Source organism: Ruditapes philippinarum, unplaced genomic scaffold (genome assembly GCF_026571515.1).
Source record: "Ruditapes philippinarum isolate M1 unplaced genomic scaffold, ASM2657151v2 ctg184_1_1_1_1, whole genome shotgun sequence".
Lineage (NCBI taxonomy): Eukaryota > Metazoa > Mollusca > Bivalvia > Venerida > Veneridae > Ruditapes > Ruditapes philippinarum.
Window position 1 is genome coordinate 1 of NW_026863779.1, and position 72,089 is coordinate 72,089.

The window sequence follows — 72,089 nt, forward strand, 5'->3', positions numbered from 1 at the left end:
CTATTCCCTTTTTTGTGTCACCTCTACAGAGTAGTGGGGACATACAGGGATCACTTTTCTATTGCCCGTCTGTCCCTCACAAAATTTGTCTGAACTACTAAAAAATTTTATCCAAACTTTACAGGAAGGATCAGTACCAAGTCTAGTTGGGTATAACATCGGCATTTTTCGGTTCGAAAAAAGCACTGAGTTCTCAGTCATTGATCAAACAAGCCCATTTGTCAATGAGGAACTGGTTAAAAACAATCCCTTAACCACTGGCTGACCACTCCCTTTGTAACAACAATTGAATGTTCTTATCTTTGACTGATGTAAACAGTTACTAAACCACATCTGCTAAATGTTTAAAACCTTCAATGATATACAAATGACAAATATTTCAAAATGGCATTTCTATTTGCATAAATTTTGGCTGATCTTTCCAATAAGTTATACTAAGTCTTCCAATTCTTACCAAAGTGTACTTTATTTTAACTTGTGTTTCATTACGTATTTTAGAATACATACATTTGAGGATGTGATCCATGTTTGATCGTAGGATTGAATACTTGCCTCTTACAGACTGAATCTTGTAAATGCTTATTATCCCTCATCTAGCTGCCTTTAATTTGTTGAATAAACTGGTCAGACTTGATTTGAAATTTAATCAATCAAAGGTAATGACTGGTCAGACTGACCATATGTGTGTGCAGATTGGTGGAATAAATAAGGCCTAAATAATTGTTGTCGCCTAAAACTCACCCCATTTTTAATGTTCCAGTCAAAGTTTTAATTAGAAAATAAAATAATTGACAATAATACAATCATCTGTACTGCAGAATTTGAAAAGAAAGCATAGCTTTCAAGAATACGTAAATTTCATATTAAAATAATTTTATTGAAATTACGATAATTTTAACAGGTGATCAGGTGAAGTTTTTCAGATACTTTTTTTGTTGGGAAAAGACAGAAACAAGAATATTTTCTACCTTCATTTTTTTTCTTTGTCATTTTAAGCAGAATCAAATTATTTCTTTTTGTTCGCTGTACTGCTAAATTTTCACTGTAACTGACTCAAATTTATTTGAACAGAAAAATCAATACATTGATTCGAGCAAGAGAATAGGATCAAAACTGGGTTCAAGTGCAAATTTCATGTGTACTTCTTTTGTACTTTATCATAATTAGATAAATTCTATTTATTTTAAACTTTGCAATAATGATAAATTCATGCTACTGACTGTAGTGTTACCTAGTAACAAATATTCTTTAGTACTTTGAAATTTTGGCAACTTTTCTTGATTCATCAAACCATATTTGACTTGTACAAACACAGCCTTAATAGGTCTCTTCACTACTTTATATTGATGGATGACTATGTATATGTTGGTGTTCATCCGTGCTGTTCTACAGAAATTAGAAACTTTGACAGGAGCGATAGCGACAGGAGAATGTTTCTAATTTCTGTAGAACAGCTACGGATGAAAACTAACATACTTAGTGGCCTCATTATCATTCACTTTATTATGTCACTATGCGGTTCTATGAAGTACTATGAAAAATAGAAGTCAACTATGAACGGAATTCGATATAGTATCGACTTTTCTTCTTCTATGAAAATTAACACACAGAAATACAGCGTTTTCATTGGATGACAAATAAAGTTGGACACTAAAGAATAAATTTGGTTGTTTTCACATCCTTCAAACATAAATTTATATCCAAAATTTAGTCCATATGAAGGAAATTCTATTTTTGCAATTATGTGCAAAACTGCTTCATTTATGTTTCAACAAAAATGGAGGGATTAACAGTAATGCCTAAAATTAAAATGCTTGAACACACCTGACTCCTGAATTATATTGCTATTGAACTGAAAATAAACTCAAATAATAATAAGCTTTTAAATTAAGATAATAGTAAACAACTGAAGGAAGAGATGTTTTTAAAAGAACTTTAAGTATGATCCTTGTTTTACAGCTTGTCAATCTTTGAGATGTTCAGCTTTTAAAGTTAATGTTCATGCTCTTTACTTATATAGTACTGGTACCTTGACAAAGATAAACATATCAGAGACAACCATATAGAGAACAGTGTTAACCCATAACCTGCTTATTATCTTTAAATGAATGCTACTGAAGTTCATAAGCCAAAAAACATAAAATTTTCAAATCTAACTGCACTTAAAACAAAAAGATATGCAAACAATAATTAATTAAGAAATAAACAAAGTCATATTTTTGCGCTATTCTTAACCCGATTTGCGTTGAATGAGATTTTTTTTTCAATTTTGGGTTATTTTTTATATTTAGAAAAATTATTCTGGATAAACAGAGTACATGTAAGTGAATGATCTGAAATTTTGCTATTTGTCTAGACCTACATCAAATGGAACATTATTGTCAAAAAAATATTTTCAGTCTGTCGTGATAAAAAAAACCTCAGTTGAGTCCCTGTAAGGCATTTGCTCGGACTATATCATATAATTCATTGAATCTTTGCATGATCTTTGATTATGCTAAATGAAAAAGTTAAAGGAATATAATGCAGTCACCAACATCACTTTCCAGTTATCTTCACTTGAATTAAAATTTTTTACTGATTTTAATTAAGGGCAGATAATTCATAGCCAAGGTAAGCAACTGCCTTATTTACTGACTTCAGTGATTGTGCAAAATTTCAAGAATTGGAAGATTAGTTCATGTTTCTTAAAGGCACTCAGCTGAGGTTTTTTGACTTAACGAATTGATAAAGATCTGGTCCAATAACTTAAGTGTGCAAATGTTCAGATAATTCCTTCATCCTATTTTTCCAAAATGGTCATTTTTTAGTGGACATAAACATCCTTTAGACAAGACCTTAAAGTAGACCAATATAACAATGACCTTAACGACCTTGAATTTGCTTGATTTTTGCTATAATTTGATATGACTTTGTAAGTAATGAATGAATTGCTTCATACCTGGGAACAACAATCCTTGGTAAATAACATTTAAGTAGATTTATTTGAACTTGACCTTTACTTGATCTTGAAATTAATGGTCAAATAAGTGAATTTGCTACAATTTGCCTTTAAGTTAACATTGTTATTTATTTATGTATTTGAATGATTCTTGGACAAAAGATGACAAAATTGATGTGATGAGTAATTCGAAATGTGACTGACCTTTGAATGACCTTGACCATCAGGGTCAAGTCATTGAATTAACCTTTTTATTTATCATTATTGATCATAATGGAGAGATTTGATTCATACTACTAGGATAAAACATTAACACTTAAATGACAACACCTTCATTTTGAATAATTTGAGTATGACCTTGATCTGTAAATGACCTGGACTGTTGTCAATGTCAAATAAGATATTTTGAACATAACAAGCCAGTTAAATTTTCTGGGAGCATTCTATACTACAATATTCTCCTTCCAATGTGTTTGACTTTAGAAATAAGAAAAAGCTAAGCATGACCCCTCAACTGATGGTGGCTTTTGTTTAGTCAGTGTTATCATAGCTTAAGAAAGGAAGACAATTCTCAAAAGTAACCAAGATATGAGCACTTTAATAGGCATGATCAAGATTTTCTCATACATGGGGTCATAAAATTTAGACAAAGGGTAATTGCGCATACTTAACTGGAGCTTTCAAGAAGGGGTCATGAGTAAAATCTATTATTATGTATGATTATTATTGCCTTTAAATACTTTTTAAGCGCACAATTTGCTTTCTGCAATTAAAAAAATAAATTTTTGACCTAATTACTTAAGTGAGCTCTTAATAAAATTGCATTTTAGAAAAACACGCTCTTAGCAGTATTCAAACTCAACTTTTCTGATGTGCAAACAAAATAAACCAAATGCTACAGACCATTAAATTTAGGGCTCCCACTAAATTAATGAAGTTATAAATTATATTTATCTAATTAGAATGTATACTCGGTTCCTATGATATCAAGGGTTCTATGATATCAAGGCATTTAAATTTTCTGTGACTGCTAGTAAAAGCAACACCTGATGATGCTAATATTTGTCAAACTTGCACACTAGATTCATTTTCACCTGCCGATGAATTTAATTTGGTGAATAATGAATGTATTTGTGGCAAGAAAACTATTTTATAAAACCTTCATATTTGACTACCATTTTCCTTAATGGTTTTTACACAGTCAATTAAAATATGTTATAAACACATATACTGACATATAGTCTGTTCATATAGTTTTAATTTTATAGCAAGTTAGCTGTTGGAAGTTTTTCACAACTTAACTTGAAAGTTTTGACCCATCTATCCTTCCATACTTGCTTTTTGGGGGATTACCTTGATACGGTAGTAACCTCCTCTGAAATTTCCCAAAATGGCAGACATTGAAAATATTCTGAAAAAAGTCATTTTTGTTGGTTCTTTTGAAATAATTTTTTGACAAACAGTTCTGGAAATTGTTCAATTATAAGATAGAAAAAAATCTCATTCATTTATGATATTTATATTTAAATATTTTCTGATAAACGTTAAGTACCGTGATATCATAGAACCCCGGGCTAATCTAATCTAATTATCCAAAATAAAATTAATCATTTGAAAATATTAAATATAGATAAATAATCAATGTAATAGAATAGTGAGCCCGTAATTAATGCATTGATGTATCAAATATAGGTGAGCGATTTCCGTCAAAATACAATCTCTTGTAAATACTCTTCAAAGGAGATAGAAAAGTTAGATTAAAGATGGCGGACGCGAGCAAATGGAAATTTCGGGGCGAAGGAAATGCATGTTTGGTGCTTGTAAATCTAGAGGTGAGCTGGTTGAATAGATAGAAACACTTAAATCTAAATGTTTACATTGTTAGAAAAGGTTGTCAGCAATATATGACTCTGTTGTTTGAGAGACTTTGATTTGCGATGTGCAATGTCAGCATCCGAAACATTTTCCCATAAAAATTATGTTGTTTAGGTTTGTTATTTTCGTTTGTTACAATCAATAAAGTAACAGCAATGAAAAATTATATTATTATTATGTATGTCAAATATATTTGTTAATTCAATATGTAATTAGCATGTTGGATAGACATATGATAAGCTGATATGGACTAGAGTCTCTAGTGTACAAAAGTCAACCTTGTCCTTGAGTCAAAACCACTTCAGTTAATGTCCAGAGTCTTGTGAGGTTTATGTGATGAAAAGAAACGATTATTTCACTTTTAATTTTCTGTTCTTGAAAGGCATTTTCATCTGTTCCCAGCATACCAGATGTATTGTCATGTTGCATTAAATTTTGTAACCTACATCATGCCTTTATGATTTCCGCTATTTTCCCATCACACTGTAATTTAAATGGCCAACTGTGGCAGGTTTGTAAACATTTTCATGGCATAAGGGAGGTCACCCAGCTGAATAAACGCATAACTTGGCGGTTTCCACTGACGGTGTTTAAGTGTGTCTCATGTAAATTAGGGTCAACATCATGTTTTGTTTCTACGCTGATGGTCACCCTACAAAAGAGGATCATTTATGATGATTTCTGACTGTAAACCATTTTGAGATTTTAAATAGTATTTAACGACAGAAAAAATTGATACCGGTACAATAAAATGATAAGATAATTTGATGTCAAGAACTCTTCCAAAATGTTGTCAGCATGCCCAGTAATGCACAAACATGCGTTTTTAACGCAGAAAATACAAATAGTACGCAAATTTTTCAAGGTCTTTAAATTTTTCATTTATTGCCGACCGGGAATGAACAAAATTTGCAATATATTGGTGGCCCACAACCTTTACTGTATGTAAATAATCAAAATATGGTGGCGGTTGACCTAAAACGCTTGACAAATTCGAGCACCTGCGTGTTACGTCATAATATCAGCATGCCCACTCAATTTCAAACGAAGGGGTACATGTACCCCCTGTTATTGAAAATTGGGGTTACATTTCAAAATCTGGGGGTACACATAGTCAAAAGTTTAAACATGTTTTTGTTTGTAAGAACATTTTAGTCAACATGATATTAATGAACAGCTGTTTCACTAAGTATTACTACCCACTAACACAGACACAAACTCATCACTTAAGGTAGCAATATAACAGCCATTACAATCACTGGTATTTTGTTAAGTCCATACGATTATTACCCATAACCAAAATTTTGTATATCCGAAATTATGTACATTTATTTCAAAATCTCAATATGTTTTTGCTGATCATTGGAGAACACAATATACTTTTTGGAAGTTGTAAATATCCAAAACTTTTTTTCTTAAGACAGTACATGTGATGTCAAAACATGACTAAAACATTTACGAATCAGACTGAGATGACTTTGAAAGCAGACAAGCAATTGTGACCGGATTTAGACTGTTCCTAACCATTGGTAGATGGCAACAACATTTAGTTGATATGCAAATTAGGCTATCCCAAACATTCATTCTGACGATTTTACTTTGTGTGCATGTACCCCCTACTTACAATTTTTATGCGTGCATCTAGAATTTTGTGCGTGAATTACGCACTGTAGTGCGTGAGTGGGTATGCTGAATATTGTAAATCATGATGGAGAAACAGTGAAGAAGCCTAACAGTAAGTTAATTATTTATGTTGCAGACGGGAATAACCTTTAATAATCTCAAATATATATAAATTATGCACGGATGAAAATGCAAACGAAAGTGTGGCTGATGTATTTACAAACAAAAATTTAGTCAGCCCTCATGGCCTAATGTTCTGCCGCGGTCAGGCGAAAATAATAACTGTCAGCTGACATGTCACATGACCAATGAATTTCGTATAAAATTAAATACTACATTGTTATTGTTTGATCCGATCATATTTTTTTGTCTTTTCAATTCACTTCAGATGTCGTGAATGATTTTATCACACGATATTTAATTAGTAACAAGGGCTGTTTTTTTTAGTGACAAATACTGTAATAAAATTAGAATCTAATTAGAACATACATTATAATGAGAAAAAAGAAAAAATACAAAAAAAATGGTAATTAGATAAAAAAAATTATAGGTGAAATTATCGATTCACTCCAAATAAAAAATAACTTTTGGTTACTTTTGGTAGAATTAGCAAATTTCTATTTTTCATTTTTATTTTATCTGATCTCGACAAAGTTCTGATTGAGTACTATTGTAAGAAAATGCCAAAAGAACAAAAATGTCAGACAGTCATATAAAAGGAAGCTAGTAGCATTGAAAGTATGATTGTTTGCATCAAAACATTTAAATTTATTGCATTGAAAGTATGATTGTTTGCATCAAAACATTTGAATTTATTAAAATCTTGATTTATTAAAATGTGCTTTTCTTGCGTTTTTTCATCACTTTATTTCTCTGGAAAAGTGATACCCACATTTTTTTTATACTGAACCCACTTTTTTCAAAACAGGTGGGTCTTGTACCCACTTTTAAAAAAATCAGTGGGCATGCTGATGTTGTGTCACATGTAGCTCTAAAAGTGCTTGAGCTAGAGTAGAAGCTAGAGTCAACAAACATTACACATGTGAAGTTGTGCACCTGGGTTTTTTTGTGTGTGGATTATTTTAGTTTATATAGCCCTCAGTAAAATTGACAATTTTCAACTTGCGTCGCATGAAGCTCAAAAAGTATTTGACCTGGAGTCATGAAACTTTACAGGAATGTTGATGCGCATGTGTAGTTGTGCACCTAAAGTTTGGCTTGTGGATTTATTCAGTATTTAAAGAGTTATTGCCCTTGACTTATTAAAATTTGCAATTTTTAGTAGCTTTACCTACAGCCACAAAACCTTAAAGGAATGTTGGTCAGCATTTTGACCAAGTGACCTTTTTATTTTGAGAACTACATCATTGAAAACTGCTGTCACAGATTCAGATTTTAACTTTGATATCAGTTGGCCTTGATTTCGACATAATGCCTGTCTTTCATTAGTAGTTATCAATATTATCAGTTCTCTGTTATTTTGAGCCTTTATACTTAGGTGTGCAATATAGAGTCATCATGATCCTTTTGTTTAACATTTAAGTTAATGTTTACAAAAGTTGTAACCATGGGTGCCTTAATAGATACTATATAGTATTTTACATGACAATGCATTAAGGCCCCCACGATTACACGTTTAAACGGATTCGTTTCGATTTTCATTCATAAACGTTTACGATATTGTTTACCGTTTAATCGAAATAACCATATTGTCTTACAAAATTTCTTAATCATTGCCTGTTAATTAATTAATTAATATTCATGGATTTTATCAATTATAGTGGTTTATTCCAAAGTAAAAGGAAAATAGGTATTTACAACCCTCCACACAGCACTACGGTGCAAAATTGCTCGTGACATAATACATTTTTGGTAAAAAATGGAGTTACAATGCAAAAAATGTGTGCTGACTCAATCGTGATGCGCATTTTTTATAAGAACATGTGTAAAAAATAGAAAGAAAGACATCATTTGGCGACTCAAATACATGTTGTGTATAGAACATAGAGGTACCACCGTTTAAACGTTATCGTTTCGGTTCTTAGCAATCGTGTAAACGTTTACAAAATATTGTAAACGTGGGAGCCTTACAATGCATACCGATATCACATATCACACAGCTAAATAATTTCACCTGGTAGATTTTTTTTGTGATTGAAAATGTTTGGATTTTGAAAGAAAAGTAGGTATATTTGAATGGGGAAGAAGCTTAGTTACAATGCTAAAAACGATGTATGCTATAAGACCAGAAAAAAATTTAAGTTTTCCTTTACTAAATGTGTAGTTTTCTAAATTGCATTTCAGGAAAAGATGGTGTACAGACTTGCCAAATCAAAATACTGGGGTAAAGGTCATTTGTTAACAAATGCAGAGGTAATCTATTTTTGTCTTTCTTTATGTTTGTTAGAAATAAGTATTTAATATTAAAGGAACCTCACTGATGTCTTAAAACATTTTTTTTCATTCATATTTAGATCTACTGGGACACTATAAATAGAAAAATAGGGAAAAGTTGATAAGGAAATAAACACAACATTAAATTTGATTTATTAGCCTGATTTAGTTGAAAAACTTAATAACACATTTTTGCTAAAATGATAATCCTGGAACAATTTATTATACTTTGGATGAATATATGTTTAAAACAGAATATAACTGCAAAGTTAATTTTATTTTCAGGATAAAATGGACAGGATACATGAAGAATTGCAATTAGTTGTTGATTATATGAAGAACGTCATGCAGCCATTGCTGTCACCATATTTTGTTATTCTCCCAGTAAGTTATAACTCCTAAGTTACAAAATAATTTTGTCATCTTTTTACAAGCAGTGATATGATTTTTCTATATCGCCTCCGTGGTCGAGGGGTTAGAGTCGATGACTTCTAATCCAGTTAACCCGGGAGATGCTTTGGTAGTTTAGCATGGAGGAAGGTAGTCTAGTACTGGTGTAACTCTCCAATAGGGTTGGACACCGGTTCCCGGTATCGGTCCTATACCGAATAGTAACTTCGTAAATTACCGGTATATACCGTTTCGTAAAATACCGGTACTGGATTTGATACTTTTGTAATTTTGTAAAAAAAAAAATTTAATAGTCAATATGTCAAAAAAATGAGAAGATTTTTAAATAAAAACAGCCTACAAACACGTAAAACAAACTATGAATTACTATTATCATGCGGCGAGTACGGCTTTCGTGGCAAACTTGAAGTTTGTGACGCGGCGATATTTTTGTAAAAGTATTGTGCCGCTTATTTTCAAGATAATAATATTTTTGTTCTCGGCAGGAAAATATAATTATTTGAACTGATTTTGCTAAAAGTTTGTAAGTTTTAAATGTCAAAGAAACAACGAGAAAACAAATCAAATACTCGAGTAATCATCGGCACATCGCACACAGTCCTTCCAAACACATCGCACACAGCTTTTGCCGTAATGACAATGTAAATCCAACATATGACAATTGTTTATTCAAACAATGCTTTTAAAAAATAATTAAATCCTTTTTTCAGTTTAAGTCTCTAAACACTCATAATGAATACATATTTAATGTTTCCAGGTTCTTTTCATCCATTACCACATGTACAAATCCACACGTGAATTACGATTTTAACATAAATGAGGCCGAAATATTCCAACAAAATATGCCTCCTTTTGTTTTTGGTGTAACACTGAACTATTATTAAACATGTATACATTTTCTTAACAAAAGAATGCTGACAGAACTTCAATCAAAAAGTGTGAATGTCGGCGGCTCTTTGATGGTGATAGAGTAAGAACATCAAAGGGAGGCATATTCTTTTGAATAGCCTATTATGCACCTGTCAAAGGTCAACTTGTGTGTATTACACATTTAGATCTGTGATACTTTAAACAACTGAAACATATTTCATATAGTGTTTTGTAGGATTTTTTGCAAATGTTGGCTAGTATTATTGCGTATTTGAGCAGTATGGAATTATGCAATTTGGTAAGGACAATACTTTTTTTCTGTAGCAAGATGTTAACGGTGCATGCTATTGAAAAATAAAAGATGTATAAAATTGAAGGGTAAATTCAATATTAATAAATACCAAATCCTTATTATTTGTAAAGCATAGGTATTTGCTTTATGACTTCTACAAGGACTAATATTAGGTTAACATGAAAATGTAAACAAGTCATTTTGGAAACAGTCTGTGCTGACTGTGCATATACATGTATTTCAAAATTTCTAAGTTAATTACTGGTGGAAAATATGTTTATGCTGTTGTAGTAGAACAGACTGGAAACATAAGTGACTTTGAAAAAAACATCTAATGAAATTTCTTACATGTAATTCCAAATTGCAAAGTAAGCCAACCAATCCAGTGATTTCATTTATTACAGTAAACAATAATGTGATTTAAAAAGAATATCAGCATCAGAATAAAATTTCTACACAGTAATAATAATAGCTGTAAGAAAATAATAGATAACCAACTGTCTTAAATTCTTTCAGATGTAGAGATATCAAGATTAAAACAATAATTTGTAGACTTCTCAGCTGCAGACCGCTGTCCTGCATAAGATATTTTTTTCTGTGTTTAAATTATGTCATGTTCTTTTGATGAAAAAGTAAAAGTATTTTACAATTAACATGTGTAAATGTTGTAAAAAAGAGTAAACACAAAACAACAAAAGAAAATTATACTTTACAGCATGAAATTTCAGAAAGACCAGTAATGTAACATATTTATTTTCTATTACTACATGTTATATCTCTTCAGTTCTTATACTTGCAGCAACGGGTTTGGTATTGTAAAAGTATCAGTATCAGTATCGATAAAATACCCGTATCGTTTCGTCAGTACCGGTATCGGTATCGGACCGTTTCGTGAAGAACGATATCCAACCCTACTCTCCAAGAACGATGATTAGGAAACTACCCGCCTATATGACTGAATTACTGTTGGGAAAAGGCGTAAAATGAAACAAACAAGTGATTTTTCTCTCTTTATTGGGAAGAGGCCTTAGCCACTTGATTTTGGGAAAAATTATTGTTAAAATTGCTTTTTGGGGAAGTAAAAAAGCAGGTTTAAGTTAACATTTTTGGGAAAACTGCATGATTTTAAAGAAAATTTCAATTGGAAAGAGGCCTTTTATCAAAGTCAGTTATATAAGCAAGAAAGTCACTGATAAGTGACTGTAATCTTTCATAAGTTTTGGTGATAATCATGTCAGATTGGAAGTCAATTCCAGCTTCACTTTTGTAAAAAAAAGAGTGATCAGAAGTTATTGTAATGACCATGTCTTCAGTGTTGGCATTCATTTAATTTTTGTAAATATGGAGATTGCTGTCTGTAGACAGGTATTACAGAGTCTTTTTAAGCTGTGCCTTATTTTTCTGCTGAATTTCATGTTACCATTTGATTTAATCAACCAATAGATAGATACCAACATTCATGTTTGACGGTCATCATCAAAGGGTTAATTTATTTCCTTGTTATATATTTTGATTGCCCAGAATTGATTTACTTACACAATTGTTCATCATTTGAACACTTTCACAGTGGTGTTGCATCATATTAGAAAAATTCACAATGTCACTCATGAAGGTCAAAGGTCAATAATTGACTAAATCAACCTTGATAATCTGTAGTGTGTATTTTTAAAGATTCAAGGTCAGGGACTGAACAATCAAGGTCAAATAACATAGTGATTATATAAAATACTGACATCATGGATATTTTTTTTCCAACAATGTCATTTTCAGACTAATAAGATATATTATATAGACTTTTAGTATCCACAAACAGGTAAACAGTCTTAAAGCATATGTTTGATTGTATTCAATTTTTTTTTAAATTGTATGATTTCATAGTTAAAACATCATAATAGGGGAAACAGTAATTCTGATGCATTGTCTGCCACATGTGTTATTATCTCTTCCATAAGAGAAAGGTTAAACCCATTAGAGAGAATTTATTTCAGAGCTTGAAGGATGTCTAGGTGCCACAACAAAATAATTATAATGTTCCACTCGCCTATTAGTTTGGAAAATAATTGTCTATTTGCGTAAATGTGATTGATTTTTTTCTCTCTCTTTTTTTTTCTCAAGGAACTTCGTTTGCTTGAAGGTCGACTGACACAAGAAGCTGAGTATCAAATAAAAACATCAAGACCAGGTAATGTGAAACAATGTGTTTATTCTTCTTACATGTCTGTACTGTTATATAAATGCATTGTTTTATAATGAAAATATTTGTTCGCACTTTGAATATTGTAAGTTCATAAAGTAGGCTTATTTAAACTAGAAACACTGGTGTATTATATAATATTAAAGAACGAAACTTATGGATAATGATTTGTTGATGCAATAATGACTTTCCTATTCTAGTAGGTCTAAGGTCAGTTCTTTAACTTTGTTACAGGATACATATACATGATTATTGTGCCTCTGTCAAATGTTGCACTAAATTTATAGATATAACAGTGCAGCATTGATTACTGTTAGAACATTGAGCTCATCATTATCAGAATACCCTGGACTGATAAAACAACAGAACTGGCATCTGATGGAATGATATATTCCAGACACATACTTTTAATTACAAAAACTTTGAAAACCCAGAAATGGTTGGGAAAGGGACTTAAATATTGTTTCAATGAATAAGAATATGGCAGCAATCTTCTGCAATGAATGATTACATCAGTAATATATATCCCTGAAGAAAATATGTTGAAACTTGTTACAAAAATGGCAACAAGTGTCCAAAGATTTCAGTTTTCATTAATTTATTTATGTAAATTTTATTTGACAGCTCAGAGGAAAGGAAAAGATGTTGAGCACAGTACACTTGACCCCACAACATTATCGGCTTTAGTGATGCCAGACTTGTGCTACATCAGAGATTCACACTTGTACCCAAAATGTTCATATCCCATACTAAGTGTAGAAATCAAGGTAAGATGGTAATGTTTTTATATGCATACATAAGCTTTAGTTGATGTAAACTTATGCTTCATGTACATGATGTTCCCAGTGACCACATTAATCATTGGATGAACATGACGCAATGGTAGGTGACAACAGAGGCAAACGGGTCAGACTGTATATACTGGGATGCCAGGTTATTGGGGCAGTGTACCTCAAAACTCCTATGTAAACATTTGATCCATTGAAAGCCTTTACAAAACATGAAAAATCCATGAAAAATGCATCAGACTTTTATTGAAAAAGGAATAGTTTGAGTGTTTTTTATGTGATGTATACATTGACCTAAATTGATCATATTTTCAGTTTAAAGCATACCAATTTTATTGTTCTGAGGTACAGTAGTATATTTAAAATTCATTTCCTTATTGATGATCATGATATAATTTCCATTAAGATATTATGGCTGTTATAATACAAGCTAGCATTTTCCTGTACACACTGCATTAAATATTAATAAAAGTTAACCTAGATCTGTCCATGCTAACAGATTGACAATCCTAGCTCGTATATGTATATATGACTGGAGGCTTTAAGATTGGTCTGTGTTTTTCGTCTCAATTTGTCAAGCAGACGTCAACTTTTCGTTCATAATTAAGTAGTTATCATAAGCACACTTAACCCCTGGTTATGAGTAAATATGACAGGCGACGCAAGGTTATTTTTGTTACCTCTAAGTTACATATGCTCAAGATTCGTTACAAATTATGTCTAAATTTCTATTTCCATCTAGATATGTCTTTGTCCTTAAATTTTAACATGTATTCGTGACTGAATTTTATGGTTCTGTCAGAATAAATCAAAGATATATGCATATTAAATTTATGACTCTGAAGAGACACAGTGATGCTTTATTGTAAACAACACACAAATTAGTGTCAATTTGTTGCATTATTGTAAGATGTTTATTCAAAATTAAATAATAAAGGAGTGAGAAAATCTAACCTGAACAGTTGATTATATACTTGCTTTCTCTACAGGTTTAAAAGATTCGAGTTTTGCATCTTGAATTTAATTAAATTCTTGTCAATAATAAAGACAGGTATTTGCCACAACCATACAGACTTTGTAATGTTTGCAGCTACTTGTTGATATTTCTGTTCTCAAATCCCTTTAAAGGGACTCCACAAAGGTTGTTTGACATGACTGGATTGTATTTGGTGAGGGACTTCCTGGCAAAATTGCAGATCAAACCAAATGATTTAAAATTTAGAATTTTCATCAACTCAAATCAAGCTAAGAATTGCACTCAACATTGATTTTCAAAATATATCTGTGTATATTTCTTTCTTTATTTTCCATCTTTTTCCTTTGAAGTTTCCCTGCTGATTTATATAAAAGTTTCAAATTTATATTTTTAAGCTTTGGACCTCAGTGGAGTGCCTTTAACTGTGGTCTGTCACATAATGTCAATAGGGTAAAAGTGCAGGACAAAAGTTAGACTTTTTTACTGTTTTGTTTTCATATGCAGCCAAAGAAAGCTTTTATGCATGTCCCGGACTCTTTGAGTGTAAAATCAGAAGAAAATAGTCAAGTGTGCAAATTTTGTATGCATCAAAGATTAAAGGTATGTATATTGTATTTCTTTGTTTTTTATCACCTCCCTTTTTGCCTTTTACTAGTCTTCATTCATATTATTCTCTCTTGTCATAACAGTACAGTGTGTGTTGTATTTCCGTAATACTGTCAACAATAACGATCATATTGTTATGTATTTATAGACTGGCTGGCTATTTGTTTTACATATTTTAATGGACCCAGGCCCATCTGTTTCTTCTGGGTTAAGTTCTGTTTTATGAATGATATCATGATCCTTAGTCCTAATGTATTTGAAATATTTATTTGCTTAGTGTAAGCACCAGACTGTGGCAGTTGTTTAGTCGATGCATAAGTGTACAATTACTTAGTGAATATTCCTGGATTCTTAACCAGTTGTCAACTTCTTAAAATGAACTACTGGGGGAGGGTGTTATATCGCTGGTCTATAACACAATATTTTGATAAAAAAATAAATTCCACATCATAGATTCAAACTAAAGAACTCACAGTCCATAGGCCTTATACACTACCTAGTTAACCAATATTGTAGGCTTGAAATAAGATCAAAATAATTCATTCGTATCACAACTTTCTATTTTCAGATATCCTTATTTTCAAACATTCTAACCTTGTTTTGTATTCAATTTGGTTTTCTTTCACCTTTTTGAGAACAAATCCACACAGTTGAGTAATAAGGTTTATTAAGAAAAAATATATGTCAACAAAAGCAAAGCTCGGGTCTTTTTTGGCAGCATTTTTAAGAGGTAGGGGTATCAATTTTTCAACCATTATGAATTGATACCATTATGAAAAGAAGGAAAAAATATCACCGATATAGAATATTTTTCACTGATAAATCAGTTACAGATATATATGGATGGTTAATATAGATTTATATTGTTACACACGTGAGCAGCCAATCACGCTCTCCTTACAGCTCTCCTATAAACATGTGCAAGCAGTTGTATAGAAAGTAAATTACTGGGAAATTACCTGTTTTATATAGATTGCTATTATCAAATCATTGAAATAAATGTCAACTAATCTTTCTTGTACTATAGCGTAGTTGATTGCTGTCTGTTTCATTTTTTTAACCATATTAGTTGAGTAACAAGATAGCATCAGACGTACTTCTGGGAAGGTCAAGGTCTCTTAAGCTGTTGATTATTAAGAAATATGTCTATTATATTTTATTGAGTAAACAGATTCCTATTATTACTTTTTATTGATTTAATTAAATATGAAAGAGTTCTGAGTGACAAAGCTGTATACTTGTTGAGTATTTTCAGTACCTCACTATGGACAATTTCAAATTTAAATCAGGAAAAAAATCCACATCTTTTATTAATTTAGTTTAAACATATTTACATTTTATGCCATGATGATCTACCAGTTTCATGATTGGAGGCTAACCAGTAGTCCGTATAAACAGTTCTTCATGGTCAAGAAGGCATCTTGGTATAACCGATAAACAGATAATTTTAAGGGCTTGGTACAAAAATTGTTAACAGTGTTGTACAAGGAGTAAATGTAAATGAAATGTCGAAACATTTTTATTAATTTATGAAATTCTTAGAAATTTAATTTTCCTTAAATATATTCTTGTAACATAATTATAACTATTACTTGAAATAGGAGGATAAGAATAACACTTTTGTTGTTTAGTTTCAGATTTTAAGTATTCAGGGAAAAAAGGATATAAATTGTTAATATTAATCATGGTCATATGATAATGTTATATCCCACTTGATATGGGTATTTATATCTCAATAGATTACTTTTGAATAGGAATATAGACAATATCCTGTAAGGATGTTGAAAGTGTTTTCTCAAGTATCTTATTTGTTTACAAATATCTGGTAAAACCCAGTAAAATTATCTTTGCCTCCTTCTTGTGTTTTATTAATCATACTCAATAATGACTGTTTGAACTTATCAAACAAATAGTGACAGTTTTAACTGTAGCCCTTGGGTGTAGAGTGATTAAACTAGACAGCTGTAGGAAAATATAAGAAAACAGCCCGAAAGCAGATGTTTTTGTTTTACAATAAATATGGTATCTTTATACTTTATTTTTTTATGATACATTTCAATACACACATCATGAAATTTTAGTCACCGCTATAAAGCGATTCAGTTGGATAGTATTTACTTTAAGCGCTGACGTAATGATACTTGGGCTGTTACAGTCAACATGTACGTGCCTGACCTACTTCACATACTGGTTTTATGATTTTAAAATGTTTTACACATCCACCCTCAGGCAATTTAGATGCATGTAGTAGTAAACAGATAAAATCGGATGTGGGGTTGACGTATTGCTAATTGCCATCCTTCTTTGTAGTTAAAATTTTATGTGATCGTTTCTCAGAATTCTGTGTGTGTCAAGCTAATTGTTGATGTTTTAGCTTTATTTTTGTTGCCTGATCTGGTAAACAATTTGAAAAATGGTTTTGATGTAAAACAGTGATGATAAAGTGAATGTTTCAATCTCTAATTGTTTGTCATGTCTGTTGAATTATCTCATTTTTCTCCTTAATGATGAGTTTACATCAAAGCAAACAAATCTTGGCATATTTTACAAACTTGACTTTCAGATTTTAAGGCATGTAGATTATATAGTTTGGATTTTACTGTCAGTTATAAGGTTGTTTCTAAATCATCAAGAGTTTGTAAAATTGTAAACCAACAAAAAAAAACCCAGAAAACTTTTGTATGTTACTGAAAGTTTAATACTACATACCATGTTTGGTTGAAACATTATAAATGATTATACTCATCAAAATGTTATAGTTTTTGTTTGTTATTTAAGGGGCAGGTCATTGACATAGATATTTATTAGAACATAATTATCCTCATAATTTTATTACTCATGAAAAGTAATCATAAAATGTTAAACAATATTAATTGATATATGTGTGTCCTGTTTGATGGGAAGTTGAACATCTGCCATATGACATATATAACATTTAGTGACTTGTTTTTGTGTGTTGTAGAACTTTGATCTACATTAATGATAGCTTTGTTTGCTAGATACAGTCTAGATACAATAACATTTGAACTGCCTACCAGTACATGCTCCATCATACATCATATAATAGTATTATTAATGTACTGTTTGTCCCTATCTTTGAGCTGATAAATTACATAGATAAATGTTATAGATATAAAGTACATCTTGGCCCCTGAGTGATAAAAATCATATTTACAATACTCATGTACTTCAATTGTTTGCTTTAAAATTTATGTTTACGCCAGCAGATTTTTAAGCTTAATTAAAAGTGTTATTTTCATTTTGTACATTTAACTTATGGGTAGAAAGTAGTGACTTCTAAAATGAGTACTTTGTCATATGCACAATTTAATTCATAAAGAAGAAGTGTTGTCTGTTATACTGACATCATCTTACATGTTGTCTTGGAATGTTTGTGATTGTGTTGTAAGCAGAATGTTGCCCAAAACAGACATGAAAATCTGTCACACAACAACTACAAGTACATGTATTTAAGTATTGAAATCTACACAGGACAGGAAATTATAGGGAAGGGAGTTGTCCTGTATGAAAAAAAAAAAAACAACGGAAGGAGAATTGTCTTCTTTGTAAAATATAATAGGAGGGGTATTGTCTGGGTTGTCAAATAATTATCACCCAAAATTATTAATTAAGTGGGAAATTGTAAGGCAGGTTCCTTTTATTATTAACATAATTTTATAATGAATTGATGGTCTCTGTAATAAGTTGGGCTCTATATTTGATGTTTTACAAATTGTAAACATGTTGTCTATACTATTGTGGTAGAAAAACAGATATGAGAGGTTGAAAGTTTGATTCTGTGATGTGCCATATAAATCTCACCGGCTTACTTTGCCTTTTTAATTAGGTAACAAGAATGATGATTAAAAAATATAAGACTTTATTTTTCATTATTTAGGGCTACAATTTTTTCATTGTATTCATCTAGGTTTTGAATTTGAGTTTGTTTGTGTTTAAAACTTTGAGTTGATTTAGACCATGCTCAAGTTTGTACCTTGACATCACTGTCAGCATTATAAATAAACAATGATTGTGTTATACTCCTGAACCAAGGGCGAGACACCTTGCTCATTATGTCATCACTTCCTTATCATGCAGCAACTTTGATGATCATTCTTGACAATAGTATGATTCTTCCAAACTTTGTGTACCGGTAATTATGTACATGCATTTAAACTGTAGTCATTTTAAGAATTTGTAATAAAATTTTGCTTCCTTAATTAACTGTATAGTAAAGATTGATTGGCATGCTAGCATGTACAGGAGATATAGTGAAGTCACGTATTGTAATTGGCGTCCGCGGCGCGGTGCCTATTGGAATGAAATGAGATTTTGTGAAAGGGCGACAGCAACTTCTCGAGCCTTTTATAGTTGCCAATAATAAAAGCCGATCATTCCGATCGGTATGAGGGTGCTTGATTGTTAATTAGTCGCGATATGTACAATGAATGGCAAACTGGAGAATTTCGCAATGCAAACATTTTCAAATGAAATAACCTTTTCCGTCAATAAATCGCGCTCTTCGGGGTATTTTTGCTTATCATTTTGTAGTACGCAGTGGGTTATTATGGTATGTTATTCCGAAAGCTGTTAATAGAATGATGAGTTGATGACCTTAATATTCCAAAAATCTATTTATAGAGGGATGTACTCCTAGGTAATTCCCGGTCTCTCCCGGGATTTACTAATGACCGGCGAATAGTACCACATGTTTATTGTCCGGCCTCTCCCGGTTTTGGAGTAGATATCGTTACAGAACAGAACAAATATTTTACAGATAAATAAGCTTTTTTTTCAAAATGAATGTTTGTCACTTAGTTTGGTTACAATAATTAATAAACACAGATCAACTCTCGAATTGATTGATTATTATTATACATAAACATACAATTCGAAAAAAAAAAAACAACAACACAAATCGCATGTTATATTTTATCTATATAAGATAAAAACAATAAATATGTACAATAATTGAGAAAAAATGTACATTTTTATGGCATTAATATGACACTATCAACTTTAAAACATTTTATATAATTTGTTATTCGTGTTTAGTAAAGATTCCGAGGAATTAATTATTATTCAAAGTTACAAATCAGATTTTATGAATTATTCAATTTAAAAAATGATAAAGAAAAATACAAATGTACATGTATATGGTTTAAGAATAAACAATATTATAAATTGAAAGATTAACCATGATTTACTAACTTTTTCCAGTTAAGTTTTGACTTATAATCGTCGATCATTATGACAATTGAATTCTTAAAATAGTAGTAAACGTAAAAATTCAGTATTTAAATAGCGCATAAAACACACACAAAAAAAGAAAAGAAAACAATATTCATAAAATCTGTATTTTTTTTTTATTAAAATAGAAATTACATTTATTGTATAATAAACAATTATGCTCAACATGATCAACATGGTAATATAACAAGTGTCATATTGTTACTTAGTGTGAACAGATACCGTAAGAGGGGGTCCTTGTTAATAGCAATAACATAATAAGGGACAATTACACAAGTATGGTGTTGATCATGCGTTACACATAATATTTATGGATTATAAATGATTGTATACATGTATATCCGTTGCTATTAATAACAACGATCATAAAGAAATAACAAGTAATATTCTAATTTCTAGCATGCCGATCAAAGTTATAAATAATGAACAATGTCTTTCGTCCGTTCATTCAAAAGTGATATACAATTCTGGTAAAACCCAATGAACCATTGAAAAGTTTATAAGAATATCTTGTCATCATATATCTACTAGTTCATCTGCACCTGCTATTTGGACGCCCTTTGATGCTTTGCATCAATGCTTTTCTTGTTATTGTTTGTCATAAAAGAGCAAGAAGCACATGATGTTAATGTGTACTCATGTCATGTTCTGCAAGTTTTTACTGGTCATTGTCCAATAAACTACTAACATGAATGCATGTGAATAAAGCTTACATTATATAAGTCTTACCATGCTAAATTTTGTAATGTCTGGCCATTTGTAGTACACATATTGTTTGAGTTTGTGTTTAAAACTTTGCATATAGTATAATAATTACATATAGTATAATATTGCCATTGTCCTTTATGTAGAACTTGATAAGTATTGTTTAGATAATAGCGATGATAATTAGGTTGCCAGAGATAATAGTGTAGATAATAAATGATAAAGATCAAGAGTGTTTTCCGTGTGAAATTTGGATGTGTGAAATTTGGACATTGATAAAAGGGCATTGTCTTCAGAATATTGACAAATTGAAATTTATGATTTGACATGATAGATATACTTGTGACGTATAGCTTCAGGATAAAGTATCATATCTTTCTCAACAAAATAAGAACAAAATGAAACAGTTTTAATGAAAAGGTTTGTCTTATTAAGTCAAAAAATATTTCATTATTTTACCCGAGTAGGTAAAAGTACTTTAACATGATAATCAAATTAGTTTCCCCAACATTTCAAAAGTTTAGATTTGATGGCTATAATTGCCTTTCAGAGACTGAGCCAATGTTACATTAAGAATTTATGTAATAGTGCATGAAACCACATATAGGTTTCCTGTAATGTCAAAACTACTTTTCATTGTTTATATGGAAACATTTATTATCAATACCTACATTTCAGTATGAAATTAAGATGATGCATAAATTATGTCAGTTAATCCTCTCACAGCCAGCACAAATTTGGTTTTATCTTAAACAGGAAGCAGACATTTTTTATTTTTTTCTTGGCCTGAACAATTGTGTGGTTAAGGAAGATATATTTTTTGTCATAAAAAGAGAAGGAAGATTTTACAATTCAAGTTGTACCATAGATTAGATAAAAGATTATTTTCCTTGTCAGAGAAGTATTGAAATCATTGTCAAGGTCAAACTAAGGATCATGTGATTGTTCCTAATACAGGATTTCATGTCATACTTTTATAGGTTACAAAATAACCAAGTTTCATGTCCTGAAATAATTTGGGAAACCAAATGATGTATGTCACTGATTTCATAGGATTTTTTTTTAATTGTGTAACTCTAAACAAGATAGTATCAATCTAGATAATAGTACATGTTTAAGAAAATTTGTTGTAATGACGCCTATAATTTGATATGATGAAATTTTCCATTTTTTAGGGTACTATGAACTGCTTATTTTATCTGCATTGTGCACTTAAGGAGGCTCCTTTTCACTTTGCCATTTTGTTTATCTGAGCTCACACTAGTAAATCTGGCAAGTATTATTACGAAAATGTTAGTATTATCTCATTAAAACACATGTTATGTTCAAGTTGTTAACATGATTAAAATGAAATACCACTCAAAACAGAAGTTTTATTGAACTAGTTACCATGGGGATAGAAAACTTGAATAGTCAAACTCTGTAATCCGTTTATTTAGCAGGTCTGTACTAGTCTGCATTTTAGAGACAAATAATGCAGTGAATATAAAAACTGTTTACAATATTGAGATAAAACTATGATAAAGATTTTAGTATAGGGAAATAAATTTTTTTTTTAAATTTGAATGAGAATTATCTGTTTGTTTTGCTGGAGTGAATTAACGTTGTAAATTTTGCAAGACCTTCATGTTGGCAAAGTACAATGTTTGTCTGTTTTTAAAGTTAAGTGTACTGAATTACTGATTACATTTTATTTCCTCCTGGATAATTCTAGATTGCTTTCATTGCAATTGCTGGTGTTTCCTTCCAGGCATTTGTACAAGGGTACATCTATGTTTTTACCTGATATCTTTCTACCGTTATTAATTTATAGGTAAATCTTAGTACATGTTTTAGTTTCAGTACAAATACAATGTTTGTGTGGTTTGTAGAAAGTTTATGTAAATAAACACTTGAAATGTATTATTTAAGATTAAGTTATAGACGGTAATGACCTTTGTGTTCATATCAACATAAATGTTTGGTACAATATCATAAAGAAGAGGACATAGGTTAAAAAGTTCAACCCCTCTGTTAAAACTAACGAAAACCAACAAAAAACAACATTAAACTGAGCAAGTTATTGTATTGTATTGTACCTAACCTGAATGTCACATTTAGTAAGGGTTATATAGGTCCCTTTTTGTAGATTTTAGCTTTTAAATATTGTATGAAAATTTACTGATATTATTTTCAAACTTAAGCTATTTCATATCTGAACAAATATAACATTCTGTTTAATAGTGTTAGAAAATTATGTTTGACCTTTAAAACAAGTGTAAAATTCAATACCTCAGGTAGGTCATTCGTTTAACGAAAGATTTCTTCTATTCTTTGACACATAAATTGTGATTTTGACAAAGAAAAAGAACAATCTAGATTCATATCTCTGAACAAAACGTTATTGAAAAGGATCAGATAAATTCATAAAGATCTCATTTTCTTTGCCTGACACTGTCTTTCAACAGAACAGCTATATATAGAGCTTTTTGTTTGTTTGACCGGATCTATAACTAAACTAATTACTTGTTTCCATGATTCAGTCTTGTGTATCAACTAAGCTATTTGTTTCCTCTTGCTATGCTAACATGATTATTTAGCTGTTAGTTTGCCATACACACATAAGTACAAGTCATGTTTGGCTGACACAGTCTTACAACTAAAGATAGTTTTCCTAACAGTCTAAAAATTGGTCATAGGAAAGTTTTACTTCTTTGCCATACATATTTCACATGTCTTACTGAAAAAGATACATGTTTGCAGCATGGAGTCTGCCTGACACAGTGTTAAATCCTTACATAGGTACATGGCAGTGCTGCCAAGTGGTCCACTTGTCAGACTAGTAATCTAAGAATTGTTGGCCGAGGGGTTCTAATCCTGCTGGGACAAGCCGTTGTTTCCTTGAGCAAGAAACTTCACACTAATTGCTTAGTACTATAGTTAGTTCTAGTAACAGATTCAAGAGGGTGTATTATAATCATAGACAATGGAACGAAAATAAATTCAGAATAAACTAACACAGTCCTACAAACTAACATAGCATTTTTTGCCTGACACAGACATATCTTAACAAACTTGTTTTTGTTATCTTAATAATACAGATTTTATGGTTTAAATAGAAAGTCTGCGAGCAAGCTTTCGAGTCAGATTTAGTCTTATTATTCTCTGCAATACGATGTACTTTAATTTTCAGACACTTTACTTCTTAAAGCTACAAGTACAACTATTCTAGATAAGCCAATTTACTCAGAGAAGAAAACAACAACAACTAATCAGTTCTCATTCAAAGGAACTTTTGATATATTAACAGTATGTGGGCTTATACACTCCTGAGAGAGAAAGTGATTTTATCTTTGTGCTCACTAATACCTGTAGAAATCTTTGATGGTTTTTACATGATCTAATTCAACATGATTTGAGCCAGAAAACGCGTTTTCTCATCAACTAAATCTTTATTTTCTTGTTTTGACTTATTTTGTGGTAGGAAATCAATCATAATGTTGGATAAAACATCAGTTTCCGTGTAAACACTTCTTAAAAAGCTGTATTTTTTGGCAGTGTACTGAAAACAAGGTGAAAATGTTCTATGGTATATTTCATTTTTTTTGTTGTTTCATTACCTTCACCCAGTTATAATTGATATTGTTGAATTTGCTGGTCTACTAGTCTAGCTAGTAGACCAGCAAGTTAGAGTACCTTGTTTATTTGTTAGGGACTCACAGATTTTCCAGATTTCTGCCAAATTTTCTTACATAGACATAATATTTGCTTCCTGATCTGAATCACCTTTTATGTTATAACTATGATTTCCTTGTAAAAAAGAAGAAGACCACATACTTTATTTCCTATGAATTGAACATATTTTATTAATCAAAGGCATTTTAATTTTTACATGTATTTTGTTCCTGTAACTAAAATTCAGAATACCATATCCTTCAATGTGCTGGGTTTCTATGTATAAGAAATCTTCAGTCTAATGTAGTATTAGTATGAACATGAAATGGTTAGAATTAGATATGATGTAAGACATATTATATGTATATAAAGACATGGAATTGTTTCTGACAAAATAGATAGAAAGTTAATAATTGCTCTAGATCAGGACAAACTATTGTTATTGTGTAATATAAAGAAAGCCTGTTTACCATCTTCAGCCTTGACACTATGATAGGTAAAGGTAGGTATTGTGACCAGCCACTTAGTACTGACACCAAATGGACTTTGATTTGAAGGAAAATAGGTAAACAAAAACAAAAAATACAAAAAAAACAACAAAAGTAACGCGAAAAAGGATAGAAATAAAAAAGATTGTACAGTGCACCTGTTAATTCAGTAATTGGTGTTAAATCAAACATGCAATGACAGGTTCATCATTACCTGGAGACATTGAGGGCTTACAATTGATGGGAAAGAGGACATTGTATACATATAAAGTGATGGTTTGTGGTCTGTATATAACCGCAGATATATCTTAAAGTCTACCTAAAGTCACGGAAAACCACTTGAGAAACTCTTGTTTACTGTTTGAACCTATCCATAAAACATCAATAATGGCTGTATTTATAAAGGTTGTGACTGAAATATAACATACAGTATCAAATGTGCATTGTGCAAGTGTAATAAAAACATGGTTCATCTGTCGGCTTTCATTGTCATGATTCTTAATAGACACAGTTTTTAAAGGACATTGTTTAAATCAAAGAATAGGGAGAGCTTCTGTTCTTTCCCAGATGTCAATGCTGGTGTCATATTTTGGTCAAGTTTTTGTGTGAAAGTTGGTATCTTCAAAACTAAGGGAATTGGTAGAAATTTCACACATTTATTTGAAACGATAATACAAGATCATCAGCCATAACTCTTACATGGAGTTTTACAGAATTATGGCCCTTTGTGAACATAGAAAATTCTACATTATTTGGGCTCTAGTTTATCTATCAATTACTGTGAGAGTATTTGAGCATGCTGTCCTACCGACAGCTCTTGTTTAAGTTCGCTGAGATATGATAATGTCCTTATTTACATTCAGCCTGTCATCTAGTGTTCCATACTTTATTTTAATCATTATTCTCATGATGTCATACAAGATTACATAATAGGAGACTGTGTGACTCATGCCAAGGAATCACATTACCAAAATGGAATGTCTTCGAGCTATCTGTGAATCACTGCTCTAGATTCTTCAGCTAAAAGACACAGCTTTATTCCCTGGACTTAAGAAGGGGCTTCCTATAGGTTGCAACCCATTTAAAGAAATCAATAACATCATGCAATTTACCCTAATATGGATGTCATATGATTATGTTTCCCAGTGCCTTACGATCTTGCACAATATTTTCAAAAAATTAAAACTTTGACCCACTTTCTCTGAAATTAAATTTGTTATGTTTCATTATTTTTATTTAATGGTAAATTAAAAGAAGGCAATTAAGAAAAGTGTCTTTGTGAGAAAAAAAAACAACAAAATATTTACAAAATTAGTTTGCTTTAATAATGTCTTACTTGAAATTTGAAACTGTCCATGATAGATTAACAATTTCAAGATCAATAAATTAAGAGAGTGTTTTGAGACTGCAAGGAGATGCTGACTAGTCTTGGGGCTCTATCCTTGTTGCATTGGTCTATAATTGTCTACACATAGTGAAAGGGTTATCACAATTACCGTCTCATTTCTTTGGTTACATGGATCTTCACAACATAGCTTTATGTCCCTAAATGTATTAGTTTTTTTTTTCTATGTCAAAAGTATATTGTCGCTGGACAACAAATGCAGAATTTTTAGTTCTTAGAAACATGTGCCCCTTCCATCGACTAGGTCTGCTTATGCTTGGCGTACTTTGATATGGAAATTTGGCCATGACCCCTGATGGTTATAAAGTAAGGTGACACGCTATACCAAATAAAGATAAAAACATATTGTTTTCCATTGGCTAGTCAGGTTCCCCAGTACAGATTTTATTAATGTTACGAGGCATGCAGGACGTCTTATTATTCTGCCTGCTAATTAAAACATAACGGCAAAGTGGCCGTTATAAGAATGCCAAGGTATTTTCTGATGATTTTGTAAATTTATAAGTGGATACAATCATTTTTTGAACATCTTTGGCTAACGTTTTTGGTATTTTATATACATGTAATTCACTAACCATAAATACATGTAGAGGCTTTAACCTGCTAAATTACTTAAACATAATGCTCTATACTAGTGGCACAGGCTAAATCACTTGGTTCTAGCAAAATAAGGGTTAAAAGTTCTTTTTTCAGTTTTTTTGTGCTTTCTTTGTTTGATTTTGTGTTTTTCTCGGAAGTATGATGTAAAGTTCATGTGGAAATACTTGTGTTTTGCTATACTTGACGTCATGTAATTGGCCATGTCTTCAAAGAGATAAATTGTTCACGTAGGAGAACATTTCCGCTTTTTTGAGTGTTATATTATATGTTAATGGCGACATTACACTGTGCAACGTGCATTTTACTGTACATGTTGTATGTCATAACAGTAATGCCATGTCACATTTCATCACATTACCACAATAAAAGACGGCACGCTATAGCTACTTACGTCAACACATATTACCTGAAATGTTCATCAACTAAAATTAACAAAGAGATGTTTTTATTTCTGTTTTACTACTTTATATTTTTATTTTTCTATTTTATTTACAGGCAAAAGAGGGTCAGTGGCCAGTCACTAGCAGATATTGCCCGTTAGATCTTTTCTCTGGGTGAGTCATACTATCTATCATGATTTGAAGTATTCAGTAAAAGTTTAGTGTAAAAGTGAGGTTAATGAACAGCCTTCTCTAGTGTAAACAATGATAAGGGAAAATGGGGAATTACAAAATATGATATGACGTAAAAATTAGACTTACTGAAAGTTCAAGGAGGCACTTTGGAGAGTGTGTCAAGCTTTACTAGTTTAATGGTAAGTTTAATGGTACATACTGGGAAAACTTTGGAAAATTTAATGCCCACATAGAAAATGTAAACTTTAGACAAGAAGATTGATATGGTCTGTGTAGGTTGATGATTTTAAGATAGAATCCTCTGACATATATGAACACTGGCTTAAGAAAACAACACTCAACATTATTTAACAAATGAGATCGAGAGAAGTTTGCGTTGTCTTTGACATTAAAAGTATAAAAAGTGATGAATAATTTGTAATGTTAAAGATAAATGTGTAACAATAAGTAAATTTCAGAAGATTTTATTTATTTCAAAAGCAATGGAAATGGATATTTTTAAGAATCAAATATGTCAAATTATGAAAATAGTTTATAATGATGTTATGGGTTTTTAGCTCACCTGTCACAAAGTGACAGGGTGAGCTTTTGTGATCGCTTTTCGTCCGGCGTCCGTCCGTCGTCCGTCCGTCCGTCCGTCGTCCGTCCGTAAACTTTTACTTTAAATGACATCTCCTCATAAACCACTAAGCCAATTTCATCCAAACTTCACAGGAATGTTCCTTTGGTGGTCACCTTTAAAAATTGTTCAAAGAATTTAATTCCATGCAGAACTCTGGTTGCCATGGCAACCAAAAGAAAAAACTTTAAATATCTTCTTTTAAAGAACCATAAGAGCTAGAGCTTAGATATTTGGCATGAAACATCTTCTAAGGAGTGTCTACCAAGTTTGTTCAAATAAAAGCCCTGGGGTCAAAATTGGCCCCGCCCCGGGGGGTCATTGATTTTCCCTATATGCATATAGTAAAAACTTAAAAAATCTTCTTTTAAAGAACCCAAAGAGCTAGAGCTAAGATATTTAGCATGAAACATGTTCTAATAGGTGTCTACCAAGTTTGTTCAAATAAAAGCCCTGGGGTCAAAATTGGCCCCGCCCCGGGGGGTCATTGATTTTCCCTATATGCATATAGTAAAAACTTAAAAATCTTCTTTTAAAGAACCCAAAGAGATTGAGCTAAGATATTTAGCATGAAACATGTTCTAATTGGTGTCTACCAAGTTTGTTCAAATAAAAGCCCTGGGGTCAAAATTGGCCCCGCCCCGGGGGGTCATTGATTTTCCCTATATGCATATAAAAAAACTTAAAAAATTCTCTTTTAAAGAACTCAAAGAGCTATGGCTAAGATATTGAGCATTAAACATGTTCTAATAGGTGTCTACCAAGTTTGTTCAAATAAAAGCCCTGGGGTCAAAATTGGCCCCGCCCCAGGGGGTCATTGAATTTCCCTATATGCATATAGTAAAAACTTAAAAAATCTTCTTTTAAAGAACCAAAAGAGTTAGAGCTAAGATATTTAGTATGAAACATGTTCTAATAAGTGTCTACCAAGTTTGTTCAAATAAAAGCCCTGGGGTCAAAATTGGCCCCGCCCCGGGGGTTCATTGATTTTCCCTATATGCATATATTAAAAACTTAAAAAATCTTCTTTTAAAGAACTCAAAGAGCTATGGCTAAGATATTTAGCATCAAACATGTTCTAATAGGTGTCTACCAAGTTTGTTCAAATAAAAGCCCTGGGGTCAAAATTGGCACCGCCCCGGGGGTCATTGATTTTCCTTATATGTGTATAGCAAAAACTTAAAATCTTCTTTGAAAAAACCCAAATAGCTAGAGTTTAGATATTAAGCATGAAACATCTTCTAGTAAGTGTCTACAAAGTTTGTTTAAATAAAAGCCCTGGGGTCAAAACTGGCCTGGCCCCAGGGGTGTCATTGTTTTTAACTATATGTGTATAGTAAAAACTTTAAAAAAATCTTCTTTTAAAAGCCCAATGAGCTAGAGCTTAGATGTTTAGCATGAAACATCTTCTTATGGGTGTCTACCAAGTTTGTGCAAATAAAAGCCCTTGGGTTAAATTGGCCCTGCAACGTTGGGGGGAGGGGGGTTGGGGGCCTATATACAGGTGAGCGACCTCAGGGCCATCATGGCCCTCTTGTTTTCTCATGCCGGCAGTCATATTGTTTTATTTTGACTGATGATAGGCAAGTGGACTTTTTGACCTTATTAAATATGGTCGTTGACTTCTAATCATTTACCTATCACAGCTGTAGGTTAAAGTCTCAGTATAGGGACATTGACATATTTCATGTGGAAGCAAGCTAGCTAAGCTTTACTGATAATAAATGGTTCTAATCTGGTGCCAATGTGTGCTGAGAGGGATGTCAATCATTGAAGCTAATAATAAAAAAAAGACCAACACCAAAAAAAGTATTTATCTAATTAGTTAGTTGCCTCTATGCAAGACTCTTTCACCACCTGTAAGTCAAGAGGCAAATACATAGTCCTGAACTTTGGTGCCAATCCATGTATTTTATTTGAGTCTTGTATCTCACTCATGTCAGTAACAGGGGTGTCAGTGGCTGAGTGATTAAGGCTGTTGACTACAAACCACTTGCCTCTCACTATTGTAGGTTTGAATCCCAGTGAATTTAATTCTTTATATGAGGACGTTATCCGGCTAGTCTGGAACGTCAATGGTTCTACTCAGGTGTCCTTTTGTGTCTAAAATAATGCACTGAGGGGCACAAAAGGTCATTGTCCACCAGAAAACTGGAAAGTCAACAAAATGATCGCTGTGAAAAGCCAAAGAAAAAACAAACAAGCAAAATGTCATTAACAAATTCTGTCATGTGAGGGAGCTATGCAACCTGTAATTGTCATAAAGTATCAGCTTTTGTAGGCATCATCAAAGCCTGGAACATCAGAAATCAGGAAAGAAGATGTTGTATTATCCATACAGTCATTCTTTATTCTGGACACTATTGGAGTTGTGTTGCATTGTATCACACTGGCATGTGCGGTCATCATTCTTTATTGTGTCGCCTGCCACAGACTGGTTTTTATCTTATACTTCTTATGCAATTTGAATCAAATTTTACATGATTGATTGGTACCTCAAGTTTATGTGCATATTTAAAGGGTTTTTCGGTTGAATGATGTTTGACTGAGTTATGGCCTTTGAATATAAAAATGCATTTTGGCCTGTTCATGTTTTTTGGGTGATCCATACAGTCAATATACACAAATGTACATTTCCAACAAACTGTCCAATCACCCCTTAATAATTCAATAGATATAAAAATAGTAGGTAGGTGTCTTGTTACACTTGGAGAAAAAATAAAATGGAAAAAAAAAATATGGCACCCATTCAAAAATTACTGGCCTTTTAATTTTATCTTTAATTTTTTGCCCTGATAGTAAAATTGCTGGTCAAGGTGTACCAAATTGTACAATATCCCTTTCTTTTTTGCATTTGATACACAAATGCAGTGGTATTTTGTTTTATGATGCACTTATACTTTGCATGCATTTAACTTTGAGGATGCAAAGCCTTTATTAAAGCATTTGCATTGTGAAACTTGAATAAAAAAAGCAAACTTTGCGGAAACAAAAATACCTGTTTACCTTGTCAGCTGATTTGACGGCTATAAATAGAAGTAGGTCAACATGTTGTTAGGTTTTCCCCCTTTGTACTGCGTTATCTGACAGCTGTAAAGAGGGGCGCTCCAAGGGGTGTGGGACTTTTCTTTGTGTATTGAAATGTAATAAGATACCTTGGTTGAAAGGCTACTGAACATGAAACATAATGACAGGTTACTAAGTTGGTTTTTTTGATGTTGTGAATATTAAATGAATTAAGCGGATTTTAGATATCATTTTACTGAATGCAAATTGGACACAAAACACATTAATAAAAAAAAAATAATCTCGCAAAACTGGGAAAATCGAAATGATATGGTAGAGCAGGAAAAAGTTAAAGTATTGATGGACAATTACATGGGTTAATCAGTTTCCTAACATATCCCATTTATAGACAGATAATTATTACCGATTTCATCAAGGTAGTGAATCAATTAATATAACGGGACACCTGTCCAGATGAATAGCCCAGAATGTAAATAGCATCTGTTCTTATTGTGGACACTTGACTGACTGTGACATCTTTAGTCCCTCGACTGGGTCCAGTCGTCTGTCCAGTTTTGGAGCCCTTTTGTCATAACTCTGATGGATTTATTTTTGTTTGGTCCAGGTAAAAACATCAAATTAACCTCGGTTGGTAGTCTTGTGACCAGTGCATTCCTAGATCAGCTAGCATATATTGCTCAATACTCATTGCTATTCATTTAGTACATGAATTGAAATTTTCCCTTAAAATGATAAAAGATGGACATTAGTCCATTTAAGATATTTAGCATGGTTAGAATTGTTATGATTTTGTGTTTCCCTTTCCCCACTCCAGTATAGTTGCAGTCTGGTCAGACCATATTGTTGAATAGTTTTGTATTAAAGCAGTGATTTTTCTCACTTAATTGGGAAAAAGGCCTTTAAGCCTCTAGATTTTGGGGGAAAATATCGCTAAAATTGCTAATTTGGGAAAAATAAAAGCAGGTTTAAGTTCAGATTTTTGGGAAAACTGCATGATTTCAAAGAAAATTTCAATTGGGAAGAGGCCTTTTATTATATTAAGCAGGAAAATCACTGTAAAGTTGTATGAATTAACCTAAAAACATAACATACTATTTTAAACATAACATATATTTTATTCAACATAAAATTGTATGCACACAATTTTTAGTCATACAATTCAATAATATATTTAACGTAAATTGTTTGATTTTCTTTGGGTATCGTGAAGGCGTGGACATTTTCATTTTGTATTTCATGCAAGCCAATGCATGAAATCATTTAGGACTTGAGAAGCCCATTGTTTATTTCCCCAATAAGGTGAAGGAGGGGTGCATATAAAGATTTGTCATTGTCTGTCTTAAGACTAACACAACATTGGAATATAGGGGAACCTGTGTGTCCTTTAGACACTTTCTAGTTTAGATTTTTTTAAAAAAAAAAACCTCCATCAATATTGGCATAAACCAGGGGAGTGTTTGAATGCAACAATTAACATAGAATTTGGCAGCACATTTTTGCAGCAGACCGCACACAGGAGGGCTGTATCTTTCTGGCAGTTGTCATTACCGTTATCTTCCGGATTTCTGGTTTCTTTTCCACTAAATAGATTTCCCTAAGCATTATCATTTACAAAACAGGCTACTCTTTTTCCATACATCATGATTTGGAATGAAGCAATACTTTTATTGAAAACAAGCCATCACAAGTTATAATGAATCTCTCGCTTTGATTATGATACATAAGTTATATCAGGTATATATATTAACATACATATGTACATGGTTATATTATGAATAATGACCAAGTTTTTCTCCCCAGTAATTATTTATTTTATATTGTAATATCATTTTGTAATTAACTATCTATATAATTGATGTCTGCTTGTAAGGATTTCAATATTTATCAAATATTTCATGTAATATTTTGCAATGATATTGATTTTGAAATATTTCAGACAATTACTGCAATAAATATTTCAAGCTGTTGTTATTCAAATATTGGTTTTAAGTCAGTCAGTGTCAATCAGGGTTAATAAAGTGCTTGGCAGATTTTTGCAAAATAAGCCTCTGGTCATGTTAAAACCATGATTTTATTATCATCTGAAATCAATATTAGTTGATGTAGTTTATCAACATATTTTATTTGACAAGGCTATTTCTGGTCAATACAGATAGATATACATCTGACTTGAAGGCTGTTTTTCACATAATTTGTGTTGGTACCTATGTGACAAAAGCCAGAAAGAATTTTGGCAGTAGGGATAAATTTGTCAATATTTCTTTTTGACGCTTTTTCACTCAATTGAAATGAAATTATAATAATTGCTGCAAATTGAACCTTATAAATAATTTGAAAGTTTTTCACACTTCTGTAGATTTCTATGGTTGACAATTTATGTTAAGTGGATGTCAGTTTTCCCATTTGTCACACCATTGATTGCCAAATATGGAAGATAATTACGACAATTATTCTATTTCTAGTGGCAAATGAATGGCTAAATTGTGTTGCTGATTACCCCCTTTTTCAGTCTGGATAATAACAACATGGGAATTTGGACCTTGTACAAGTCTGTTTACTTGACCTAATTGTAGTGACAAAGGGTTCCCCCCTGCTTCATCCAGTGTTTGAAGTATATGTAATCCAACCAGGCATGCCTAACCACAAAGTCCAATCTATTTTTTCCAAACAATCCCGGATTTAATTTGACCGAAAAAGATAAGGACATACAATACTTGAAAAATATCATTATTTTCCTGTGTAAGATTATGACAAAACCCTTAAATACCACCTCCTAAGGTACATTTGACAAGACCCTCATTGTATTTGCAAAAGATTTGCAAAGCAAACGATCCTATCTGAACAGGAGATAAGTAACTAAATGTTAAATTATATTAAACCTAATACCTCTGTAGGCCATACAGTACAGTCTGAACAAAGAGCTGTGTCAGGTTGGAGAACATGAGATTCAAGGGTGAGATGGTGAGATCACAGGGAAACAAAACACAACATCTAATACCATAGTTATACCACTGAATGAGATATGGGGGAGGGGGAGGGGAATTACCCTAGAATCATAGTTAAAGAGAAGCTTGCAACCCAATCATACTGCACTGACATATGAGCAGGAATTGTGCTTTCCAATTACCGTAATTTACCTTAAATTTTAAGTAAGTCAGTGCCCTAGCTGTATGATATTTTGAATGTTTAACAGAAAAACAAAATTTAATGCCCTGTTAAGACATGACAGTCAAACTTACTATCCACTAAAACTTTTCTGCAAGGTTTTTGCATTTGTTTTTTTCTGATAACATCTGCAAATTTTCACAGAGCAGAAGTTTGTATTGCTCTCATTCACTCTGGAGAACTTTACATGTCCAAAATTTAAATATTTACAGAATAAAATGCGATTTCTATTGTACTTGTGGGAAAGCTCTCACTTCATGTTGTAGAATTTCTTTTATTAGATGCAAAGCTGTGCAACTTTACAGCTGTAATTTATGTAAGAGTGTGGATCTTTTCATTTCGGGTTCCAGATATTGTAACATTAAATTTGATCAACACTAAGTGGGGTTATTTTATTTTCTTAACATAAAATATATTTCAGCACACAGGAAAATTTATTAAAGAAAAGAACAAATACTAAGAAGTGTACATGAATGAAATCAGAGTGATCAAATATTGCAATAAAACTAAATATATCTTATTGTGTAAATATTTAAATTTTGGACATGTAATAACAAAAATTGCTGCCCACATGCGTTCAAACGCAGTGACAGGCAAGCCGTCGTTTCTGTGAGCAATAAAATTTAAACTTACTGTTTAATACTGGTTGGTTCTAGGAACGGATTCGAGTGTTTCAATCCAACACAATCAAACTAAAAGTAAAATCATATAAACTAAAACAAAATAAGTAAATAGAAAAAACAGCTTCACATCATGAAATATCTGCAAATAAAAGGTGTTTCCTTTGGTTTAAGTATGGTAGTTTCTTTGTTTAGTACTAACTGGTAAATTATCAATAGCTAATTGACCCTTCTACAAAGTAATTGAATTACCATAATAAATAGGGGAACCATTTTCAAGAATAAAGTACTCTAGAGTTAAATTGCTCAATTTCCTTTGTTTCTTGAATTTAAAGATAACAATTTTATGTTGGTAGTTTGCAGAGGGATATTTTATACACTATGCATGTTCAATTTATCATATGACATTATCATATGAAGTGATCAGTTACAGATAAAATCAATCTATACCCTTCAATAAATAAAGAGAAAATCTAGCCACCAATATATGACTAGGTCTGCCAATATTGTAAGGTCATGTTTAAGTAAAAATGCTGAGTTCAAAAGAGCATTTAATGTAATCAGTCAAGAGAAGAAGAAAAAAAATCATAAAAAATGCTGTTTCACTTTCAGCATATTTCCCCCAAAAGTTCCCCTTTTCAATACACAAAGGTGAAATAGAAGAGCTGGTAGTAAAGGAATTTTAAGTACCTTTTAATCATGGGCATGCATGGCTTGCCAGTCTTAATAATAACTGTTCTTTCTTCTCTAGGTGGGAGTCACACAGGTTGTCACGCACAGGGGTTACATTATTAGAAACAGGGAAAACAAACAAATTTAGTGTAACAGAAGCATTTGTGAATTCTGTTTTACATGAAATCAGGTTAAGAGTCATGTTGCTTCTGAGGACCATTGGGCCAAGTGTTGTGTGCAAACCAAGAAGTATGTCCATAGAACACCAATGCCCCACATTCTTCGGTTTTGTCAGTCTATGTAAGGGGCCAGAGGATAGAAGTGATTGATTGATTCTTTTATTTCCATTATATTCTGTACTAGTAGCCTGGGTAGAATCAGTTGTCACCTGAGAAGGCTAAGGGTTAAGGGATCATTATGCAATAATGTTAAGACTGGAACGATTTGCTTTCAATGTCTAACTTTATTATCTCTATACAGTTTATACAAAATTTGCATGGCTGTCTTGGCTAGCATGGAATGTTTTACACCAAAAACATTGCAAGTTATCCATTTTGAATGTAAAGAAAAACAAAAATTTAATAACAAGAAATGTTGAGAAATCATTTGGGAGATGTTTAAACCCCTGTTATACCCTTGCTATATCATGTTTACAGTTATCGGCAGCTGTATGTAAATTAGATGGTAACAGATGGGTGTAACAGGTCAGCCGAAGAAAAACAAGTTGTCTGCCTCTACACTCGTTGTAACTTAGGAGCTTTTATTGAAACAGGAGAGGGGGTCTACAGACCGGTTTAAGAGATTGCCTTTGAAAGCTCTGTCCAATAAATGATTTTGCAGTTCTTTGTGTGTAAATGACCCATGCTAATGTTTGAGGCAGGCTTTTGGAAGTTGCTTGATGAATTTAAAAGCCGTATATGAAACATGACTCCAGTCCCCCGTTACTTTTCTTTGTTATTAGATTGAAAGGTTTGACCTTTACTATATGGACAGGTTTGAGCAAGTTCTTCTTCCCTGTGTATTGGTTTTATAGAAAATGCTAATAATCAATAATTTTACAGATTCAACATGGCATTGTAACATTAAATGGGAAAGAAGTTTAAGTCTTTTAAGTTGGGAGCTCTAATGTCTGTCATAAAAATTGATTTGATCTCATGTTTCAGAAAAAGGCACCTTATTAAAATCACAGATTTCTTGAACTTACTGAGTCTCTTCATGAAAATAAAAATATCTGGCAGCATCCACTGGGTTTACATTTTTATGTGAGGCAAAAGATATGCCACACAAAAACAACTGATTTGTCCAAGGGTCAAGGGGGATATTTTAATCTACAGGCTGAAAATACAACCGATTTTAAAAGCATTTCAACAAATATATCCACACTGAGATGAAGTACAGAGTAACTTATGAGTTTCCATGGAACCCCTTGCCAACAATATGGTAAAATTGTTAACATATTCATAAAGACTTACTGAAATAGGTTTTTACATGTGACTTTGATTTCAAGGTGCTTTGGTGTCACATTAACTGCCATGTGCGTCACATCTAATTACCGATATCATCCATCCCTAATTCTCTTATATTAATGTTATTTCTAGGAGATTTATTAGCACATTTTATACAGCATGACAGTAAGAAAATAACATCAAAATCCCAGGGGCCGTCAGCTAACAGAATGTGCCTTTTATTATTGCTGTTTTAAGAAACACTTTACTTAATAGATTTTGAATTATTATATTTAAGTGGGAAATGCAAGCTGAAACCAGCTGCGGTTTTATAGTGCTAGATTTAAAAGGACACTGATTGATATAGTAGTTTTGTGCTACAGTCCTACGCATTTACCCCGGAGACTTGCTGAATTTTAGAAACTTAATGTAAAGAAAGAAGTTTTGCCAAATGTATTGATAATGCATTGAACAAATAGAAAAGGATTAGCCTTGGCCACATGTAAAAAAAACACAAAAAAAAACAGTCCAGCCTGCACAACTGTGATTTCTGCATATACTGTGGGCCAAATAATTTTCAATTTTCTTCTTGATATCCGATAATCCCCAAAATTGATCATTTTTATCCCAAAAATGGATGCTGAGAAAGTCAGGAGGTTAAGAGAAACTTTTACATATTACAAAAAACTTTGAAGTAGCTCTGGTAAATAATTGTTCAAACTTTCTTTGTAGTTTGAAAATATTTATAACACTAGACTATTCGCCAACAATGTTTTCTTTCTTAAAAAGTGCAATGAATATGCAATTCAAGTAAGGACTACTTTTTATGCATTTTTTTTTCTCTCATTTGTTAACAAGTGTATTCATACATAGCTTAAAGCTGAATCCACTCATATGAAATTTTCAGGTAATGTTTTTTACAATTAAAACTTGGGTAACAGCTGTAGATTATGATCTCATTTATTATTATTATACTTGTTATTGTAGAAATGTTATTGTTGAGCAAGATGTTACCATTTTGCTGGGAAAACATCATAAGAAACTGTTGCTTGCATCAGAAAATAGATAAATCGGTCAATTTCCTGTATTATGTGCAGCACTTTTAACAAAATTTCCCTCAAATGCATAAGAAAATAGGTTAGTAGGTCAAGTTCATTTGTTATGTTGTGCAAAAAAAAACATTTTGAAGGTCATGTTATTTTATTGTGATGCATTTACAAACTTCCCAGAGATACAATTGAAAGTCTATTAATTATGTTGTGCTTTTCAAATGCATCAGAAAATAGGTCAGTAGGTCAAGATTATTTATTCTACTTGAATTTTACAAATTTCCCTCAAGGGTATATTAAGAAAGTAGGTCGAAAGGCAAATTCGGTTCATTCAGATATTAGAAAAACATTAAAAATCCTCAACAAAGTCATTTTACTATTAAAAAAATAAGTTAGTAGGCTGAAGTTATCACTTCTTATGGAAGGTTGCATGTAAAATATAAATAATAATTTGATATAACTTCTTGATTAAGTCAAAGCTTATTGGTGGTGACTGAATATACCCATATGGCTAGTGCAGACCAAGATCAATCTACACAGAATTGTGCCATGATGACATTTGATCATGGTCTGCACTGTTCACTATTCAATCAATATATGAGCTGCGTCACAACAAAACCAACATAGTGCATTTGCGACCAGCATGGATCCAGACCAGCCTGCGCATCCGCGCAGTTTGATCAGGATCCATGCTGTTCACTTACCAACCCGCTTACCATCCCGATTACAAGTAGAGAAACTGATAACAAACAGCATGAATCCTGATCAGACTGCGCGGATGCGCAGGCTGGTCTTGATTCATGGTGGTCACAAACGCACTATGTTGGTTTTGTCAGGACGCGGCTCATATTTGGATCAGGCTATCTCACAAAGTTACATTTATAGTTTATAAATGTATGTGATGATTTTTTATCAAAATTATTAGGCATCCATATCAATAAGTGATTATATGCCTATAAAGGCCCATAATTGGAAATAAAATTTATTCAATACAGTTTTCAATAATGAAAAACAATAATCAATGCGTTCAGTTGTTTTATTTGGACAGTTCACAAAACTTGTTGACCAGCTCAGATAGTAAAGATATTGAGTGGTCACTGACCAATATTTCATATTGAAATATTGATAGGGTATTTCATGTTGAAATATTGATAGGGTATCGTTTGAATGGTCAATATTTGAAAAGGTGAAACTTAGTTTAATTTAGTTTATCTTTAAACAATGTTAAATAGGTCTCTTATGAATACATCATCGTGTAGTTTAATTTGTTTTTATGTATACCACGTCCGGTGTAGGGGGGAAAGCGGACAAAATTATTTTATGATTTACTGGTACATTTTAAGTGTAGTACATAATAAAACCCTTTAGGCTGAAATATTTAATTTGCACAGTGAAATTTATAGCATGTAATAGGAAATTCACTGATTTTATGGTAAAGAGATACTTTTAATTGTTAAAATGTAAAGAAGTTCTGTTTTAATAGGTTTTGAAAGGTGATTGAACCTACCTTATAATATAAAATGTACTGTGTATAAATTACTTTATGGTAAAATGATGCTCTTTTTTACACAATGTTAGATTGTATCCATGGTTAGCTTACTTGTGTTAATTCTTTTTATTCTTCCACCCTGTAATATAACAATTTGCTATGTTAAGAAAAATAAATAAAAAAATGTCCATATACTTTCAGATTTATACAATCATATATATTTGATATTGAAAGTGACCAAGTTTGCCAGTAAAAAGTAATGTTGGTGGATAGAATATTTCATGTTTCAATGTACATTGACTTAAAAATGAATTGATACTTCCTTATCTAAGCAGGGCCAGCTTGCACGACCAGACTATTAGCTACTTTATTTTACTATTTTGTTATCAAAATATCCCTGAAATTACTAATTTCAAAAGCAGAGCAACTCCTATAATGTGAGGATAAGAGTAAATTAAATATTATTATCTTGATGCCAGCTTATTGTAAAAACATATCATTATATAAACAATAGCTAAATACTGAAGAAACATTAATTGAGAAAAGAAAATATAGTCAAAAACATTTATCAACAGACATAATTCTGAAGTTACATGTAAACATATTGGCAAAATATTCAAAATCAATGGCTTGGAAATGAGCTCACCCCTGCGAGAATTCCATGAATAATTCATGAACTGTTCATGAACATATTCATGGACAAGTTCATGAATGTGCATGAACAACAAATGAGAAAATTCATGAATTGATGAATATGCTTTCGCAGGGGCAATGACACCCATTTTTTTTTCGATTAAAATCTTTATGTTATCTATTCTAAGATCAAACAAAGATTATCATATTAATTCTGCCTATTTTTCTATAGATAACTATAGCATATGCATTTATTTAAGTGATTAAAAAAGAGATTATTATGTCATATAAGTCAGTAGTTTGAAGTTAAGATTATTTTATAATAAATCATTATAATATAATCATTAGGTGCTGTACTATTGTAATATTCTGACTACCTGATTAATCTCAGATTAGACAGGTACCAGTATTATCTGGTACTAAATCATACCATAATATGTCTTAATTATAATCTGTTGTGTTTGTTTATCTGCTTGTATCTTAAATAAGTTTATAAATCTGTATTGATGTAAAGTCATTGATTTCTATTGTTATTTGCGTGCTGCTGTTTTTTCTTTCCCAGAAATCCCCTTTGAAAAAAAATGAGAGAAATAAAATGGGAGAAAAGTGTCATTAATCAATGCTGAGAATAGAAAGATTTCAGTGGGAGAGAGTTCAAGGATGATACAAAGTTGAGATGTTGACATGATACATATATATAAAGTATTAGAGCAATCACATATACGATAGGGATAAGTATAATCAATAGGGCCTAGGGAATCAGATATTTCTGCCAGTCTTATTTTTTTCAGACAGTATTTTATCTCAGCTTAACTACATGTTTATCATCAGCATTTATATAGATATACAAGAGCAGCTATAAGAGGCACATTAAAACTCAGAAATTATTAAAGTTTTCATTCTTTAGAAAAGGCAAACAATGATGCTTTATAAGATTTAGAACCTGTGAGACCGGAAGATATATAAGTGAAAATGCATACCAACACAATTTAGGTCATATGGCGCTGAAAAAGGAAAGATGGTTTTGGCTAACCTAGGGTGTTACAAACTTAAAGCAACACCAGGGATCAAAATCACCTCACCTGCTGGAGCTAAGAGATGCATAGACTCCAGTAATTTGAACTCATTAAATCGCCTCTTACAATAATGCAAGGTTAAACAGTGGCTGCAATTCTAATGCCGTAACCCATAAAAGCAACCCCTCCTACACAAGGGGCATATCATTTATTTGATATATCTGTTGGTTTATAGATCAGTAATTCCAATCTCTTATAGACCTATGTGTATTTTAATAACACAGCTTGTAATTTCTAGTTTAACAGAAATTATATGACTTCACAGCTATATAGAATATAGTGTTGATATAATGTTTTGCTTGTGACTGGATGTGAGATTTTTCCCAGGATTCTTTCAGGATGATATTTCTGATTTTAGCAGTCAATAAGTATCTTGTGTAATATAAAGTTCTGCAAAATAGCTTGTTATTGTATGAGAGCAGCTGTTTTATTTGTTGTTGTTATTGCCAATCTTGTATCCCTCTATAGCAGGCAATCAATAAAACTGTTCTGATGAGGATAAGATCCCAGTTCTATGAATCATGATTATTTTATTACATTGACTGTGCCAGTTTATTTCTTCCCCCATTGATTATCATTGAAATTTGGCAGCAAGTCATAATCTGTGGTAAAATTTGTGGTTTTGCTAGTGTTTTTTTTCTCTCTCTCTTTAATTCTTCTCAAGTCATATGTGACTAAATTGTTGAAGAAATCATATTATCATTAATATGATAGTAGTCAGAATGATTATGTAGGCTCTTCCATTTGTGCTGTTCCATAGACGTAGGCACATATTTTTGGATAGTCATGAACGCACAAAAACAATATTTCAGATTGTTATCTATTAGTGGTATGAACTCGACTTACTATTTTGTTTAGAGAACAAAGTTCCGCCTACTTACCAATACCTACTTGAATGACTTTTTGTGTAAATATTTTGGGCAGAAGTTCAAACTTCTTAAAATAACTAGACAAGACGGCAACTAAAGTACATGGAAAATATCCAAATATGGTTTAATCAGCTAATGTCAAATTTAACGTGCAGAAGACTTCTGTAATGGACTTGCCCTCCTTTGAAGTTAGAACCAAAAATATTTTAGAGATCCAAACAGCGAACGTTACAGTCTGGTCTAATTAGAAACTTGCCAGGCTGTGTATCGGCTAAGGCAAATAAGCTTGTGTTTTTAAATTTTTAATGACTGCCGCAGTGGCTAATTTTAAATATTTTGCAAAGATAAGGCAATGGCATTTTAATCTGAAATGGTTATTGAAATTTTGGCTAGTATTATATGTGTAATTTATCCATAAATACAAAATATAAAGAGGGGTGTCAGTTGCTTACAGAATTTTAAGTTAGATGTTGACTAGACTCCTTTATCCCTCACTTGATCCCTACTGATTTTGTATAATATAAAATATTAAGAATTATAGTAATTTCCTATAGCAATTGAGGCTCTGACAGTTTGTTGGGTTACATGTAGGTGTCTTGTACACCAAATCTTGTTGTGACATGAAAAGATTTTGATGGGTTAGATGAGCGCAGTTTGACAGTGCAGGTACTACATGTATTTGTTTGGTTAAAGGATTGTGGAGCTATTATTTTCTGAAAACTACCATACTGTAGTCTTAACTTTTTAATTTTCTGAAAGATGCCAACATAACTTTTTTTACGCCAATTTTTATACACCTTTTGGTCATATCTTGGCAGTCCATCCCTCTAATTGACTTTCCTGGATAACAAACCAGTAATTAACAATTTCTCCATAAGTGATGGACAACTAAACATGATAAACAATGACCATTAGACTCCATGTCTGAGATCAAATATCACATAGACAAGAGGATCTAACAGTCGACCCCTTTAGTGAGAACAGTCGACAGTTGATTCCTCTAGGATAGAACAGTCTACCCCTGGATTCCTCTAGGATAGAACAGTCAACCTCTGGATTCCTCTAGGATAGAACAGTCAACCCCTGGATTCCTCTAGGATAGAACAGTCAACCCCTGGATTCCTCTAGGATAGAACAGTCAACCCCTGGATTCCTCTAGGATGGAACAGTCAACACCCTGGATTCCTCTAGGATGGAACAGTCGACCCCTGGATTCCTCTAGGATGGAACAGTCGACCCCTGGATTCCTCTAGGATAGAACAGTCAACCCCTGGATTTCCTCTAGGATAGAACAATCAACCCCTGGATTCCTCTAGGATGGAACAGTCTACCCCTGATTCCTCTTGGATGGAACAGCTGACCTCTGGATTCCTCTAGGATAGAACAGTCGACCCCTGGATTCCTCTAGGATAGAACAGTCTACCCCTGGATTCCTCTAGGATAGAACAGTCAACCCCTGGATTCCTCTAGGATAGAACAATCAACCCCTGGATTCCTCTAGGATGGAACAGTCTACCCCTGGATTCCTCTTGGATGGAACAGCTGACCTCTGGATTCCTCTAGGATAGAACATTTGACCCCTGGATTCCTCTAGGATAGAACTGTCGACCCCTGGATTCCTCTAGGATAGAACAGTCGGCATCTAGGATCCCCTGGATTCCTCAAGGATCAAACAGTTGGCCCCTGGATTCCTCTTTGGGGCAGACTACACCAACTAAATGTCTTGTACAAAGGTTTAGGTATTGTGTTCAACAGTCTTTGTATTCATAAACCAACATTACAGTTTAACACCCCATTCTATTCTATATTGTTTTGAATCCACCAAGTGTCACATTTGATTTCGCAGGTTGCAACAAAAGTTGCATAACATTTAACACAATAGATAATTGCTTTTGTTCATTATTTTAAAGTGACCTATTTAAAGGGAGATTTATGTAGGATTATACAATGGTAACTGTCAAGATAAATAATAACTTCTTGTGAAAAGTTTAACGTCAGCCCTAAGCCATGTTTTATTATTGGCAAAGATTCACTTGATATTTTGTTTTGCAGTGTTTACTTTTTACAAACGTGTGTTAGAGATATAACATGCGTATGACACAAGATTGCCCGATTTTATTTCCTTCCTTAATGGGGCTCTTATGGGATAAATTATAATATGGTTTTATTATGTTAATTTCTCAAGTGTAATTTTAAGATTAGGATTAAGTATCCAGTTACTACAAACGTAGTATGATTTCAGTTTTATATTTAGAGTATAACAGAATACCAGTAACATGTACAAAATAACAGGTTTATGTGTATCTGGTTCTAGAATCCCCATAATTTCTAAATATAGAATTTCATGCTATGTCATCACAAAATAATCATTTCTAGAATGTTACAGTATTTAAATTTCTTGTGCAATTCATGTTGAAAAATTGCCAGATTGTTTTTCACCATATGATAGTTATATGAATTATGATACTACATAGTACCATTTTAGTTAGTCCAACTAATTGTACTGCGCGACGAGATATTGTTCTATTTTCGTGTCTGGGCAATATCTCGCCTCTAAAAGCGAGATTCTGCCCCAGAACGAAAATATCTCAGAATCAAGCTTTGGCACGTCAACATATTTTGACTACATTTTAGTTTAACTATAGTAGTGATCCTTTGAAATCGTATGACTGCTTAAAAAATTTAACTCGTCAAATTGCATTAAAAAGCTGTTATATGAAGTAACAGCTCATATGTTTAGAAGGTCATTGAAATGAAAAATCTTGGCCTATTTATTATAATGCAATAGTAAAAAACAAAATTATTTAAAGCTTTGTATTTTTGTCTGTAATGTTAATTAATAGCTTCAGCATCCATTTAAATATGGTCTGTTTTTATCCTACCTTTGTTATATAATTGTTGTTTTTTTCTGTCAAAAACGTGATAACCTGGGCGTAATATGTCTCCCAAAAGGAAATTGTATAAATATGTGGTGAAGTCACACAATAGAAACTGTTCATAAGCATTTAAAACAGTTATAAATTGTAGATTTAATAGATGAATTTAATGCCTTTTGAATATATATTTTGAATTTATGACAAATAAAACAAATATACTTAGAAACAAAGTTGACAGAAAATACATGGTTATAAGTGGTGTTGCTTTCTCTGTAAAAAAAAAGCCTCACTATATTTGAAAGAAATTTTGATATATATATATATTCTAGCTGATTGACTCCTATACAACTTTAAGTATGTGCCAAATTGCGGTGGCTCATTTTGTTCTATTTGTACCACAATGTTATTGTGTTGGTTGTTTATTTTTATAATCATGTCACATAGCAGTGGTTGGTTTTCATGTACTTCAAGAAAACTGGTTTTCCTAACTGTTTGTCATACTGTATGTTGTTTTTTTTTATTCCCAGTAATAATAATCTGAAACCTTTTCATTTTGTTTCTATGTGTCTGTAGATTTTGTTACAGGCAAGTTAATTGTCTCGACTTTAGTATAAAAAAACTCACAGTTACATCTGTGGAGATTGTCACGTAGACAGTCAACAATAATAGTTCTATAAATGATTCGTAACCAGTTCAGTCAGCCTGAGAGCTTATGTTTCATGATAATGTCTACAAAAATAGCAGATAGAAATATTAATGCATAGTATTTTGAAGAAAAATTAAGTAATGGAAAAATCAGTTGATGTGCAGATTTTTGGTAACTACAGAATCACTTACTCTGCAGAAAATCAGTATATATATATGTATATATGTGAAACTATATGAGGTATACACATATATAGTTCTAAAACTAAAATACTGTGATAAAACTAACATTATGTAATAGAAAAGTACACTTTATTTTAAATTGAAAGACATGGTTTACAGCACTTGAAATCATTTATAAAGTACAAAAAGAGTGTCGTGATTTACCTGGGATTATGATACATAATGTATAATATGTACTTGTTATTAACATTCAGCTTTGTATTATTTTCAGAAACCGAGTACGTATGAAGCAAGCACTTTTATCATTGGCAGAAACTCCGCAAAACAACCTCCGTATTTGCCAGGTAATCTGTTTATTACGTCAAGGTATTATTTATTATATATAAATCTTATATAAGAATATCAATAGTTCAGTCACAATGTTTCTCATGTTATTATTAGACAATGCTGGCAAATATCAATACCATTATTTCTAATGACAATATTCACATTGGTACAATAAGGCTGAATGTTTTATACGCTGATTAATTCAGAAAGTAGGCAATAACGCCTTCTTATTTACAATTTTATGATAACCGTAAGGATTTGTTAATATTTCTTGTAGACTGATTATAGAGTTTAAGTCATGACAACAAGGTATTACGTGAGCTGTAACAAATAAATATGTTGAATATCTGGTTACTTACCGTAGTTTATAAAAAATGTATATCTGACAAGTGTCATACATATTGGCAAGATGTTGTTTCTTATTTATTTACTTCATCTTTACCATCATGGAAAAACATACCTGTAGACTTAATTATGTCTAAACTGAGCTTCCGGAATTCTGATAGTAATTTTATGCTAGATTTAAACCTATTGTTATAATTGTAATTTACTCTTAGTGCTAGTCAAGGTTCAGAAGTGTTCACTATTTCGGGTAGAAGATGTGTAAACAGCCAGATAGCTCAATTGGTAAAGCCCAGTTTGAGTACCAGTTAGGCTGCACATTTTTCTCACCCTGTGTAAAAGTAGATTTATACTAATAGTTTGGTTATTTACTCTTTTTTAGACAAGAATTATAATGTAAAATTGTCCGACATTGACATTGTAACTGTCAAAATATACACATACTAGCTGCAACAGTAAATGGTTTATAGCATGACTTGATACTGCTGACAAACGAAGACATTATTCACTGCTAGCACATTAGTCTTTAACTTGTAATACTTTAAAATGAAATTGTCTAATCTAAAGAAACCAAATTAATGACAAGAGAAGATAGGCAGGGAACAAACTGTACAATTTCAAGCAGTCTAGCAGATGTCCTACAGAGATCTTGTCTGGTAGAGCGAATTAGCACACATTTTCTTCTTAATTAGATGTCTCAAAGATCAATTCCCCCTAAAATTACAGAACTTAAATGTGCTTTAATGTACTATCTGAGACATTTTTACTGCTTGATAATTGCTATTTAAAATTGCAAGTTAAATTGTGAACAATGCCTTAGGGGCGTTGTCTTTAATTTGAAAACAATCTGCATTTAACAGTATATTCTCACACATTCTTGGTCTTCTACTTAGTTATTCATATGCCTAAAGGAATGTACATGTCATTTAAAATATGTAATTTGTTACATAATAGTTGTTTTTAAATTTAAAAAATGTTGACATTGTTGTTGTAGAATTCATTAGAAAAAGTTGTTGTAACGAAAAAGTGGTCAAAGGGAGCTAACTTATTATAAAATTAATGTTCCATTATTTTTTTATTGTAAAAAGAAAAAAACAACCTCAAATGATACTAATGTACATGAATTTATTATAAAACTGATGTTATTATTAAATTATATCAAAATATATCAAATTGAACACCAGTCAATTTAGGTTATATGAACACATTTCCCAATAATTAAATTAGATGATGATAACTATATCCCAGGATTGTACATGTATACAGTAGATGCCATTAAATATTATCATATATATGAGTCTGGTGATATGAAATGAACTTTTCTGACATTAAATCTAAATACTCAAGTTATTGTTAGTTTTTTAAACCTCAAATTAGAAATTAAGGTGAATCTCTATTAATAGGATTGATAGAGTATTTACAGTTTACAGTCAAAGGGAGGTAATGTTTATATGATTTTTATTATCACAGGATTATGATTTTACCACCAAACAGTAAGCTTTGTTTTATGACTTATTTGAAAGAATGAGTTATATATTGAGATTAGATTGTGAAGGTATACAATGATTTTAGAGTATTGAAAAAAACAGTATTTATATTACCATTGTTTGTAGGATGGTGAGGAAATCCATGGGGCATGGAATAAAGAAGATATGAGTGAGGTGCTGGGAGGGTTCTTTGGCTCTAGTCATAATGGTATTTCAAATGGCCTTCACAAGGATCACAAGTAAGTGGGATATAATATTTACACATGGTTATTAAGTTTCTTTAAAAACTTATGAAAGATTAGGGTTGCATGCCTATAAAGGTACTTAGGCATACCATTTAAAGTTTTTTTTATAATCCGCAGAACAGAACAGAATATTTATTTCTTTTTTGGGCATAGTTCCCCGTCCACAGCAATAATGATGACAATACATAATCAAAACACAAAGTAAGCAGATCTTACATGTACAATTAAATGTAGAGATACACAGCATATATATTCCACATATATCACAAAGTTACAAGTTATATTAGAGAGCGATCTAGTTAAGTGCTATATTTATTGAAGAACTTTATTTACAATATATAACAATTCATACAATAAAAGTTGATTTAAAGGTGTAGCTTTAAGCTGTACTTATTTTATAACAGATTAAGTTTCATCTTCATAGCACAATTAATAAAGCATGCAAAATTATCAGTGTTTTTGTTGTTGTTGTGTTTTTCAATTTTAAAACAACCTGTGACTTTCTGAAGCTGGAAAATATAGCGTGATAAATCAGAAAAAAGTGAAGACCTGAAATCAAAATCCAACAACTTAGATTGGAATTCACCCACACATTCTATAAAATTTTCCATTTCTATTCAATTTAACATGTATGTGGTACATAGCAGAGGTTATCTAATTGACAGCTTTCTGTCTTTCAGTCAGTTAAATTTATCAACTGATATAAGTCAGCTGCTGTTATAAGGAAAAAATCAATGTTATATGTTTTTAGAAAGTACCATATTTTAACAGAATTTTCAATTTAAGGAACTTAAAAATAAATTGTTCATATAGATAACCAATCATATTTAAGATTTGAGGAGGAGTGGTGGCCTAGTGGTTAAGGTGTCTGCCTCTCAACCCAGGGATCATGGGCTCGAGCCCTAATTGGGTCACAACCATGTTTCTTCATGAAACCAGTACTGGTTGGTTCCAGGAAGCCGACTCAAAAGTGATTAATATAAGTTGCAAGAACTTGTTTCGCAATCAAAATTAAATAGATATGTTTAAACCATTAAGATTTGGTTCTCTATTTGACAAATACAGTCACCTATAATTTCTTTAAATAAGGCTAGAGATGTTATTTATCAAATTGTTAGTGAACAGTATGCTATTGAGGTAAACAATATGTGTGTTAAAGTGATGAAATAGCTATTAACTTAGGTAAACAATGTGCAAGAGTGGTTGTATAGCTATGGAGGTAAACAATAAATGTTAGAGTGATGATATAGCTATTAAGGTAAACAATAAGTGTGCAAGAGTGGTTGTATAGCTGTTGAGGTAAACAATAAGTGTTAGAGTGATGATATAGCTATTGATGTAAACAATAAGTGTGCAAGAGTGGTTGTATAGCTGTTGAGGTAAACAATAAGTGTTAAAGTGATGATATAGCTATTAAGGTAAACAATAAGTGTGCAAGAGTAGTTATATAGCTATGGAGGTAAACAATAAATGTTAGAGTGATGATATAGCTATTAAGGTAAACAATAAGTGTGCAAGAGTGGTTATATAGCTATGGAGGTAAACAATAAGTGTTAGAGTGATGATTTAGCTATTGATGTAAACAATAAGTGTGCAAGAGTGGTTGTATAGCTGTTGAGGTAAACAATAAGTGTCACAATAACACAATAAGAGTAATCATTACTTATGGTGTAGATATGTAAGATAGAACTTACTTGTTTATATTTCAGGTTATTACAGACTTTCCTTGACCTTGTCTTAGAGGCATTGTTGTTTGTTCCGCAAGATGTAAATGATTCTCTGTTTGAAATGCCCAGCTTATATCCACACACAGTGCAATATTGTCAAAATAGCCGTTACAGGCCTGATCTTCAGACTGATTGTGGTATGTGTTTTAATCGACTATTTGATAAACAGTAGGGTTATCCTACTCAACCATGATATTAAGTCATAGCTTATAAACCACTAGAGGTATTTATTGAAACATCACATGTGCATTTGAGATCGAGTCAAGTGCATTCTACGGCTTGTTTTTTGTGATAGTGCTAGGTTTAGTTTATAATGGTTGTAGATATACTTTCTAGTGATTGTAAGTGTCATTACTTTATACTTTATAGTGATAATGGTAGATTTTGTTCTTACTGATTATGGTGTAGATAGCCTTTTGCTGATAATGGAAGCTTTGTTTTTTGTTCTTTCTTATTTATATATTTCTATATTACTTTTTCTTGAATAACATATTTCTACTCATAAATTATTTGACATCAATTTAAATCAAAATTGTTATATCTACAACATACCTGTAGCTACTTAACAATTAGCAGACTGACAAATATTTAAGAACAGGCTATTGATGTATTGCTTGTTAATATGAAAATGTTATTATACTAGCATGATATATATTTCTGTATTACAGATAATTGTGGTGATTTACCCACTGGTTGTGTTCTAGATATATATTTCTGTATAACAGATAATTGTGGTGATTTACCCACTGGCTGTGTTCCAGATATATATTTCTGTATAACAGATAATTGTGGTGATTTACCCACTGGTTGTGTTCTAGATATATATTTCTGTATTACAGATAATTGTGGTGATTTACCCGCTGGTTGTGTTCTAGATATATATTTCTGTATTACAGATAATTGTGGTGATTTACCCACTGGTTGTGTTCTAGATATATATTTCTGTATTACAGATAATTGTGGTGATTTACCCACTGGTTGTGTTCTAGATATATATTTCTGTATTACAGATAATTGTGGTGATTTACCCCCTGGTTGTGTTCTAGATATATATTTCTTTATTACAGATAATTGTGGTGATTTACCCACTGGTTGTGTTCTAGATATATATTTCTGTATTACAGATAATTGTGGTGATATACCCCCTGGTTGTGTTCTTGATATATATTTCTTTATTACAGATAATTGTGGTGATTTACCCACTGGTTGTGTTCCAGATATATATTTCTGTATTACAGATAATTGTGGTGATTTACCCGCTGGTTGCGTTCTAGATATATATTTCTGTATTACAGATAATTGTGGTGATTTACCCACTGGTTGTGTTCTTGATATATATTTCTGCATTACAGATAATTGTGGTGATTTACCCACTGGTTGTGTTCTAGAACGTATATTTTCTACTCAAAAACTTGACAGCCTCGATATTGATGGCATATATCCCCTCTACCTCAAGTTAAAGAAATACATCAATGACTCACCTGCTCTAAGGTATCATTTTATATATATTTATAACTATAATGAGCATTGTATTGTAACAAGTGAATGACTATTTTAAGGGAATGGTAAATAACCACAATGGAGTGGTAATATAACCACAATAATATAACCACAAGGGAAAGGTCATATAACAAGGCAATGGTCATATAACCACAAGTGAATGGTCATAACCACAAGTGAATAGTTATATAACTTAACATGAATGTCCGTATAACAACAAGAGGAATGGTTTTATAACAATCAGAAATGGTAATATAACTAACAAGAGCTGTCACAGGAGACAGGGAAGCTCGACTAATAAAATACTGGACGCAGTAAGGAGGACAAAACTATGAAAGAAAAATCAATTATGTATAATTATGTTTTAAGTTATAGTAATTAAATAACATTTGTAAACATAAATTCCAAGATCAAGGGGAATAATTCTAGAAATAGTCACGCTAGTGTTATGAATCTTGTCACACAACATGTGTATAATGATAAGAAATATATACAGTTGACTCTCCGTAACTTGAAATCCAAGGGACTGGGCATTTTACTTCGAAAGAAACGGTGTTCGAGTAACGTAGATCTGCCGCCATTACGTTGATATTCGTACATGTATATACATGTGCTTGATTTAATGTGCAAAGACATAGGCTTGTTATTGTTGATAGCGGCAATGCTGTAATATTAAACCGTTGAAATGATTCTAAATCACTTACAACTACAAATTATCAATGAACAAAAAATATATTATTCAAAATTTAATACATGTATATTATTAGCGAAACATAAACACAAACATTCGTAGCAATGACATAAATGACAATAAAAGCACAATAACACATTTATTTCAACAACTATTTATCTAGTATTTGAAGTGAATTGATTATCGGACGAAAACGAAAGTAGCAACTATCGTGAACCGGAAGTACATATTAATGCATGCAATATGAAGGAACATTAATTATACAAATGTCATTTACGTTGATAACAAACAATTCAGTCCTGAAACCGATAATACATGATGACCGAAAAAAATTACTATGAAATGTGTGAATCACGAGTGACAACATCTCTCCTTGATGTTGCCGACCTTTGATCAGTCGGCTGTTTACACACTTCGACTAATTGAGATGAAAATATGTTGGACTTTAATTGACGGGACCAAATTTTCTTTTCGACTAAACAGGAGTCTCGGTAAGTCAAAATTTGACCTAAGCAGAGTTAAAATAAAAAGATAAAGAAGGAAATTTGACAGGACATTAGAAATTCTTCGACTAACGCGGAATTTTGAGTAAAGCATTTTTGACTTATTGAGAGTCAACTGTATTTGAAGTTTTGAAGTAGATACCTTAAAAAGTAAAGAAGAGAAGTAGATACCTTATAAAGTAAAGAAGATATGATATTTCTTAAAGAAAATCTTAAGTTCAAAGAGAGATAAATCTGTTAATATTGCTTCAAGAGTTATGAACATTGTCACATAAAATGTAATTGATGATAAGGAATAAGTATTTAAAGTTTGAGTTAGATACCTTTAAAACTAAAAAAGTTATAGTAAAAAATAACATTTTTCTAGTATAAAAATCTAAGTTTATGGGGGGATAATTCTTGCAATATTGGTGCAAGAGTTATGAACCTTGTCACATAACATGTGGATGATGATAAGGTACATATATTTGAAGTATGAGGTTGATCCTTTAAGAAAAAAAGAAGTAACAGTAAAAAATAGTATTTTTTAAGGAAAATTCTAAGTTCAAGGGGAGATAAATCTGAAAATATTGGTGCTAGAGTTATGAACCTTGTCAAATAAGATGGGAATGATGATAAGGTATATATATTTGAAGTACGAGGTTGATCCCTTATGAAATAAAGAAGTTACAGTAAAAAATCGTATTTTTTAAGGAAAATTCTAAGTTCAAGGGGAGATAAATCTAAAAATATTGGTGCTAAAGTTATGAAACTTGTCACATAAGATGGGGATGATGATAAGGTATATATATTTGAAGTACGAGGTTGATCCCTTAAGAAATAAAGAAGTTACAGTAAAAAATAGTATTTTTTAAGGAAAATTCTAAGTTCAAGGGGAGATAAATCTGAAAATATTGATGCTAGAGTTATGAACCTTGTCACATAAGATGGGGATGATGATAAGGTACATATATTTGAAGTATGAGGTTGATCCCTTAAGAAGTAAAGAAGTTACAGTAAAAAAATCGTATTTTTTAAGGAAAATTCTAAGTTCAAGGGGAGATAAATCTGAAAATATTGGTGCTAGAGTTATGAACCTTGTCACATAAGATGTGGTTGATGATAAGGAACACATATTTGAAGTTTAAAGTTGATACCTTAAGAAATGACAAAGTTATAGTGAAAAATATTATACTGCACCAAAACTTTAATCTTGACGCGGACGCCGACTCGGGGCGAGTAGGACAGCTCTCCATATACTTCGTATAGTCGAGCTAAAAATGAATAGTAATCAAAGATTTAATAGTTTGCAATATAGTGTAAGATAATTATTTTATTTATGATAAAAAGCTGATAGAAGTTATCCACAAGATTTATAAGTTCATTTCATTGAATGTTTTTATTTTATTGTTAATAATCACCTATCTGGGTTAATGTTTTGGAAGAATAATAATCATTTCTGCTGGATAGTGCATTGTGTAATGGTTCCGAATTGGTTCACAATCATAGTTGATATTTATTGATTTTGACTGATATAGCTAGGGATCAGACTTGTGATTGGTGTTGTCTAAAATTCTAAATGCTTTCCCACTCACTAGCTAAGTAATTGGTATTGTAAGTCAAAATTACTGTGCATATTTCAATTTTCATGAAACAGTCATGATATATGACAAATTTAATACATGTATGTAAATGTTCATACCAGTAATTATGTTCAGATGATATTAAGTATGATATTATAACAGTATGATGATGAAAGATTTATCTTTTTAACTTGTAGACAGAGATATTGTTTGGACGGTCCATACCAAGATGATGATTGGTTACAGGCTTGTTCCCAGCTTAACTGTGATGATGAAGAAGATGATCTGATTATCAAAGATTCTCAATGTATTAGATCAATGGTTAATAAGGTATGTAATGTGTACAAGTTATGAAAATATGCTTAGATTTAAAAGAGAATTAGGAATATAAAATGTTGGACAGGGTTTGATCTGTGAACGTAAATTATTGATCAAATATATACATATATAAACATGTATTTATATAAAGTGATTCAACTTTCTTTGATGCAGAAAAAATAGTGTAGACATTTGAGAATACAGTAGGCCTTATGTACCAAAAAAAAAATGTCCTCAAGTGTCTGAATTGTTTATGTTCCTGACTTCCAATTACTTTCTCGATACCACAGTGATGCAGAGAGTTAGTTATTCCTAGGGCATAAGATTCTAAGAAATGATGAAATTGTTCAGGAAATTTACAATATGTTCATGGTTAAAATGTGGTACCTGCCCTGAAGTTATGCAAACATGAGAATTTGAAATCTTTCTACCAACATTAAAGCTGAAAGTCCCCGTGTAAATTGTCTGTAGGTCAACTGAATAAAGAATTGAAGCCATCTTTTTGCGCAGGCTGGTCTAGATCCATGCTGGTCGCAAACCCATTATGTTGGTTTTGTCGTGATGCTGCTCATATATAGGATCAGTCTATTTGTTTGCAGGTGAAGAGGTTTCTAGTGTCAAAAACAGTCCAGGATTGTTCCATTATGGTGGCATTACAAAGAGTCCCAGACAAGTAATTTATTATCTGTTACTTATAGACTATATGACATAAGCAGAGATTGTTATACTTTATTATGTAAGATGACTTTTAGCTCTGTTTTACAGGGAAATTAATAGGACTTTGGTTTCAGTCTAAGGTGATATGTCACCAATAACCTTCTCAAAAAAGAATGGCTATAGTTGATCTTCTCGGTTGACTTTGTAAACATGAAATTATTTTTTTTAATGACAATTTGAATCAATTAATTAAATTCATAGACAAAATCACTCCTAGCCCAAACAATTATGTGTGGTTTAACATGCTGATCTGGAAATAAAGTTATGATTTTTGTTGAGGTTACCATTTGCAATAGTAATTAACTCCTTTTCTTTTTGTTCTGAAGTACATTGTTCTGTTTCTATAGTTACAATGAAGATGAAGGTGGACAACTCTTGAAGGATGTTCATGGTCGGCTGTTCCATTTCTCTGTTAGTATAGTTGACCTTGACCCGAAACCATTCTGCAAGATACCGAACTACTACAAACAAGTCTATGAGATCATTAATGCATACAGGGAGGCTTGTACCGGAGAATTCTCGGGCACCGTCGATGAAACATAGTGCTTCATTATTATTTTTTATATTAAAAAAAAGATCTAAAAATGTAAATACTAGTTTATTTATCAGAATCTTTGATAGCAGCTTTATCTTGAAGAATTCTCAACACCAAATTGTAAACTTGGTACAAGAATGCTGATCTCATCTCAGATTAGATCTTTGCATAAATTTGGTGCTTCTTCTGTTCAGTGTATGTTAGGTACTACACAATGCCCTCTGTCTTGCCTTTTAATGATTACAAAAGAAAAAAGTGCTAGGGATCTTATGTGCTATAATGACATTTTTTTTGTTTTAGAGTAAAAAAAATGGTATTAAATTAAGTAATATTGTTTTCAAAATTTAAAGAATTCTACATATAGTAGAGTGCTAATATATTTAAGGTAGTGAAATATTGTTTTTTTGTTTTTCTTCATTGCCAGGAAGTATTTATATTGTAGTAGAGTTATGGCCCCAGTTCACTGCCCTTAGATGGTTTGTTGATGTTATTTTTTAACAAGTTGTTTAAATTTACACCTGCTATCATGTACAATTTTCTTATTGTATATAACAACAATAAATAGTATGAGAGGAACACTTTTTAGTTCAATGGAACTGTTCAATGAAAAATGTAATGGACAATTTTTTTATATTAATCCTTTTATTTTTCCACTTTAAACATCACTGATAAAAATTTTAATATTTTTACATAATCCCACTGATATATAAATACTGTCGCAGAATAGTAAAAATTTATTCCTCATTAAAAAAATGTTTAAATTTTATTATACATGTATGCACTGTAATGAATAAACATTACATTGTAATGATGAATACTGGTAATAAATTACATATCTTACTGAGGGAAACTTTATACATTATATAAATTGTAGCAGCACAAGTTTTATTGGCTGAAACATTCTTTATTAACCAGGTTTTCCGAAGGAAAAAACTGGTAATTAGATTGAGGTATGTCGGCGGGCGGATGGGCGGACGGGCGGGTGGCGGGCGGCGGGCGTAAACAATTTCTTCTGTGCGCAACTCCTCCTACATTTCTCAACGGATTTTGACCAAACTTTCACAGAAGCTTTGTCATCAAGTGCCCTGGCGCATATTGTCGGGGTTTTGCCATTGGATAATATTTGACCTAATTATGACCCTTTGTTGTTTTTTCTTATATAGAATATATAGTGAACAATTTCTTCTGTGCGCAACTCCTCCTACATTTATCAACAGATTTTGACCAAACTTTTACAGAAGCTTTGTCATCAAGTGCCCTGGCACATATTGACGGGGTTTTGCGATTGGATAATATTTGACCTAATTATGGCCCTTTGTTTTTTTTTTTTATATAGAATATATAGTGAACAATTTCTTCTGTGCCAAAATCCTCCTACATTTCTCAACGGATTTTGACCAAACTTTCACAGAAGCTTTGTCATCAAGTGCCCTGGCGCATATTGTCGGGGTTTTGCCATTGGATAATATTTGACCTAATTATGACCCTTTGTTGTTTTTTCTTATATAGAATATATAGTGAACAATTTCTTCTGTGCGCAACTCCTCCTACATTTATCAACAGATTTTGACCAAACTTTTACAGAAGCTTTGTCATCAAGTGCCCTGGCACATATTGACGGGGTTTTGTGATTGGATAATATTTGACCTAATTATGGCCCTTTGTTTTTTATACCCCCAAAAACGAAGTTTGGGGGGTATATAGGAGTCACCCTGTGGTCGGTCGGTCGGTTGGTCGGTCGGGCGGTCGGTCGGTCGGTCGGTCCAGACGTCCGTTGCATTTTCCTTGTCCGGAGCATAACTTGAAAACTAATGGTTGGAATTCAATATAACTACATACAATGGTCAAGTACATTGAGAGGAAGTGCAGTGCACAAGAATCATAACTCTATCTTGACTAATTACAGAGTTATTGCCCTTTGTTACTTTTCCTTGTCCGGGGCATAACTTGAAAACTACTGGTTGGAATTCAAAACAACTTCATACAATTGTCAAACACAATAAGGGGAAGTGCAGTGCACAAGAACCATAACTCTATCTAAAGTAATTACAGAGTTATTGCCCTTTGTTGCTTTTCCATTGCTTTTTTTTTTGACTGTTGCATTTTCCTTGTCCGGAGCATAACTTGAAAACTAATGGTTGGAATTCAATATAACTACATACAATGGTCAAGCACATTGAGAGGAAGTGCAGTGCGTAAGAAATATAACTCTATCTTGACAAATTACAGAGTTATTGCCCTTTGTTACTTTTCCTTGTCCGTGGCATAACTTGAAAACTACTGCTTGGAATTCAAAACAACTTCATACAATTGTCAAACACAATAAGGGAAAGTGCAGGGCACAAGAACCATAACTCTATCTAAAGTGATTACAGAGTTATTGCCCTTTGTTGCTTTTCAAATGCCTTCTTTTTTTTGTCCGAAGCATAACTTGAAGACTAATGGTTGGAATTCAATATAACTACATACAATGGTTAAGCACATTGAGAGGAAGTGCAGTGCATAAGAACCATAACTCTATCTAAAGTAATTACAGAGTTATTGCCCTTTATTACTTTTCCATTGCTTTCTTTTGTCCGGACCATAACTTGAAGACAAATTGTTGGAATTCATTATAACTTCATACAATGGTCCAGCATATTGAGAGGAAGTGCAGTGCACAAGAACCATAACTCCATTTTGACTTATTACAGAGTTACTGCCCTTTGTTTCTTTTCCTTGTCCAGAGCATGACTTTAAAACTACTGGTTGGAATTCAAAACAACTTCATACAATGGTCAAGCACAATAAGGGGAAGTGCAGTGCACAAGAACCATAACTCCATCTTGACTAAGTACAGAGTTATTGCCCTTTGTTACTTTTCCTTTGCTTTCTTTTGTCTGGACCATAACTTGAAGACTTATTGTTGGAATTCATTATAACTTCATACAATGGTCAAGCACATTGAGAGGAAGTGCAGTGCATAAGAACCATAACTCCATCTTGACTAATTACAGAGTTACTGCCCTTTGTTACTTTTCCTTGTCCAGAGCATGACTTAAAAACTACTAGTTGGAATTCAAAACAACTTCATACAATGGTCAAGCAAAATAAGGGGAAGTGCAGTGCACAAGAACCATAACTCCATCTTGACTAGTTATAGAGTTATTGCCCTTTGTTACTTTTCCTTGTCCAGAGCATAATTTGAAAACTACTGTTTGGAATTCAGTACAACTTCATACAGTTGTCAAGGACATTCAAAGGAAGTGCAGTGCACAAGAGCCATAAATCCATTTTGACAAAATACAGAGTTACTGCCCTTTGATACTTTTCCTTGTCCGGAGCATAACTTAAAACGTACAGGTTGGAATTCAAAAACAACTTCATACAATGGTCAAGCACAATAAGAGGAAGTGCAGTGCACAAGAACTATGACTCTATCTTAAGTATTTATAGAGTTATTGCCCTTTGTTCTTTTTCTTTGTCTTTCTGGACTTATTACAGAGTAATTCAATTAAACTTCATCAATGGCCAACCACATTGAAAGGAAATGCAACATACATGAACCACAATTATCTTTAATTGCCCACAACCATAACTCTATGTTTCAATTCTTTTACAAGGTATTCTGTTACTAGTAACATCCTCATTTCCGAAGCAGACTTGTGGGGGTATTAATCACATTTAGTGATAGTTCTAGTTTTTATATAGAATATATAGTGAACAATTTCTTCTGTGCCCAACTCCTCCTACATTTCTCAACGGATTTTGACCAAACTTTCACAGAAGCTTTGTCATCAAGTGCTCTGGCACATATTGTCCGGGTTTTGCGATTGGATAATATTTGACCTAATTATGGCCCTTTGTTTTTTTTCCTTATATAGAATATATAGTGAACATTTTCTTCTGTGCGCGACTCCTCTTACATTTTTCAACGGATTTTGACCAAACTTTCTCAGAAGCTTTGTTATCAAGTGCCCTGGCACATATTGTCGGGGTTTTGTGATTGGATAATATTTGACGTAATTATGACCCTTTGTTTTTTTTCCTTATATAGAATATATAGTGAACAATTTCTACAGTGCGCAACTTCTCCTACATTTCTCAACAGATTTTGACCAAACTTTCACAGAAGCTTTGTTATCAAGTGCCCTGGCGCATATTGTCGGGGTTTTGTGATTTGATAATATTTGACCTAATTATGCCCCTTTGTTTTTTTTTCCTCAATATATAATGATCAAATTCTTCTGTGCTGAACTAGTCCTACATTTCTCAACAGATTTTGTTCAAACTTTCACAGAAGCCATATCATCAAGTGCCCTGGCGCATATTGTAGAGGTTTGTGATTGGATAATTTTTGACCTAATTACGGCTCTTTGTTTTTTTTTCCTTATACAGAATATATTTTTCCTTATACAGAATATATAGTGAACACTTCTTCTGTGGCAATTCCTCCTACATTATTCATGTTTTACATTGCACATAGTTACATTGTTTATTGCTTGTATTTGTATTTCAAATACAACATATTTATCTACAATGGAGATAATTGAAAACCTGGTTTCGTGGCATTGCCATGTTTCTTGTTATATACCTAATGAGCTACATACATGTAGTGATTATATTATTTAATCTTTTTATAAGCAACAGTATTATGTCTGAAAGTAAAATATGATAGCTATAGTATATGTCAAGCATTCCTTGTTAAATATAGCAAGGTATCCTTCTGAACTAACATTAAACAAGTAAGGTACATTTTTAGTTAAAACCAAAGACTTCACTGTATATTGATCGATGTAAAAATTCAAACCACCAAAAATAGATATATTTTGTGTGACTATCATGTTGTCATAAATTATTGAGTACACTAGATTTCTTGGACTACAAATTTGACAGGAAAAATATATTTCAGAAATATGTCTGGCACTTTTATAGCAACTTACTCTCATTTGTAAGATACCTTCTTTATTTTATTTCATATTGATTCTATGCTATACTATTTACAAACCAACGGACATAAGATACAGGGTGTACTATATTGAGCAACATGTCATGGTACCTAATCATGATATTTTTTGTCATCTGTGTGGGGCAGAAAACCAATACAAAAGATGGTTCAAAAAGTATTTTCTTCCATAAAGTTTTTAATATTTCATTGTTTTTATGAGATTTGGTGTAGAGCCTGCTCATTCTAGTAAGTAATAAAAACATAAAATGAGCCACGTCATGACAAAACCAACATAGTGCGTTTGCGACCAGCATGGATCCAGGCCAGCCTGTGCATCCGCGCAGTCTGATCAGGATCCATGCTGTTCGCTTACCAACTCTATTACAAGTGGAGAAACTGATAGCGAACAACATGGATCCTGATCAGACTGCACAGATGCTCAGGCTGGTCTGGATCCATGCTGGTCGCAAACACACTATGTTGTTTTTGTCCTGACGCGGCTCAAATGTTTTCTAAGAAAAAGTCGGAATAATTTTCTGAAACTGCATGTTTGAACATACAGAAATTCACATGGTTTCACTTTACAGAAAAAAAATACTGCTGTTTTTTGTAACAAAAAACAATTCAGTGTATAAGTAACTTACTAAAATATGTGGACTCTACACTTTATCCTATGTAAAAATAAAGAAATATTAAAAAAAAGTGAAGGAAGAAAGTACTACCTGGAAAGCTTTTTTGTTTTGATTTTCTGCCCCACATAGGCCACAGAAAGTGGCATGGTATAAGCACTGCGTATGTTGAAATGATAATTTTGAGGAAAGAAAAGTACAAATATGAGCGAGTTACTTTTTATTGCTTTTTCTTTTTTAGTTGGAATGTTGAATAAATGATTTGTGTAAAAAATGTACTTCAGTATTTTCTAGTCATTTACAGGTAATAAGCATTTTTTGTCTTTTTATATAGTCAACTTTGTTTTAAAATTCAATGTGCTATATCGTTTTGAGTTGTGCTCTTTAAACTATGTGTTAATACACCTGTACTAATGATGTGTACATGTGTATATTTACAATCTATAAATACATACTTGCTGTATTTGTGACAAATTATGCCATAGTTAATGTACTGCTTGTTGTACTTTAAATGATTTTTGTTGTTCAAAGAGGATTTGTTTCAAACTTGTGTCCACCTATTATAATAAATGTTAACAAAGCAAGGTGCGCTTCATAATTTTTTTTTCTTAAAATTTGGTATTTGTTAGTAAATCATTTTATCCAAAACATTTATTTGAAAATTTGGAATAAATTAGATTAAAAAAAAATTCTTAAAATTTGGTTTATCTTAAGGTATGATGATACATAGCTAAATGTTTAACACAAATGAACAACACATTTTTTCCCCTCAAGATTTGACGCTAATAAGTTGAAAATGTTATCTAGAAAATAATATTCATGTAGATACATTTTATCTCAATACACATTTTGTCTCAATATACAATTTATTTCAAAATGCTTTTTTTTCAAAACTTGTCTAAAAGTCTGAAGACTTAGTTAGATTCTACTATGATTATATTTCTGTGCCTAGGAGTCTGTTTGTACATCTTTATTAACTGATATTTTGTTAATTAACTCATTACTTCATGAGCATTTTGTGAAAAATGGCTGTTTTTGTTGAAAATCCTCTTGTTACAAGTTCAAATTAATGTGAAACTATAAAAAAAGGCTTTAATACTGTACAAACTAGACCATAGCCTTTGTAACTGCATACTTAATCTTAAATTTCCTGTTACCATGGCAACAAGGGGATTTCTCAAAATTGCCAGAAATCACTATTTTGTGTGGATTTTTCCTTTCAAAGTGCTGCAACTTCTCAATGGATTGAGATAGAGTCAAAAGCTTTTCAGTGTTGGTTACACATTACCTTAAGTCAACCTTGGGCCATTTTTAGCCTCCCACAAGTCCAAATTTTTCTACCGACCCGCTTCAAACCCCCAAACAGAAGAGTGCACATCTCTCCTCTAGCAACCACTTGTTGTATCTATTTGATAGGGGATGGCACCACCAAAAAGTGATCACTTTTTCGGCCACCATTTCTCAAATGAAAACAAGTGTTTATGTCTAAATAGGGCATTTTTTTCACTGTTTAAGGCCTCAAAAAGGGGGGGGGGCATGAAAAGATGTCTATATGAAGTAATGGGTTAAGTATTATAATCAAATCTTTTTACACTCCAAGGTACAATATAACATACCTGAATATATAAAGTATTGTTTTATTTTACTAAGGATGAGTTTCCATGATAATAATAACATAGTAAATTCTTCTCTGTCAATAACTTATGATAATATAATAGTACAATTAATGAATAACTTGAATAATATGGTCCTGTGTATCAAAGAAATGAGATACTTATATATGATACATATATGTATACATTGAAATGATGTTATTAGCATAAGTACTTCATAGTTTCTGGAGATTTTCTTATCTTGCACCCAAAAAATCTTACGTTTTTGATATATATTTATGTTTATTTGCTTCATTTTCAAATATACAGCCTAACCTGAGTTAAAGACCATCTGAATAAAATAATCATTATCTCTTCCTAAGGTGGCTTTTGATTACATGTTTTACTGTATACTCGACTATATACTAGTAAGTCAACCAATGGCATCATTAAAGTGGTCTTTCTGAATGGCCCTATCTAATTTTCTGCAAGCTAGAGACAGTATATAAACCTGGCATTTTTCTTGTAAACCTACATTTTAATGTTTTGTTGTAATTCAAATTTATATTTTACAATAACAGGGTTTTTGTTAAACAACAGAAAAAAAAGTAAACCATATTGCCACAAAGGTTGACATAATTTGAATAATTAAATGCAATTTTGTTGTTGTTGTAAGAAATCCAGCTTACTTGTTATGAGATTTGTGTGATTATCAATCAAAAATATAAATGAGCAGCATCACGACAAAACCAAGGTAATGCGTTTGCGACCAGCATGAATCAAGACCAGCCTGCGCATCCGCGCAGTCTGATCAGGATCCATGCTATTCGCTATCAGTTTCTACTTGTAATAGGGTTGGTAAGCAAACAGCATGGATCCTGAACAGACTGCTGGTCGCAAACCCATTATGTTGGTTTTGTCATGACACGGCTCAAATATAATCTTTACATTTTGTTGATGCTTTATTGCAGTATAGTTCAGAACTTGATCTGTGTTAATCACTTCTTGATTAAATGTCCTTGTTTCTTACCATCTCCCTCTTCTTACCATTTAATATAACCTCTGTATCATCACGTGTCAATGAATCTCATCTCCAATGTCAAATACAGCACACATTTTACACATTTTTATACATACTAAAACATATATTACTAATCCTTTTCATGATTTTCAAAACATATAAGTTTTGAAATGTTTAAAATTTCACAATGTCAATACATGTACTAATAATAGATGCAAGAAAAAGAACAGTTGCAATGAAATTAATTTGAGAGAATTTGATTATGTGGTGAGAATATAGTTGTCAACATTAAGACTTTGTCATACTCACTTTTAACACTGAAATTTTCATGTTCATTTAGAGTTATGTCCCTTACAAGAATCATCATATTTTCATGATTATTTATACTGAAGTATGTCAATGTATTATAATATTTCCCTTTCACACTTGGGCATTGTAAATAGTTATACCTCATTTTATACTTTTATTGCAAACTTTCATCAGATATATGTTAAACTTGATACTGAGAAAGTCTGCTATCACCATGTTCCACCTGCTGCTTGGTATCACCATGTTCCATTCTTTGCTATCACCATGCTCCACCTGTAGCTATCACCATACTGTCTCTGCTTGCACCATGTTTCTCTCTGCTATCATCATGCTCCTTCCTCTGCTATCACCATGCCCCTCCTGCTGTCACCATGCTCCTCCTGCTGTCATCATGCTCCACCCTCTGCTATTACCATGCTCCTCCCTCTGTTACCACCATGCTCCTGCTATTACCATGCTCCACCCTCTGCTATCACCATACTCCTCCTGTTACCATACTCCACCCTCTGCTATCACCATACTCCTCCTATTACCATGCTCCACCCTCTGTTACCACCATGCTCCTGCTATTACCATGCTCCACCCTCTGCTCTTACCATGCTCCACCCTCTGTTACCACCATGCTCCTGCTATTACCATGCTCCACCCTCTGCTATCACCATACTCCTCCTGTTACCAGGCTCCACCCTCTGCTATCACCATGCTCCCTCTGTCACCATGCTCCACCCTCTGCTATTACCATGCTCCTCCTTCTGTTACCACCATGCTCCTGCTATTACCATGCTCCACCCTCTGCTATCACCATACTCCTCCTGTTACCAGGCTCCACCCTCTGCTGTCACCATGCTCATCCTTCTGTCACCATGCTCCACCCTCTGCTATTACCATGCTCCTCCTTCTGTTACCACCATGCTCCTGCTATTACCATGCTCCACCCTCTGCTATCACCATACTCCTCCTGTTACCAGGTTCCACCCTCGGCTATCACCATGCTCCCTCTGTCACCATGCTCAACCCTCTGCTATTACCATTCTCCTCCCTCTGTTATCACCATGCTCCTACTGCTATTACCATACTCCACCCTCTGCTATCACCATGCTGCCCCTTCTGCTATCACCATGCCACCATGCTCCTCCTGTCACCATGCTCCACCCTCTGCTATTACCGTGCTCTACCATTTACTCATTAAGTAGACTTAATAGTTGTGTCTTTTTTGTTGACATCTTAGACTTAGTTTTAAGGCTTTAGAAAGTATTAAAGTTCAGAAATTCTAAATTGTGGAATACATTTATCTTTATGTTTTAAAGATAGATATACTTGTAAATGTTTGTATGAAACGATCATGACTATAAGCATATTTAAAAAAATCAGTATCTATGATGTTAAATATTCCCTCATCCAAGGAGTTGTATATCATGTAACATTTACACATACAAAAATAATGACCTTTTTTTATTGTTCTTTGTTTTGTTTGCTTTTTATGGTGCCTACTTTATTTGTGCAATTTCTGATCTAGTTCATCTATGGTTGTAAAGATTTACTCATTCATATACCATTTATGATATCGCAAATCATTTTGATGTTTTATAAAGTAGTCACAGTTTTCTGTTAATAGTCATGTTCATCATGTTTACTGGTTAAAAAACAACAAAAAAACAAAACAAAAACACACACACACAAAAAACGTTATAGTTTCCATGGATCTTATGGATAATTGTTTTAGAAACATTAACATGGCAGGTTTTTCCATGACTGTTCATATTTAGCTGAGAGATTGAGATGTTATTGGCATTGATGCCTCTACACTATTTGATATTTGTGTAGAAATGACAGTGTCTTAACCTTAAGCCTGCTGGCAGCAACTAATTTATCTCATGTGACCAGTACAGATCAAAATCAGCATCTTCAATCATGGTCTGTACTGTTTAACATTCAATCATTAGTTATTTTATTAAAAAAAAATCCTAAAAAATGATGAATCAGAATGGTTTAGTCTAGATTAAAAGATGGGCAGGTCCATTTAAGTTGATATTGGATAAGAGTCACAGGGACTCCACTGTGTTTTTTTGTCATGACAGAACTGGAAAAATAAATTAGTAGATAAATGGGTCTAGACAAGTAACTTATTTGCAAATTTTCAGATCATTTGCTCTTTTTGTTTTTCCAGAATAGTTACTGTAATTATGAAAATTGAACTCCAATCTGGCTAATGATAGGACCAAAATATGATTTAAAATTTTTATCTTTCTTTATTCAAATATTCTTTTGTATATCTTTATGTGTTAAGTATCCCAGTTGATCTATGTTACAAATTCAACTTTCATGTTTTTAGGCTTTTAGGATTCTGTTTTATCCTATATTTTGAATGTCAGTGGAGTTCCTTTAAGTAATATAACACAGTCTAGTACTGGTACAGAATACACTCATACTCATTAGATAAATACAAACATATAGCAGAAATATTTCTAAAGAAAACTAGAACCTTAACCCTGTCAAACAAAATATTGTTTGATGATAAAGTTTTTCTATTGCATATATATATATATACATATATAGATGTATTTGAAATGCACCAGTAAAATATACATGTACAGTCTGCTTGTTACAAAACATACCTTAGGAAATAAATTATTCTTTTTTGTGTGTGAAAAAACCCAACCTGATATCATGTTTTACCTTTTTTATAGTAAAATAGGTAATCAAACATTTATGGGAGATAACAACATTTTATATTTTGTTTTAATTTTATTGAGACACAATATATCTAATAAAGACTGAAAATTTAATAATTGAGAAAAGAAGAAAGAAATAAGTTTAAACAACTATTATAAATAGTTAACTGTAACATTTTCTTTCGTAAAAAATTGTTTTATTATTTAACCTATAGGAAATATCTACCGGTAATAAAATAGAAAAGTATTATTTTATATCTTGTTACATAGATAATTTGTTGTAGAATAAATGGTTAACCTAAAAAGGTAACAAGTTTGTTTTAAGCAGTATTTTTTCATAATGCTCAAGTTTCCCATTAACATATCTTACATTTGAGGTTTTATGTTTGTTTATTTTATGAGCAGCATCACGACAAAACCAACGTAATGCGTTTGCGACCAGCATGGATCCAGACCAGTCTGTGCATCCCGCTGTTCGCTATCAGTTTTTCTACTTGTAATAGGGTTTGTAAGCAAACAACATGGATCCTGATCAGACTGCACGGATGCGCAGGCTGGTCTGGATCCATGCTGGTCACAAACGCATTATGTTGGTTTTGTCGTGATGTGGCTCAATTTATTATTATGTATTGCTGTGTTAGTAGAATAGTTTCATGAAATGATCTTAACTGATTCATTTATGTTGTTTTTACTCGGAATGATGATTTGTTTGATTTAAAGTTATTTAGTTTTGTTTTGAAGGTTTGTAGTTTCATTTTATTTCAAACATTACTATTAGTGAAAAATTCAAAAGTTGTTTGTACACATATTTCATTATACAGAAAATGGGTCATAGGTTTCACTAGTTGGGAATTAAGATTAGATTTCCTTGGCCCTTGTAAGATGACATATTGTAAATGTTTTGACAACGGTGAAAACACATTTTTAGGTGTAATTAAACACTGGAAAGGAAAAATATATTGAAAGAAAAGGTTGACTATATAACAATATGAATTTAACTATATTTTTGCACCCGTATTACAACAAAAATATTGTGTAAAACTTTCTCTCTGATAATTTTCACACCTAGTTTAACAGAAAAGATAAATCGTATGAAACAAGACCTGGCCAATTGATATCTCCAGGTAAAAGTTTACACTTACAAGACAGAATGTTGAATTCAAGATTAAGTTACATATTTGTCATCAGTTTTATTCTGACTGATGTACTACATACAAATGTACAGGTTATAGCAGATTATTTATTACTTAAGTTATAAAATGATTATTTATTACTTATAAAATATGTTAATGATATTTCACTAAAAATACCAAAGTTTTTGTACCATTTGATTATATTTTCCACAGTATGTAGTTTCAGAAAATACACATCTATATATTGATTTATGTAAATGTGTAATTTATCAGGTGAATGTGTAACAAAACGGAGTAAGATTACATGAGCCGAACCATGACAAAACTAACGTAATGCGTTTGCAACCAGCATGGATCCAGACCAGCCTGCGCAACTGCGCAGTCTGGTTAGGATCCATGCTGTTCGCTATCAGTTTCTCTACTTGTAATAGGGTTTGAAGGTGAACAGCATGGATCCTGATCAGACTGCGCGGATGCGCAGGCTGGTCTGGATCCGTGCTGGTCGCAAACGCACTATGTTGGTTTTGTCATGACGCGGCTCACATATTCATTGTAAGAAGTTAGATATATAAATATTTTTCTTTTTCTAATATAATCTCTTAGAATTGTTTCAAGTCTTTGAGTACATTTTGATTATAGTTTATCTTGGTATTGAACCCTGAACTTGCCGGAACTGAAAGTCATCAATCAGTATAGTGCAAGGTCAGCCTGAAAGTGATAGATAGCCCTTGCTAGCAGTATATCTGAATGGCTGTGCAGTCTAACCAGGCTCTATACTGCTGCTAGCTCTATTATAGTATTTTGATGTTAAACTTAGAATGGACTGTTCCAAAGTCAAAGTTGGGCAAATCCATTTAAGAAGTTCAGCCAGTTAGGGTTTAAGAAACAAAAATTGATAAGTTTTAAAGAAATTTCCATGCATTATCTGAAAGTAATGATGATAAAACCTAAGTAGGTATAGTGAGTTAGAACTAAGTAAATGAGAATATCAAAGTGACAGTATCAAAATGTAAATAAGGAATTCATTGCCTCAGTAGTAGAATAAGAAGAATTCTTGTAAAACATTCTGAGTAGTAAACCTATAATCTTTTTTAAATGTTTCTTTTTTTCCTTGCTAAAACAAAACAAAACAAAAACACAAACAAGTAATTCTTGTCATCAAAATAGTTAAACTGATTGATTTTAGTATTTTAGTGATTTTGTTTGTTTGGTTTTCTTATTTTGTTTTGTGATTTCATTTTTACTAGCTTAGATAGCTGGAATGTTTAATACAAAAATATAAACATATTCATCTTGTTTTTTGTTATGTGCATTGTTGTTTTTACTTTAAAGTAAAATGTGCATTTATATTTGTCTCTAAATATTGATATATTTAATGATGCCAGTACAGTGCTCATTATGATTTATCTTTTTATTTGTTGTTTTTTTTTAGAAACTACAATTTGAAGTAGTTTGTATGTATAGATTTTTTTGGGTTCCATCCATAAATGTATAGCTGTTTTGGAAATAACTTTACACTTTTACACAGTATAATAATCTACATGTTTTAGTAGGAGTATGTTACTTGTTTCATTGAACTATTTTATGTAAAGCCTAAAGGCTTTTGTTTCTTATAAAAAGAATAATTGTATCGACCATCTTGAGCTTTTATTATGAAAACTAATTCTGTAAGTTCATCTCTTCTTCAAATATAGGTAACAAATATTGCTTTTCAGGACCTTTAACTAGAATTAGTTCATCATGTCATTGATATTCCAGTTAACAAATTTTGCTTTGAGGTTCTTTAGCTAGTTTTAGTTCATGGCTTCTTGAAATACTGGTTAACAAATATTAATATGAGGTTCTTTAATATTATTTCACCACTTCTTGTTATACCAGGTAACAAAATATTGCTATGGGTATCTTAAGTATTAGTTCATCACTCCTTCTTATACCAGTTACCAATATATAAGTGCAAGCACCTTTCATGTTATGAGTAGTTTTTATAAAATAATCTATCATTAGAAATAAAAACTTATGTGCCAAAAGATGTCAGTGTTCATTTTTGTTATGATTTTTTGTGCACTTGAAAAGTGTTTGATTTTTTTTTTGTTAAACTTAGTGTGTACATATGTTATTTTGTATTTGTCCTTTTTTTTCTACCTATACTGGTATAATTATAAAATACATAAATATGTCTTGTTGTTGTTGTTGATGTTTGTTGTTGCTCTGAAATACAGTGGTTGGAAAAGAATGTTAATGAAAATAAAGTTTGGATTTTGAAGATATCAAGATAAGACACATGTACATGTATATGCACTTTGTCAATGTTACTTTACACATGAAATTACCATGTTTTTCCTTTTTATCACACATAGACACTTTCAGTTAAAATAAAGTTTGTACCAAGTATTTCCAGTAAATGTTATTTTAGATCTGACTAAATTAATAATTTATCAATAATTATATTCTTATATTATAAGGAAAGTAAGAATTTTTTACACAAATATTATAAATGATTAAATTATTAAATTCAGCACTGCTATTTTTGTTTCATTTGTCTGAAAAAATTAATTCAGAGAATTTTATTTCTACGTTGTTTTAAATCTATAGAGAGTTGTAAAAGAACATTATAATTACTAAACTTGTTGTAGGGTGGATAATTGGTTTAAGAAATCAAGACTGATAATTATGAGAAATATGGTAAAACATTTCCAATTTAATGTATCTTGGGTAAATAATCACCTGAGAACTTTACATTTCCCTAGGAATGGTTTAAAGCTAGGTTAAATGGACCTTTCCAGTCTTTACAGTTTTATGCAAATTGACAGACTACTCTGGGTAATACATAGTAATTGGTGAAATGTTTTGCAGAAAAAGTAACAGTTTTGTTTTTAGTCCCCTACCGGTTTACCGGAGGGGACTTTAGGTTTACCCTCCGTCCGTCTGTCCGTCTGTCCGTCAGTCCGTCCGTTTGTCAGTCCGTCCGTCCACAAAACTGGATCCCGCGATAACGCAAAAAGTACTGAAAATATTTTAATGAAACTTGATATATAGATAGATGGCAGTATGGAGATTATGCACGTCTTTTTCTTTTCTTCCTATGTTGAAAATTCTGGTTGCTATGGCAACAAATAGACTGAAAATATGGCAAATTTTACACATAACCTGGATCCCGCGATAACGCAAAAAGTACTGAAAATATTTTTATGAAACTTGATATATGGATAGATGGCAGTATGGAGATTATGCACGTCTTTTTCTTTTCTTCCTATGTTGAAAATTCTGGTTGCTATGGCAACAAATAGACTGAAAATATGGCAAATTTTACACATAACCTGGATCCAGTGATAACACAAAAAGTACTGAAAATATGTTTATGAAACTTGACATATGGGTAGATGGCAGTATGGAAATTATGCACATCCTTTTTTATCTTCCTATGTTGAAAATTCTGGTTGTATGGCAACAAATAGACTGAATTTCAAGATTTCTGATTCTAGTTTTTAAGTTTTTTCACTATAAGTTCTTTATTTCTTAACCCATTGCTTCATGAGCATTTTGTGAAAAATGGCTGTTTTCATTGAAAAGTCTCCCGTTACAAGTTCAAATTGCTATAATACTATAAAAACTGCTTCAACACTAATCAAACTTGGCACAAATGTTGACTGGACCATTGTCCTTGCAACAACATGCTCAGGCTTAAATTTTCTGTTACCATGGCAACGAGGGGACATCTCAAAATTGCCAAAAATCACTATTTTGCGTTGATTTTTTCCATCAAAATTGATTTCAAAGTGCTGCAACTTCTCAATGGATTGAGATAGAGTCAAATGCTTTTCAGCGTTGGTTACACTT

The 72,089-nt window shown here is 32.1% G+C and overlaps 1 protein-coding gene across 1 annotated transcript; it reads left to right on the top strand.

Annotated features, from left to right (window-relative positions):
• The first annotated feature begins 4,646 nt into the window (after window positions 1-4,646).
• LOC132723307 (inositol-pentakisphosphate 2-kinase-like) lies at window positions 4,647-56,610 on the top strand. Its single transcript, XM_060707983.1, has 14 exons — window positions 4,647-4,773; window positions 8,744-8,812; window positions 9,119-9,217; window positions 12,522-12,588; window positions 13,225-13,367; window positions 14,869-14,964; window positions 27,568-27,626; window positions 46,287-46,359; window positions 48,298-48,410; window positions 50,126-50,280; window positions 51,496-51,634; window positions 54,597-54,729; window positions 55,317-55,390; window positions 55,782-56,610. The coding sequence occupies exons 1-14, from the start codon at window positions 4,705-4,707 to the stop codon at window positions 55,975-55,977; spliced, it is 1,485 nt and encodes a 494-aa protein (XP_060563966.1). The 5' UTR covers window positions 4,647-4,704; the 3' UTR covers window positions 55,978-56,610.
• Window positions 56,611-72,089: the final 15,479 nt, after the last annotated feature.

Bases quoted from the DNA above. Each gene is read 5' to 3' on its own strand.
- LOC132723307 (XM_060707983.1), top strand. From the start codon at position 4,705: ATGGCGGACGCGAGCAAATGGAAATTTCGGGGCGAAGGAAATGCATGT. The intron at 12,589-13,224 runs GTAATGTGAAAC...TTTATTTGACAG, and splicing joins AATAAAAACATCAAGACCAG to CTCAGAGGAAAGGAAAAGAT. The intron at 46,360-48,297 runs GTAATCTGTTTA...CATTGTTTGTAG, and splicing joins ACAACCTCCGTATTTGCCAG to GATGGTGAGGAAATCCATGG.